We start from the raw sequence: 72,089 nt of genomic DNA on the forward strand, positions 1-72,089 counted from the left end.
AAATGATTAACAATACTCTCATTCGTATGCAAAGTAAACATTACATGAACTAACTTAATAAATTGCCCTTGGGCTTACATCATTAAAAGTACAAGAAGAAGGGTGTAACCCTTTACAACAATGGCATTCCACCAACATAACTAAGGCCCCGTGGCCAACATATAAGAAGATCCAAATCTTGTAGCACACCCTGCTAAACACCTGAAAAAGATTCAACAACGTGGGATGAACATATAGTCCAGTAGGGAACTCAACATGCTCCTTAACAATAACAACATTACAGATAGCTATGATCATGAACACCCATTCTCATACTAGAATAATAATGTGACAGTTTATACAAAATATATATATATGAACTTTTCTTGAAAACAATCATTTAATTCACCGCTATAAGCGATTTATCCTCCCTTTTTCCTTTCATTAACCCCTGTTCCCAATCTTTTATAACATTAACAACTACTTAGAAACATAGATTCACTAAGCCCATTACTCTTCCATTTTCCACACATACAACAGATGTGCCTTTTCAAAACATATTTGGCATTTCAATGCAATTCCAATTATATCATAATTATCCATGCACACTTCTATAAAAAAGATAACAACTCAACTACATACATAAAATCAATCAATGAGTCAACTCGTCCCTCCAACACTATAACAAATACAATCCACAATGTTTCCAGATACACTGAAACAATAACAAAACAACACTGCACTACTAGCTATATGCGTAGTAAGCCAAAGATACACTTCTCACCACAATCTACCAGTTTACCAGGCGCTAGCTGGAAGGGTATGGTACCTTAGATTATCAGTGCGTCAGTTCTCCAGGCGCTAGCTGGAAGGGTATGATACCTTTGATTATAAGAGCTGAACACATAAGTGTGTGGAGTCCATCCCCTATCTTCTCACACACACTGGAGTACAACCCCTCTCTTCTCCCAAACCAGTATACAAATATAATGTAATTCAGCATTTCATTACATATAATGTTCAATCAACAATGGTGTATTACATACACAGCAATTCAACACAACCACGTCATCCTCCACCGATGACCAAGGATAAAACCTCTAGATGCAAATATTTAGTACACCTATTAAAGACTCAATTACTATGAGACCACAAACCCGACAACAACATTAACATGGTAGTTCAAGATACAATTCCACACATGTGTGTGTTCAACACTCATGAAACAATAATCCAATTTTCATACGTATTTCAAAACACTTTTCCCATTTCACAAAACAAGTTCCACTTCCCTCTTTGTTTTAACAAAACCAACTCCGTCTCTTTAGTTGTCACAAAACCAAACCCATCCCTTTTATTTTACAAAAACCGATTTCTACCAATAAGGAAGCCATAACTCACATTAGTACACTACATACATTTCAAACCCATTTCAAAGCCAAAGTTAACCCCTTAGGCATTAACACCCTCACCCACTCACATCAACAATAGAGAGTTACAATTTAGGTTCATTATTCTCCATTTTAATTTATCAATCAAAATATGATTTAGGCCTTTTTCCTTTATCAACTACAACATGCTAATTTACACTCCAATTAGCCCAAAACAACTCTCAATGATAACATAACCATTTTCAAATACCCAACCCTAGGTTCCTTCCCATGATTTCAAACAAATCCAACATGGATATGATTTTTATGCAATACAAAATTACCACATGTCTATCTATAGGCAAAGTATTGAAAAAGAACAAGGAGAATCCCTACCTCGAATAGAGAAGACGGAGATGAAGACCAAAGACCCACGTGCTCCAAATCTCAAGTTTCTCATATTAAAACAAAGCTCTCGCGAAGCTCTACCTTTCTTCCAAAGGAACTAGGGTAGAAGACCACCGGGAATAGATCAAAACTTAGAGAGAAGGTAAGAGTAGAGAGAGAAACTCTCAAGGGGCGGTTTTTAAAAGTTAAGAGAGGAAAAGTAGGTCAAAAAGTGATCCAAAAAGTGAAATCACGGACTGATGTAGTCGACTCTCCGCTCTAGCGTAGAAAACCCCGCTCGAGCGTAAGACACAGACTCACGCTCGAGCGTGAAAAGAGCCGCTCGAGCGCTGATTGCACACTTCCAGAAGTTTTGCAGTCTACTCTCCGCTCGAGCATAAAACTCCCCGCTCGAGCGTATGGACAAAAATCAAAGGATCACGCTCGAGCGTAAAAACTACCGCTCGAGCGGACTAACTGCAGAGTAAAGTACTGGGAGATGGAAAATCACGCTCGAGCGTCCAAACTGCCGCTCGAGCGGAAAGGCAGCAACAAAAGCCCGCTCGAGCGTAAAACCGCCGCTCGAGCGGAGAGACCAAAACCTGGGCAAAATTTTCAAAGCTTTAAAACACAACCAACTAATTCCCAACTTGCCCAACACAACCCAAAACTCTAAAACAAAGAGTAAGGGATAGAAATGAGGATAAGACAACAACGAGTCTACGGAACTGAGTCCAGATTATAGATATACAACAACAGGGAATACCGGGATCGCTATAACCTCCCCCCCTCCCCCCTTAAAGAATTTCGTCCCCGAAATTAAGGATGCGCCAAAACACATGGCCAACTGATCACACCACACCAACACCCGAGTACTAGGAAAGAAACTACTCTCACTACAAACCTTCGATTCACTCTTACCAAGGAAGAGACTAACCAAGGGAACACGTTCCAAATGACAACACTGTAGGCATAAAGCCACAATAAAATCAACCCTTCTGAAATAGTTTACTCACATCTGACCAGCGCTTCAAGCTAAGTCACTATGCAACAACACAACCCAAACAACTTTTGGAGTAAATAATAAGAAAACATTTTCTTGCTCAAGAGACATTTCTCAAAGATAGCCAAATTTTCAATGCTGACATTGCGAAATAAATTTTGCATTTTCCATGCGAAACTCAAAAACTTTGTATACATTTTTCACCAACACGGTGTTATCTAAAACACAGTCATCCATCATTTATTTGCCAAAAATCATTCATTTGAAATTCCTCAAAACCCTTGAATTAAATCAGTCTCTCAACAACACATTTAGATGGCCCAAACACTAGGAAAATTTTGTTTTCCGTTTCTTTTCCAAAACAACACCATCAACAACCATCACTCACACAGTGATGTCACAACTAACATGGAACAAAACATTTCTATAATGATAGTTAATAGAAATAACAACAGTATTATCAACACAAAAGGCATAAGAAATTCACAGTTTTGCAATTTCAGCCGGCCTCCCTTTACTTAATCAGTTTAATAACATACACCTGGCTCAGAACCTGGCCAACAAATTAAATGAGATAGTAACCCATATAAAACATTTTTCACTTCACCATAGAGAAGCATATAAGCTATATCAATCTTTCAATAGATACACATTTTGGTGCTGTATCGTCGGAGTCCATCCCCTATCTCCTCCCAAACAATATACATATATAATGTATAAAAAAAAAATCAAATCATTTACAATGATCATTCAATGCACAAATTTGCTGTATTATTATAACCGTCATATTCAATGACACAACCGGATGATTAGTTTCGGTTTTCCTCAATCAACACACAAAGTCTACAACGAATGAGACTAACTTCACGGTGACCAAGGTCAACCCAAAACCCTATACCAGTGAGCTGACTAATCAACTCAATAAACTCCACACTCAGTAATCCACCCACTGATGTGCCACTAACCCCACACACGGAGTTCCCCACACAAACCCCCAAATTTTGGAATCTCACTGGATCTCCTAAAATCAAACCACACCAACACTATGTCTAAGGGAATTACTATTTCCCCCCCCCCATGGCTACGTAGTAAGCCTACTCATCTCCTCGACCAAAAACCGACTTGGTAAACCTCAATTACAACAACCCAATCATGAAGGACAATTTTGACCAACGCTATTCTCATTACTCTAGAACTCAAACTGTTCTCCCTCCAAAGAATGTTGCTAGCATTCACTCACAAACCATACCCCACAATTGATAACCAATCTCAATACAAACACTACCCCTATACAATCGATGGGGTCACCACGGACCTCTTAACTAGCAGGGCCCAAAACACAAATTTACACATAGGTACCAAGCAAACAACAACATCAGGATCATTGATCCCTTACACAACTCCTCAGCAGAAAAAGAGGATTCGAGATTCCACACATACTCCCCAATGCATGAGGGTTAAACAAACAACAATATGCATACATAAGCGATACATAAACATGGTGCCTCAGCATCCAACAGTACACCGGTCAACAACAAAATGATTCATAAGATACACCACCGGTCAACAATACAAAAGTCCCCCTCCAGGGTAATACTATACGACTAACTAATAAGTCGCCCCTCGCGAGGCTCCCGAAGCCTGGCCTGACCGTTTCTGGTACCGATAGCGCCCCCGACTGGACGGGTACGACTGAGTCTGACTAGGTTTTGAAACACTTGCAGAGTTCACACGCAAAGGGCAAAAACGTCTACCATGGCCATGCTGGCCGCAAACGAAACAACCACCAGACCCCCTACTCTGAGACTGGTCTGAAACCTGCACTTCCCCGGACCTTCCAACCGAAGTGTCTGAAACCCCTGGCGAAGAAAAGGAACCAGCCCCCGACTGAGCATGTTTCCGCCTCCACCCCTTACTGAGCCTAGAGTATTTAGGAACCGAAGGACTTACCACTATAATCTCCTCCTTAATCCCATCATCACTCGCAACCATGGCCTCCACATGGGCCGCTGCCTCAACTAAATAATAATAATCCTTCCAAAAGGATCCAGCTACCTTCTCCCGAATATTGAAACACAACCGCCTTTCAAACTCAAAACAACGACGCTCCTCTGTTGCCACCAACTCTGGAGCAAACCTCGACAAGCTAGCAAACCGCATCTCAAACTGTGCCACAGGAGTATCATCCTGACGCAACTCCAAAACTGATCCCTCAACCTTTCCCGAGCAGAAGGAGGGAAATACTTGGCCAAAAAGGCCTCGGTAAAAGCAACCCACGTGCTACCTACGGTATTCTTAGCATACTTCCACCAATAACTCGCATCACTCTTCAATTGAAAAGTTGCCAAAGAAACCCTCAACTCCTCATCTTCGACTCTGAGCATATCAAGAGTCTTGGTAATCTGTTCCAACCAACTTTCTGCCTCCAACGGTTTAGCCTCCCCCGCAAACTCTGGTGGGCCGGAGCGAAAAAACTCCTTAGTAAGCTTGAGAGCATGCCCACTGCCGCCCCCAGTGCGAGCTAGGGCGTCTTGTACTGCTCTCACAATCTCACGTGCGACATCCTCGCCGACAGCCGATGCTGCAACGGCAGGTACTAAAGGAACTGTTGTGCCTCTACCGACACTCCTACTACTCAACCGTCCTCTACTTCCTCGTGTAGACATCCTATAAAGCACAAAAGCAATAACCACGCTTAGTGTACAACACAATAGCCTTCTCCGAGGCACACTCCACTACTAAGTCACAAGATATACACCTCTATTGCATATAAACATCTAAACATATAAACACATAATCGAATCAAGTCTACAAAGATAGCCACTCATCCCGGAACTCTCAAGGAATTCCCATCAGAAACCACGTTGATCAGGCGTGTTTCCAAAAGGACCTCAAAGCAAGTTCACCGGCTATGAATACTATCCGAGAGACTAAATCCCATGCTCACATAAATGCAACACATAAGTCCTAACTTTCATGATATCTATATGCAACGTCCTCACAATACGTAGTAAACCCACTGTGGTAAAAACCACTTCCCGCGAGCCCAAAGTATTCAAACCCGGCTCGCTCTGATACCAAGTTGTCACGCCCCACTTTTTATTACTCGGAGTCATTACCAAATTCTTTAACTTAATCCAATTTTAGAGATAACATGCGGAAATAAACTCATACATTCAATCCGTAGAAATGATTAACAATACTCTCATTCGTATGCAAAGTAAACATTACATGAACTAACTTAATAAATTGCCCTTGGGCTTACATCATTAAAAGTACAAGAAGAAGGGTGTAACCCCTTACAACAATGGCATTCCGTCACCATAACTAAGGCCCCGTGGCCAACATATAAGAAGATCCAAATCTTGTAGCACACCCTGCTAAACACCTGAAAAAGATTCAACAACGTGGGATGAACATATAGTCCAGTAGGGAACTCAACATGCTCCTTAACAATAACAACATTACAGATAGCTATGATCATGAACACCCATTCTCATACTAGAATAATAATGTGACAGTTTATACAAAATATATATATATGAACTTTTCTTGAAAACAATCATTTAATTCACCGCTATAAGCGATTTATCCTCCCTTTTTCCTTTCATTAACCCCCGTTCCCAATCTTTTATAACATTAACAACTACTTAGAAACATAGATTCACTAAGCCCATTACTCTTCCATTTTCCACACATACAACAGATGTGCCTTTTCAAAACATATTTGGCATTTCAATGCAATTCCAATTATATCATAATTATCCATGCACACTTCTATAAAAAAGATAACAACTCAACTACATACATAAAATCAATCAATGAGTTAACTCGTCCCTCCAACACTGTAACAAATACAATCCACAATGTTTCCAGATACACTGAAACAATAACAAAACAACACTGCACTACTAGCTATATGCGTAGTAAGCCAAAGATACACTTCTCACCACAATCTACCAGTTTACCAGGCGCTAGCTGGAAGGGTATGGTACCTTAGATTATCAGTGCGTCAGTTCTCCAGGCGCTAGCTGGAAGGGTATGATACCTTTGATTATAAGAGCTGAACACATAAGTGTGTGGAGTCCATCCCCTATCTTCTCACACACACTGGAGTACAACCCCTCTCTTCTCCCAAACCAGTATACAAATATAATGTAATTCAGCATTTCATTACATATAATGTTCAATCAACAATGGTGTATTACATACACAGCAATTCAACACAACCACGTCATCCTCCACCGATGACCAAGGATAAAACCTCTAGATGCAAATATTTAGTACACCTATTAAAGACTCAATTACTATGAGACCACAAACCCGACAACAACATTAACATGGTAGTTCAAGATACAATTCCACACATGTGTGTGTTCAACACTCATGAAACAATAATCCAATTTTCATACGTATTTCAAAACACTTTTCCCATTTCACAAAACAAGTTCCACTTCCCTCTTTGTTTTAACAAAACCAACTCCGTCTCTTTAGTTGTCACAAAACCAAACCCATCCCTTTTATTTTACAAAAACCGATTTCTACCAATAAGGAAGCCATAACTCACATTAGTACACTACATACATTTCAAACCCATTTCAAAGCCAAAGTTAACCCCTTAGGCATTAACACCCTCACCCACTCACATCAACAATAGAGAGTTACAATTTAGGTTCATTATTCTCCATTTTAATTTATCAATCAAAATATGATTTAGGCCTTTTTCCTTTATCAACTACAACATGCTAATTTACACTCCAATTAGCCCAAAACAACTCTCAATGATAACATAACCATTTTCAAATACCCAACCCTAGGTTCCTTCCCATGATTTCAAACAAATCCAACATGGATATGATTTTTATGCAATACAAAATTACCACATGTCTATCTATAGGCAAAGTATTGAAAAAGAACAAGGAGAATCCCTACCTCGAATAGAGAAGACGGAGATGAAGACCAAAGACCCACGTGCTCCAAATCCCAAGTTTCTCAGATTAAAACAAAGCTCTCGCGAAGCTCTACCTTTCTTCCAAAGGAACTAGGGTAGAAGACCACCGGGAATAGATCAAAACTTAGAGAGAAGGTAAGAGTAGAGAGAGAAACTCTCAAGGGGCGGTTTTTAAAAGTTAAGAGAGGAAAAGTAGGTCAAAAATTGATCCAAAAAGTGAAATCACAGACTGATGTAGTCGACTCTCCGCTCGAGCGTAGAAAACCCCGCTCGAGCGTAAGACACAGACTCACGCTCGAGCGTGAAAAGAGCCGCTCGAGCGCTGATTGCACACTTCCAGAAGTTTTGCAGTCTACTCTCCGCTCGAGCGTAAAACTCCCTGCTCGAGCGTATGGACATAAATCAAAGAATCACGCTCGAGCATAAAAACTACCGCTCGAGCGAACTAACTGCAGAGTAAAGTACTGGGAGATGGAAAATCACGCTCGAGCGTCCAAACTGCTGCTCGAGCGGAAAGGCAGCAACAAAAGCCCGCTCGAGCGTAAAACCGCCGCTCGAGCGGAGGGACCAAAACCTGGGCAAAATTTTCAAAGCTTTAAAACACAACCAACTAATTCCCAACTTGCCCAACACAACCCAAAACTCTAAAACAAAGAGTAAGGGATAGAAATGAGGATAAGACAACAACGAGTCTACGGAACTGAGTCCAGATTATAGATATACAACAATAGGGAATACCGGGATCGCTATATCATTATTGTATAACGAGAGGGAACATGTATATATAGTTATTCATCATTTCATTCAATGATGAATTGTCATTTGTAAATGAACTTAATTAATGAATATTGGTAATGTCATCCGAGTAATGAAATACGGGGCGTGACAAATGATGTAGAAGAAATTATGTTGTTGTCAATTTGGGCTAATTGTATTAAATTTACAATTTATTTTCAAATTTTACCCCTTCTTTTGGTATTATTTACAAGAGAAGTTGAAACTTGTATTTTTATCTTTCTATTTGTCCCTTCTTTTGGTATTATTTACAACAGAGGTTGAGGCTTATATTTCTATTTTTTCCATTTTACCCTTCTTTTGGTATTATTTACAATTCTTTCTCTTTATCACTGTCAAATATATTTATGGTAAATTAAAAATACACTCCTTGAAATTTGAAAACAGGAATTGTTCTCTGTAATTATAGAAATTATAAAGTAATAATTTTTAATTGTTGTCTACTATGCAACAATTTTTTTTTTATTTTTTTATTCTTGACATCATAAAAACTATTAATTTACTTAATGATTTATAACTAAAAAGGATAATTTTTTATGCAATTTGAAATTAGAAGGGGCGAAATGTAATTTTCAGAAGTACAGAAAGAAATTTATATTTTAAAGAAATCTCAAAAAATCTGGTTGTAAATTACCTATGCATTTATTTATTTTATAAAAATAAAGGAAAATTATATTCCACCTATTGTCCATATCACTTCAGCCCTTTAATTAAAAATTATAACATTTAACCCCGTTGTCTATTAATTTTTTTCAATTTGAATCTTAATGACAAAACAATATTCCATTTGAGATGTCACGTGCAACTAACATGTTAAATATTTTTTAATCAATTTATAAAATAAGCCCTCAATATATAGAATGCTTACGTTGATACAACTTAATAATTTAAGATGAAAAAATCTAGCATTTTTTAGTTGAAGAGGTAAACAAGTTTTAAATTAAAATATTAAGATGTATAAAATATATAAAAATGATTAATTTAAATCTTGATGCCTAAAATTTATGAAAAGTTTAAGTCATTTACGCCTTTCATAAAAGATAGTACTCAAATAATCAACTTAGGAGGTATTTGGGATGATCTAAATAAGTATATTTTTTGACTTTATACGAAAAAACATGAAATATGGATTGGGTTTAAAGTGATGTGATAGATAGGTGATGTGACCTAAATAAGATGATTGTGACTTAAATAGAATAATGTGCTATTTTAGCACATGCCAAACACCCCCTTAAATAATCTACTTAATTTATATGTTTTCATACATTTTTTTTTTTTAACATTTGTCACGTGCCTTGCATGAACTTTTCCTGCGCTCGAGCGGTTCCATGTTTTTGTGTCTAGACGCTCGAGCGACACTTCTTGCGCTTGAGTGATCTGTGTGTACATCAATTCGTAAGGTCACTTTTTTGAGTCACTTTTTCACTTCTTTCTCTCTCTAAACTTTTCAAAACCCTAGATCTACACACACACACACTCTCTCTCTCTAAAACTCTACTTCTCTCCACAAATACACTTAGATCCGTCGAGTTTTTCATCAGTGTCCCTTTGTTAAAAAGGTAAAGCACCCAGTGGGCTTCCTTTTGATCTGAACAAAGTTGGGTTTGGGCATTGTTGGAGTTCCTTCACTCTTTCTCTCATCTTCTAAGCTTGAGGTAGGGATTTCTCCGAACTTTAGTATGATTTTTAACTTAGATATTTGCTATTTCTAAAATAACATTATGATTTTGAGATTTTTGGACAAATCTAGGATTTTGGGTTAAAAGTCAAAAGGGGGGTTTTCAAATGGATTCTTGGAAATGATTATGATGTTGAAAATAAAGTTGAGTTGTGATGAAATGGTTGATATTGTTACTTGGGATTGATTTTGGAAAAGAAACGGATTTTACCTTAAATGTCTCAAATGTTGATTTTATATAAATGGTGAAATTGATGTTAGAAATGTGGAATTGGGTCGTTATTGATGAGGATGGTGGAGTTAGATATGTATTACCACTCATATCTTGAAATTTGGAAAGTTTATTTTTAGTAAAAATTGTTTATCTGTTTTGAAATATCTGTTTTGTACTATCGGTGGAGGATAGCTATGATTGTTGTAGAAATTGCATGAGAATTAGGAGAATTGAAACTATTGTCTCATTCATTTGCATCGGGCATTATTTCATATTTATGCATTGGAAATGTATATTGTTTTGAGAAAATGGGTGTATCTGGGAAATATGTGTTGTCTCTTTGAAATAAGTTGGCCTGAGTGTCCAAGGTGAAAGTATTAAAAACCGCACATATACATGGGTGTCGATCTCATGGATGAAATTTTCGTGAAATGGCAATAGTAGTGCTTGAATAGCCTACTTTTACATGGGTGCCAGTTTACGGTTTCCCGCAGACGAAATTTCCGTGAAAGGTTGTATTTGTATTGAGATTTTCAAAGTGTGATTCATTGTATAGCGATTCTAGTTTAGACCCAACCCATTTGACTGTTTGATCCAGGTTTCATTTCCCTTATATAGTTGTTCTTATCTTGTTTCCCCACTATTTCTCCTTGAGTTTGGCTATTGGGTTGCGTTGGTTGCGTTTGGGACAGGTTGGTAGCTTGTTTTTCAAACTGTTGCTGTCCAGAATTTTGTTTCTTCGCTCGAGCGTCACTTCTGGGGCTCGAGCAATCTAAGTGAACTCTCAGTACTTTTGTAGGTCTGCAAAAGTACTGGGAAGTGGTATTCTACGCTCGAGCAAAGCTTTTTGCGCTCGAGTGGTGTTGGCTTGAGCAGCCCTTATTGCGCTCGAGCATTGGTCTTCTGTCTATAAAACTATTGGGAGCTTGTATTTTACGCTCGAGCAACAACTTTTTGTGCTTGAGCTGTCATATCTTGTGTCTAGACGCTCAAGCAACACTTCTTGCGCTCGAGCGGTCTGTGCGTATATCAGTTCGTAAAAGTCACTTTTTACATCACTTTTTTTTTTTAATCTTTCTCTCTCTTTAAACATTTTCAAAACCCTAAGTTGAGACTCTCTCTCTCTCTCTCTTTAAAACTCACCTTTTCTTTACAAAGGTAGAGCACTTCGTAGGCTTCCTTTTGATCCGAACAAAGTTGGGTTTCGATGTCCTTAAAGTATCTTTATTCTCTCTCTCGTCTTCTAAGCTTAAGGTATGGATATCTCTACATTTTTTATGAATTTTAACTTAGTTATTTGTTATCTCTAAACAATATTGATTTTGGAAGATTTAGAACAATCTAGGGTTTTAGGTAAAAATCAAAAGAGGGTTTTTCAAATGGATCCTTGAAAATGATTTTGATATTAAAAACAATATTGAGTTGGGAATAAATAGTTGATTTTGAATATTTGGGATTGATTTTGGAAAGGAAAGGGATTTTGCCCCCAAATGCCTCAAATATTGATTTTATATAAATTATGAGATTGATATTGAAATTGTGAAATTGAATTGATGTTGATGAGGATGGTGGAGTTAGATATGTATTATCACTCACCTCTTGAAAATTTGGAGAGTTTATCTTTATGGATAATTATTTATCTGTTTAGAAATATCTATTTTGGGCTATCGGTGGAAGATAGCTATGAGTATTGTAGAAATTGCATATAAATTAGAAGAATTGAAACTGTTTTCTCATTCATTTGCATTGAGCATTATCCCACGCTTATACATTGGAAATGTTTATCGTTTTGAGAAAGAGAGGTGAATCTAGGAAACATGTATTGTGATGTTGAAATAAGTTGGCCTGAGTGTCCATGGTGAAAGTCCTAAAAACCGCTCGTATACATAGGTGCCGATCTCACGGACGAAATTTTTGTGAAATGGCAATAGTAGTGCTTGTATAGCCTACTTTACATGAATCCCGATTTATGGTTTCCTTCAGTCGAAATTTCCAAGAAAGGTTATATCGTTTTGAAATTCCCAGAGCGTGATTCATTGCCCTATCTTTTTACTCCAAAGAAAGTGATTTATGATATTATTATGGCATTGCATAGTTTTGGAAAGAGTTATAAAAAGATGTTTTGGTACAGACATTGCATATGCATTCACTTTATAACTTTGTTAAGATTCATATACTGTGTTGGATTATTTCTACTGGGCTTTAGCTCACCGTACGTAGGAAAAACATTTCAGGTGCTGATGATATGCCTCCGCCAAGGCAATAGCTTGGGAGGTCTTGGAGCGAGAGCTTCTTTAGTGTATTTACTGTATTTGTTTTGTACAAGCCAATGGCTTTAACTGTATTGGACTTAAATCCATTTTTATTATAACCAAGCATTGTCTTGGAAAGCTATAAGCCTTTAGGGCATTCATTTATTTGTTTTACTTTCGTATCTTTCCTCTTGTTGTGACATATGCTATAGATTCAGGGTTAGACTTGTGAATTTATATCTTCATATGTCACTCTCTTGTACGAGTAATTGGGATAAAGGAAAGATAATTATTTCATCATGTGTTGTTATGTAATTAATAGTGTGGGTGGTTTATAGCAATTATTTTGGGGCATGACACATTACCCCGTTTTCTATGGTAAAGAAGATGATTTATGAGTTATGATGTTAACCTGGCATTGCACGATTTTTGGAAAGAGATATAAAATATTTTGGTACGAGCGTTGCATATCCATTCACCTTATACATTTGCTAAGATTCATATACTATGTTGGATTATGTCTACTGGGTTTTGGCTCACCCTATGTGGAAAAAACATTTTCAAGTGCTAATGATATGCCTCTGCCACGACAATAGCTTGGGAGGACTTGGAGCAAGGGCTTCATTTTGTTTAATTGTTGTATATGTTTTGTACAGGCCAAGGGCCTTTAACTATATTGGATATAAATCCACTTTTGTTGTAATCAACAATCGTCTTTAAAAGTTGTAAGCCTCTAGGGCATTTCTTAATTGCTTGATATTCATTCTATTATGTAACATATGCTATAGATTCAGAGATGAGCTTGTGAATGTATATCTGCATATGTTACTCTTTTGTAAACTTACTTATAAACTAATGAAAGATAGTTACTTTATCATTGTTGTTAATTATTAATGTTGTGGATGGGTTATTGTATTTATTTTCGAGGCGTTACACTAGGCGAAGCCTTTACCAGATTTGTCATCTCCCTCATCTTTTGCTTCACGTCAATGCTGCCGCCACCACACTGCCACCAGATTTGCCACATTTCACTGGATCTGCCACCTTCACAAACTTGCCTCTTCGGATCTAGCCTATTGGAACTGAGGTCGGATTTTTTGGTTTGTTTAGTATTTGTTTGTATTTTCTAGAGTCCATCGATGTTATGATTGCAGCTTACCCTCTCCCTCTCTGTGGTTGGAACTTATAATTTATCCCAGATTTGCTCTAATGCCAAACTTTTATAATCAGATTATGCTTTGCAGTACAAACTTTAGGTCTGGATAGTTTCATAGTTTTCTTCCTTGTGGCTTCCTTGTGGATTTTTACTTTGTTTGGTGTAAGTTTTGTCTTGTTGGATGGACTCTTCTGCAAGTGCCATTTGGCTTATATTAATGGAAATTTCTACTGTTCCAAAAAATTTTTAAAAAAAAGCCCTGCCCACCTAGCTTAGCTCTCGTTTGGCAATATGTTTGGGACTAATTTAGTCTATTAAAAGATAAAATGAGTTAAAAAATTAATAAGATAAAATATCACATCTCAAACTATAATCATTTTACTTTTCTCTCACAAAACTACAAAAATGCTAGAACTCATCCTAAACAAAAAATTTTAACCAGGTTAAAAAAATAAAAAAATCAAACTAAAGTACTACTTCACTGGGAGGTGAGACGAACTCACTTGGGTTGAGCTCGAATTGATCAAGCTCTTTCTCATTTGCTAAATGTTTTTTAAATATTTTTAATTTTGCTACTCATTTATAAAGTCAGTGATTATATCTCATGAGATTGCTATAGTATAGTTTTAAAAAATTGAATTAGCAAACTAGTGAAGTTACCTGCTTTTGATGGTTTTTTTGTTTATTTTTTAAAATATCATATGTATATGCCAAGCTTGGACTTGGAGATCTAGAATGGCATATCTTCTTCTTAGATTAGAGAAGCTCATTAAACAAAATGACAATATTAACGCTTATAATAAACACCAAACCATGCATGCATGTCCAAAAAGAAAAAAAGAAAAAAAAAAATCTCCTTTTGTCCATTCGTGAAGGAGAAGAAGAAATATTTTCTATTCTTTTTTTAAGTAGTTGTACATTATAAAGTTGGTGTCTGGAATCTCACACACACACACACATATATCCATTTGTATATGGGAGAATTTCAACACAATCGGACAAACAAAAAAAATTACAAGAACATGTTGAACAAGATAAATTAAACAAGATAAATACATTCATATTGAACAACCACTTTGAATTTCAGAACAAGAAATTTATAGAAATTTATAATAAAAATAAAACTAGTAAAAGGAAGCAAACTGAAACTTGTGTGATACCATGGCGTCCTTAAAATAGATTAGTCGCCTCACCGTGGGTGCTGGAGGAACGTTGACTTGTGTCTCCCAAGATACAATGGTTTAGACCGGCTAATGCAGAAGCACCTTTTGTTAGCTTTGGCGAACTGACAATGGTTGCACTCTCTCTAACAAGAAGCAAAAAAGGGGCTAGCCAAAGAAGATAGGAAAAAATTTCTTTAGTGTAAAAACCATCTCCAACTCTTTATCAAAACACTATCTCTATTTTCCATCAAAAATCTCTCCAAAATTGTCTTACCAAATTGGAGGGGAAAGGCCTCGATTTATATAAGTAGGGGAATCCCTAACCATGAAGGCTGATCAATAGGGCCACCAAATGCCATTAACCAAGGCCATCAACTCTAGCCATTAGGGCTAGAGTTACAAAGGTTGAAAACCTATGGCCACTAATATGGTCATCAACTCCATCATCGAAAGATGAGAGTTACAAAGGTCTAAACCTCCAATGTGCTTAATATATACAAATAAATATGTATATAATAATGTTTGAATAAACCAACTAGATGGGTCACGAAATTGATACTAATGTTGGGTCATAACCCGATCCAAACCTAATTCTCAAACATATGCACAAGTTAAGCCCAACACAACATAGCTTAGCCCAAGCTTAAGATTAAGTTCAAGTCTAAGTCCAAGACCAAACCCAGCACATGCACAAGCCCAGGCCCAGGCCCAGTCCAAACTAAAACTAAGTCCAAATCTAAGCCCAACTTTTATTGATGCCCACTTTATGAGACAATTCTCATTCACAACTCGATGGTTTTGGCCCATTATTTTTGTATAGCAATCTTCTCACTTAAGAGAATACAAAACCACTCAAACTCGCCTTGACTGGCGGTCGGGTCCCACTTTAATTTCGAATTAAAATTACCGAAAAACTATTATTTTCCAACATTTTGTGATAGAGTGCAAGTGAAAAATTGTAGGGGTGCAAGACTTGCACCCTTCCATATTTGTGTAAATTTTTTATTTCTCCCTCTAGGACGTAATTCCCCCTTTGTATATTTGTGCTTTATAGTGTATCAGTACTAGGCAATTAAGGCCTAGTGGGGATGAATTAAAAAAGTCAACTTATTGATTTATTAGCTTATTTAAATCATATCATCTCTTTATTTTTTACACGTCTTTTCATAATAAATAAAAAAAGTTAGCTTCATAATGTTGGTGTAATACTTCCCATTGTGATGGTGAGAAATTATTTATTTTATTACCAAAAAAAAGATATTATTTATTTTTTTGAAAAAAAAAACCTTACATTTGATATACTATGTTTGGATAGAACAGTGCTATGCAAATTTTAAAAAAAAAAATTATACAAATAAGGAGGTAGTTTCTCTCCGGTCCACTGGATGGTGCTGTTAGGACTCGTAGAACCCATCACGGGTCTTGTTTTGATGATCTGAACCATTCATTTTGCTGACACTTCATGTATTTCATCCACACACAAAAAATTAGATAGATCCGATAATTGTAACCTATTCAATTTACCACGTTTGGCATCAAAAAAATAGATGATTTATTTTTAGAAACATAACTATCGTCTATTTTTATTTTTTTTTTGTGATAAACATGATAAATTAAATAGGTTACAATTATCAAATTGACCTAATTTTTTGTGTGGATAAAATATACGAAATGCTCAACAAGATAAATAGTTCAAATCATTGAAATACGATTCATAGTGAGCAAAAAAACGCAAACAATGCTCTGTAGATCAGAGTGAATCCTTCTCCAAATTTTAAAGGAGAGATAGAGGGAATACAAAATAGTGGTATGTTAAAAAAAATTACAAAATCACGAAAAATTCAAGTTTTTAATTATTAATAGGATAAATTACACCATTGGTGCTTCTAGTTTGAGTGAAGTGTCACTTTACTCCTTATAGTTTTAATTTGAACAATTTAGTCCTTACACTTTCAATTTTTTTACAATGTGATTCCTCTATCTTGTGTTGTTAACATTTTTAAAAGCTAGAAGGACCAAAGTGAAATTGAAAAGAAATTATAGGGACCGATGTAATGAATATGTTACATCAGTGGTCATTATAATTTGTTTTGAATTTCACGTTGGTCCCTCTAATTTTGTTTTTCATTCCAAATTCTATTGACAAGTGATGGAATGATCAAATTACAACAAAATTGAAAATATAGGGACCTTTTATTTAAATTTAAACAGCTTGGACTAAAGTGACACTTTACTTAAACTAAAGGGACCAATGGTATAATTTACCCTTATTAATATTTATAAGATTTACCATTGATTTGTAATATATTTTTGAAATCAAAATGATGTGATTGTCATTGTAATATCATTTTAATTGATAAATAATATATAAAAATTGTGTGCAAATGATCACCCCTTGGCTTTAATTAAGGTTATTTACGCCAAGACCCCTTAAACTATTGAGAAGTATGATTTTAACTCTCTAAACTATAAAAGCATATAAATAGAAGAAGGAATTTTACACACGGTTTAAATGCAATTTCGTTGCATTAAGAATATTAAATGTCAACTCTTGATTTTTTTTTTTAAATATTTGTATTTACTTATTTATTATTTGGGTTTTGTTAGCACATGTTAACATATTTTGTCTGATTACATGTCATACATGAAAGTGAGTACAATAAAAGGTGTACAATACTTATCATGTGCCCTAAGGGCACACGTTAACAAGACTCTTATTAATTTTATAGATTGTTGTTGAGCAATTGTGTCTGTTGCCACTATAACATAAGGAATCAACCTACAGAGTTATTTTAGTTATCCATACAAGAGCTAGTGAATTGTGTCAAACAAGAGAACAAAACTTGCTATACCTATTCTATAAATACAGGTTACAGATATGGAATATGGAATAAGAATCGAGGCGAATTGTCCTTTTATAACCAAAAAAACAACCATGTTGTGAAAAGCCCAACCATATGATAATTTCTATGTAGTTAGTTTTTTTTTTCTTTCTTTTTTTTTTAAATCTTATTTGCCCTGGTTATTTTGACTCACAATTTGGCATGTGTATGTTTTTAAGGTAATTTAATTTTTATTCTTGGTTTTGGAGATTTGAGACTACTAATCTTCTTCACAATTAGCATTTCACTCCACTTGTTATGCCTTCCAAACCATTATATAGACATCTATCTCCTCAAAGGATGGCTAGGACCATCTTGGTTGAAGGGTCATTATTAAATTTCTAGAATATTCTAAAATCCTCTCATTATATATTTTAGAATTCTTTAAACTATTCTAATACATAATAGATTTTTATTATTTTTATTTTTTTATTTTATTTATACTTATTAAAAATATTGTAGAACTTCATGAAAACTTCTAAAACCTTTTGAAATCTTCTAGATTTGTCTAGATTTCTTGAGACTTCTCCAATATTCCAAATTCTTCTAGGATGTTTTAGAATCTTCCGAATTTCTTTAGCACTTTTTGAAATTTTATAAATTCATGTGGAAACTTCTAAAGTCTTTTTATCTTGATACTTTTTATATATTTTTGTGAGAGATTGAAGAGAAGATCTTGATAGAGCCATTTGTGTTCATTCAGCTTAAAAATGTAATGCCCCGAAATAGTTGCATTAATCCATCTCCTAACAACTAATACATAGAAACATAAATGAAAGGATAAGCTTTCATTAATCAGTGTTTGATATACAAAAGGTGATACATACGATATACATTCATAAATAGTACATCTTGAATTTACAGCAAGTGCTACAAGATTATGAAAAGAAATGAAAGGTAAACAGATAGTCATATGCCCTAAAGGTTTACATCTTTTCAAATTAATGCCTGGGTAGATCAAAAGTGAGTCTTAAGTTCAATACAGATAAAATCCTAGACTTGTACAAAATTGAATACAAAATAATAACACTAAGCCTTCAGTTCCACAGTCCTCCTAAGCTAGGTTCTTGGTGGAGGCATATCACTAGCACCTGAAAATAATTTTTCCCACATAAGGTGAGTCAAAACCCAATAGAAACACTACAACACAATGTATAAATCTTAACGAAGCCATAAGGTTTTATGCATATGTAATGCCAGTACCAAAACATTTATATCCTTTTTCAAAAGTCGAGCCATGCCAAGTTTATATAACAATTTTCAAAACCATGCCCTTTATAATAGAAAACATGGGGAAATCTTAAACCAGAACAACCTTTTACGGATATTTCGTCCATGGGAAACCATCAAATGACACCCATGTAAACATAACCTATACAAGCGCTGCTATTGCCATTTTACGGATATTTCATCCGCGAAAATCTGCACCCATGTATACGCACGTTTTTTGAAACTTTCACTCTAGACACACAGGCCAACATGATTTGGTTATACACACATCTTTCCCACGTTTACCCCTCTTTCTCAAAATCATATACATTTTCAATGTATTAAATGAGCAATAATATTCAATGCACATGGATGAGAAATTAGTTTTAATTCACCTAATTCTCATACAATTTCTACAACACTCATTGCTATCCTCTACCGATAGCCAAAAACAAATATCTCTAAACAGATTAAATTTCATTAAAGATACACTTTTCCAAAATCTCAAAATGAGAGTAATAATACATATCCAACTCCACTATAATCATCAACATTACTTCAATTTCACAATTTCCAACATCAATTCCATTTTCTCTTTACAATCTCAAACATTCACATTTTAGGGCAAAATCTCATTCTCTTTGAAAATTAATTTCAATGTAGGAAATACCTCATTTCAACATATATCAACTCTAATTTCACACCCACAAGCTTTTTCAAGAAACCATTTGAAAATCCCTCTTTTTCATTTTGATTTCAAACCCTAGGTTTTACCTAAAACCCCCATACCACAATAATCTTTCGAAATAGCAAATAATTAAGATAAAACTCATACAAGAGTGTGAAGAATCCCTACCTCAAGCTTAGAAGATGATTGAATGAGAGATGGAAACCCAAAGACGCCAAAAACCAACTTTACTCCGATTAGAACAAAACCCTCGCCGAGCTCTATCTTTTTAACAAAGGCACATGGGGCAAAGGTCAACGAGTCTAGGTGTATTTGAGGGAAATATGTGAGTTTCAGAGAGAGAGTAAGAGAAAATAGGGTTTTGAAATGTTTAGAGAGAGCGAAAGATGAAAAAGTGACTCAAAAAAGTGATTTTACGAACTGATATACGCACAGTTCGCTAGAGCGACCAGACACAATAAGTTGTTCCACTCGAGTGCAAGTAGCTTCGCTCAAGTGCAAAATACACACTCCTAGTAGTTTTGCAGACATAAGTCATTGCTCGAGCTTAAGAAGTTTCGCTCGAGCGAAGAATACAAACTCCCAGTAGTTTTGCAGACTTGCAAAAATACTGGATGTTCACAAAGACCACTCGAGTATAAAAAGCTTCGCTCGAGTGAAGAAACAAAAATCTGGACAACAAAAGTTTGAAAAATAAGTTACCAACCTATTCCAAACGCACACAACACTTCCCAAAGCCAAACTCAAAGAGATATGAGAGGAAAAAAGACATAAACAACTGTATAAGGAAAAGAAACATGAATCTAAAAGTCAAATGGGTCAAGTCTAAACCAAAAACGCTATAACCTCACCCCTTAAGGAATTTCGTTCCCGAAATTTAAACCAAACATTAAAACCATGTTTTAACCAATTACAACATTGATAATAATTTCAAATCATCACCATGACTTATCCACCGGTCATCCATTCTCATCAACAAGATAAATATCTATTCATTATTGAATATACGATTCATATTTTCAAAACAAATACAATGTTTATATTACATTAACATAACAAAGTCTCAACACATGTTCAAACATCAATAAACAAGCACGGATATTTCTCACGAACTTCCGCCTCACGCTCTCAAGTGGGCCTCGTAACTCCGTGGTGTCATTACAACACTTTCACCAAAGAAATCGTCTTGCCTCGCAAGACTTGGTCTTGAGTATCCAAGACTCTAACGGGTATCTCCTTATACGAGGCATTCTCGTCTACCTCTAATATCCAACACGTGTAATGGATCCGGCTCATACTTCCGAAGCATACAGATATGAAACACATCACGTACCCTGAAAAGCTGTGGCGGTAAGGCCAAACGATAAGCTACCTCCCCAATCTGTTATAAGATCTCAAAAGGTCCAATAAACCTAGGAGACAACTTCCCGCTCTTTTCAAACATCATCAAACCCCCTCTAGGTGATATCTTTAGAAAGACATGATCTCCTACCTCAAAGGATAACGGTCTTCTCCTACGATCAGCATAATTCTTCTAACGGCTCTGAACCATGACCCCTCTCTTACGGATAAGTGCAACTTTCTCCGTCGCTTCCCGGACTAACTCTGGACCTAACATAGATGCATCGTCCACCTCGGCCCAACACACAGGAGACCTACACAATCGGCCATACAAGGCCTCAAACGGTGTCATACCAATACTCGACTGGAAATTATAGGCAAACTCCACTACGGGCAAGTGTCTCTCCCACGACACCTTAAAGTCAAGGACACAACCTCGAAGCATATCCTCAAGAATCTGAATAGTACGCTCAGACTACCCGTCAATCTGAGGATGATAAGCGGTACTGAAAGTCAACCTAATGCCCAAGGCATTCTGTAGGCTCTGCTACAACTGAGTTGTAAAACGTGAATCTCTATCCGAGACAATAGTTACAGGGACCCCATAAAGTCGAACAATGTCCCTAATGTAAAGGTCAGTTAGATAATCTACCGAGTCACTCGTGCACATAAGTACAAAGTGTGCTGACTTGGTCAATCGGTCAACTATCACCCAAATGGCATCACTACCCCGTTGAGTCCTCAGAAGACCCACAACAAAATCCATCGTGACATGCCCCCACTTCCACTCGGCTATAGGCAAGAGTTACAACAAACCCACTGGCCTCTGATGCTCGACATTCACTTGTTGACAAGGCACTTCGACACAAACATGGCTATATCCTTTTTCATTCCCTTCCACTAAAACTGACGACTAAGATTGTGATACATCTGTGTGCCTCCCGGGTGCACCGCAAGGCACGAATGGTAAAACTCTCGGAGTACTTTCTCTCAGTAAGACTGACACAAAAAAACAGTCAAGGTACCTAACACTTGAGTTGGAATACACGTTCAAACCCCTTTCTACCTTCCCACTGGAGATCTTCTTAAGGAGAGATTCTACCTCAAGGTCACCCCTCTGTGCTTTTATCACTTGGCTCACAAGTGTAAGCTGTGCAATTACCGAAAACAAGGTTGCAAACTCAATGGACTTGCTAAGATACAAGTCAAACTCACCAATAACACCCAACATCTCACATTCCCGAATGAGAATACTAGCTACACTACCAATGGATTTCCTGCTTAAGGCATCAGCCACAACATTGACCTTTCTCGAATGGCAATGCAACTTAAAATCATAATCTTATATAAACTCCATCCACCTCCTTCGCCTCAGATTTAAGTCTTTCTATGTAAACAGATATTTTAGACTCTTGTGATTAGAATATACTTTAAACTTCTCACCATACAAATAATGCCTCCAAATCTCCAAGGCAAAGATCACAACTGCTAATTCTAAATCATGAGTAGGATAGTTCCTCTCATGTGTTTTCAACAGACGTGAGTCATAGACTACTACATTTCCCTCTTGCATCAAAACACACCCCAAACCTTCCCATGAAGCATCACAACACATTAAATAACCCAAACCCCTCTCAATACTGGAGCAGTGGTAAGTCTAACCTTAAGTTCTTGAAATGACTTCTCACAGGTCTCACTCCACACAAACTTAATTCATTTCCTCATTAGTCTAGTTAACAACGAGGCTAATCTAGAGAAATCCTTCACAAACCGACAATAATACCCGACCAACCCCAAGAAATTACGGATCTCAAAGGCATTCTTAGGTTGTTCTCAATCTTGTACGGCTTCTATCTTGAATGAATCTACAGTCACTCCTTTCCCGGATGCCACGTGGCCTAAAAACTTTACTTCACTTAACCAGAATTCACATTTTCCAAACTTAGTATACAGTTTATGGGCTCTAAGCAACTCTAATACAACTCGTAGGTGTTCCTCATATTCCTTCTTGGAGGGAGAGTAGATCAAGATGTCGCGCCACAAAGACGACTACAAAGCAGTCTAAGAACTCATGGAAGATTTGGTTCATTAAGTCCATAAACATGGTTGGTGCATTAGTTAACCTAAAAGGCATCACTAGGAACTCATAATGGCCATATCACGTATGGAATGTCGTCTTCTAAATATCTTCCTCCCTTACCCTCAGTTGGTGATAACCCGATCTCAGGTCTATCTTGGAAAAACAACAAAACCTTTTCAACATATCAAACAAATCATCTATACGAGGCATTGGGTACTTGTTTTTAAAAGTTATCCGATTCAACTTCCGGTAATCTATACAAAGTCGCAACACACCATCTTTCTTTTTGACAAAGAGAGCCGGTGCCCCCTAAGGCGAAGTACTAGGGCGAATGAAACCCTTATCTAGCAATTCTTGGAGTTGAATCTTCAACTCACTCAACTTGACGGGTGCAAATCTATACGGTGCCATAGAAATCGGTGCTGTGTCAAGCACTAAGTCAATAGAAAATTCAATCTCATGATGAGGTGGCAAACTAGTGAGATCCTAAAAAAAAAAACGTCCGAGTATTCACAAACTACCCTCGACAATTCAACTTGGACTTCCTCACACCCATTATCCAAGAAGTTTGCAAGAAGCAACTAAGTTCACTCCGACCACGTGGATCATACACCGATGATAAAACTTTATCAACCCGGTCTCCCAAGAAATACAAACAATCAACGCTCAAGGTACATACAATAACTCTCTAATGGTAACAATCCATGACAGCCCGATACGATGACAACTAGTCCATACCCAATATAACATCAAAACTCAACATGTCAATCAATACAAATGCAAAAGAAAGTCAACGACCAACAACCTGTATGTCACAATCTCGACACCCCTGTTCCAAGACAATCTCACCATCAATAGGTGAATCTACACTGAGTGGAGATGCTAACTGAGCCAATTCTAACCCCAATGCCGATGCAAATGCAGACGAAATAAAAGAGTGGAATACACCCGTATCAATCAACACATTGACAATAGAATTGCATAACAAAAAAGTACTTCTCACAATTGAAGGTGTTGACACCAAGTCTAGCGTGGTAACAACATACACACACCCTGAAGGTCTTTACTCCACCTGCTCACCCCTCGAAGCACAAGTCTGAAGCACTGACTAAGCCGAAAAGGCTCCCTGATTGGTCCTCGAGGCCTGTGCTGATTGTACAGGTTGGTGGCTCTGTGCTTGCCTCGAACCAGACGCACCGAGTGTGCTACCCAACTGAGGGCAAAACCTTTTTAAGTGTCTTACCTGCCCACACTGATAACAAGTAAGCAGCTGCCCTCTTCCCTGACTCTGGCTCTCAGAATGAGCCACTGATGAAACTGACCGTTGCCCTCCTTTCCTTTGCGGGCAAGTTGGAGACTTGTGGCCCAACTGGTAACACTTAAAGCAAGTGGAATCTCCCTAACCACTTCTCCCAGAACTCGAACTCTGTACTGGAAAAGTGGACCTCGACTATGCTCCCTGAAACTGCTATGGGGTTGAACCCTTCTGCCTCTTACTGTCCCCTTCCAGACTCCTCTTGGAGCCCCTCATCCACTCTTCCTCCATTTGCATCATGGTCTCAAGATGAGCCACCGACCCTACAAGTTACTCGTAATCTTTGATCATTGAACCAACTACCTTGAAAAGAAGCTCGGTCTTTAACCTTTTCTCGAACTCCACACAACGGCGCTCCTCTGTCGCCACTAACTCTGGTGCAAACCTAGAGAAGCTAGTAAAGGCTGCCTCAAACTTGGCGATAGGTATGTTGAGCTGCTTAAGCTTTGAGAACCGCTCCCTCAACTTCTTTCTAAACATGGGAGGTAAGAATGTCTTGAAAAACGTTGACAAAAGCCTCCCAGGTCACTCTAATGCGCCCACGCGCACACTTTCACCATTAACCCACATCTTTCTTCAGCTGGAAGGATACCAAGGTCACTCTCAGTCTGTCGTCCTCGATGCCAAGCATCTCAAATGTCTTCACTATCTGCTTTAGCCACTCATCAGCCTTTAGTGACTCCTTAGGGTCACCCAAAAACTCATTGATTCTCAACCCTAAGAATGTCCATGGATTCCTGCAAAGATCCGGCCATCTCGCGAGCCAAAGCGCCCATGGCTAGGGATGGCAATTTGAACCCAGCCCGACAGGGACCCGATCCCCCGACCCCAATTGGAACAGGTTTTTCCCAAAATTATCTCCATAAGGCTGGGGATGGTATTGAAAATTAAATCCCCGACAATTTTTGGACCGGGGACAGGGATAGGTTTCCCCTGGCTCGGCCTCGGCCCAGATAATCCCCGAATAATTCCCCTAAGATTCCCCGAATATTCCCTATATATGTAAAATATATATGTTTATGTTTAGGGTTGAGTTGTCTGCCTCTCTATCTCCCACTCACTCACTCACTCACTCACTCACTCACACTCACCTCTTAGCCTCTCTTCTCAGCCTCTTCCTCTTTCTCTCTGCTGCAGCTGTTCCTCACAGTGTCGGCGTCGGCATCGACCGCGGTGGTGGCTCCTCCACTATCATCTCCCTCCTCCCATCTCGTTGATCTCCGATCTCACCGAACTCACCCATCTCGCCGATCTTTCCGATCTCCCTTCTCAAGAACATCACGACAACGCCTTTCCTTTGCCAGACTCTGACGCCTTTTCCTTCACTGTCGTCAACGTCGTTGCCTTGCCGCCGACACCATCTCTCTGATTTTTCTTTTTTTGATCTATTATGTACGATGATGTTGATGGTTTTGTTGATTGTTGTGTAAGTATAGACGATGTGTTATTGATGTATAATGTTATTCATCTGTTGAGTTGATCTGTTGATATTTTGTGATCTGTTGAGTTGATTTATTGATTTGTATTATTGGGTCTTTTTTTTTATCGGGGAATTTTTGGGGTCTGGAAAACTCGATCCCCGTTAAAGGGACAGGAACGGGGAAGATGATAGGTTCCCCGTCGGGGATCGGTACCGAAACCGGGGACGGGAAAATTATCAGCATCGGGGGACAGGAAGTGTGATCTTCAGCCCCGTCCCGCCCTGTTGCTATTCTTACCCATGGCCTGCTAACCAATTGATTCGGCCACATTGGCCTAGCCAACCACTTCTTCTTGTGTCAGAATCTCATCCAGTAAAGGCACCTCATGCCTTCTAGGCCTACCACGCCTACCACCACCACGTCCCCATCCTGATATCCTAATAAAGGTAACAAAGAGATTAACACAATTACAAATATGCCGAAGCTAACTCACTCTCGTCCTAATGCGGTGGACAACAATAATTCACTCCACATAATCACATAGTCCCATAAACACATTCAAATTTCCCTCCTTAATAGTGACTGTCCCATAGCATTACTAGAGTTTCAATTAGAAGCAGCAGTGATCAAGTACTCTTCTAATACAAATTCTAGAAACCCATAGACCCAATCAATATCTTAGGAATTAAATTCCATACCCATATAACCACATATGCATATCATACATACAAATATCTCTATCAATCGAGGCAAACCCATTGTGATAATAATCACTTTCTACGTACCCAGAGTATTCAAATCCGGTACACTCTGATACCAAATCGTAACGCCCCAAAATAGTTAAAATAATCCACCTCCTAACAACTAATACATAGTAACATAAATGAAATGATAAACTTTCATTAATCAGAGTTTGATATACAAAATGTGACGCATGCGATATACATTCATAAACAGTACATCTTGAATCTATAGCATGTATTATAAGATTATGAAAAGAAATGAAAGCTAAACAGATAGCCATATGCCCTAAAGGCCTACATCTTTCCAAGTCAATGCCTGGGTACATCAAAAGTGAGTCTTAAGCTTAATACAAATAAAGCCTTAGGCTTGTACAAAATAATAACACTAAGCCTTCAACTCCACAGTCCTCCCAAGTTAGGTCCTTGGTGGAGGTATATTTCCAGCACTTGAAAATTGTTTTTTCCACATAAGGTGAGCCAAAACCCAGTAAAAACATCACAACACAATGTATAAATCTTAACAAAACTATAAGGGTTTATGCATATGCAATGCTAGTACCAAAACATTTATATCCTTTTCAAAAGTTGAGCCATGCCAGGTTTATATAACAATTTTCAAAACCATGCCCTTTATAATAGAAAGCAGGGAGAAATCTCAAGCCAATACAACCTTTTACGGTTTTGGCGTCCGCGGTAAACCGTCAAACAGCACCCATGTAAACGTAGCCTATACAAGCGCTACTATTGCCATTTTACGGATATTTCATCCCCGAGAATCGACACACATGTATATGCATGTTTTTCGAGACTTTCACCCTAGACACAGGCTAACTTGATTTTGTGATGTACACCTCTTTCTCACGTTCACCCCTCTTTCTCAAAATCATATACATTTCCAATGTATTAAATTAGCAACAATGTTCAATGCACATGGATGAAAAATTAGTTTTAATTCATCTAATTCTCATGAAATTTCTAGGACACTCATAGATATCTTCTACCGAGAGCCCAAAATAGATATCTCTAAACATATAAATAAATTTCATTATAGTAACATTTTTTCAAAATCTCAAGATGAGAGTGATAATACATATCCAACACCGCCATCATCATCAACATTACTTCAATTTTATAATTTTCAACATCAATTCCATTTTCTCTTTACAATCTCAAACATTCACATTTTAGGGCAAAATTCCCTTCTCTTTGAAAATCAATTTCAATGTAGAAAATACCTCATTTCAACATATATCAACTCCAATTTCGCACCTATAAGCTTTTCCAAGAAACTATTTGAAAATTCCTCTTTTTCATTTTGCTTTCAAATCCTAGGTTTTACCCAAAACCCACAAACCACTATAATCTTTTGAAATAACAAATAACTAAGATAAAACTCATACAAGAGTGCGAAGAATCCCTATCTCGAGCTTAGAGGATGATTGAAAGAGAGATGAAAACCCAAAGATGCCAAAACCAACTTTACTGTGATTAGAATGAAGCCATCACCGAGCTCTATCTTTTTAACAAAGGCACACGAGGGGCAAAGATCGACGGGTCTAGGTGTATTTGAGGAAAATATGTGAGTTTTAGAGAGAGAGTAAGCGAAAATAAGGATTTGAAATGTTTAGAGGTGAAAAAGTGACACAGAAAAGTGATTTTACGAACTGATATACGCACAGTTCGCTTGAGCGCAAGATGTGTCGCTCAAGCGACCAGACACAATAAGTTGTTTTGCTCGAGTGCAAGAAACTTCACTTGAACGCAGAATACACACTGCTAATAGTTTTACAAACCGAGGTCATCGATTAAGCACAAGAAGCTTCGCTCGAGTAAAGAATACAAACTCACATTAGTCTTGCAAACCTGCAAAAATACTGGAAGTTCACAAAAATCGCTTGAGTACAAGTTTCGCTCGAGCGAATGAACAAAAATTTGGACAACAAAAGTTTGAAAAACAAACTACCGACATATTCCAAACGCACACAATACTTCCCAAAGCCAAACTCAAAGAGATACAAGGGAAAACAAGGCAAACAACTGTATAACTAAAAGAAACTTGAATCCAAAAGTCAAATGGGTCGGATCTAAACCAAAAACACCATAAAAAATGTTATTGACTATAAAAAACGAAAAAAGAGGCAACATATAGACGACAGGTATACAAATCCATGCTTATTTCAAGTCCCTCAGAGACAAACTCTCCTTCACTAGTCAATTGTGCATTTTTCGTTCTCTCTCTTTGAGATAAGTTCTTTTGTTTTTAATTGGTTTTTGTGCAAGTTGTAGCAGCTGTTTGTTTGTGGAAATCTTGTCACTTGATCTTCATTAAGGCAACTTACAATAACTGGTTGGTTTAGTTTTATGGGTGGTTTTAGTTTTATCTAGCAATTTGGTGCTATTTAGTTTAATTTCTTTCCTGCTTGAAAATGATATATTGAACTGATATATTGTACTGGAACTGTTTTAAAGGTTGTTTATTATTATTAATGAAGTTATATTTTCCCATATATATATATATATATATATATAAATTGCAATATCATTTTTATTGATAAATAATGTATAAAATGAATATTGGATGTATACTATCGCTAATTACCATGGAAATCAAGATCCTGTGTCACGTTTCAATGCTGAATTACTAGAGTTGAATGCTCAGAATCTTGATTTAAAGGTTTTGAAAGCTTCACAATCGGATTATTGATGTATTGGCAAAAATCTTCACTCTGGATGCTGAGAGAATTTCATCTATCAGTAATTTCTCAGAAGTCCAGACTTAAATGGAACATTATAGCATTACTAGATGAAAAAAAAAAAAAAAAAAAAAGAGTAAAAATGAGAGCGCTTCTATTTGTAAATTTTCTTTCAACCTAATCTCTAGTGCGAGCAAATTGTTACAATAAACTCACTGCACCATTTTACAAGTGAGTTTATCGAATTTTGAAGTTGTATTTCCTAAAATGCAAGCCAAGAATGATGCTCTAAAGGTGATTGCTGTATTGCATGAGCTTTCTCTATTGAGAATTCAAATTAGAAATCTCTAAAATTGTGTTTTATTCATGAATTTGGAAAAGAATTTAGAAAGAAAAAAAGAAAATGTGTTGTTACATTTCACCTACCTTTCATATTTCCCTTTCCAAATCTCTACCAGCGTAAATTTCTTGAACTATGAAAAAGCAAAAAATAGGATATAAGTGAATGATAATTGAGAGATATGGTAATTGTCAAACAACAAGAATATGAAACCAGATCTAAATATTAAGAGTACTTGTGTCCAGAATGGAGAATTAGATGAAACAAATGAATATTGTTGATATTACGGAATGCTTTTCAGTTGAGAAGAATATTCACAAACGGGTTGCTAGGTAGATAGCAAACAGTGCTACAGTGAGACAGAAAGCAAGGATGAATGATGAAATTCAACAATTGCAAAGTGTTAAAATGTACCTAAACCTACTCCACTTCACCTACTCCACTATACACTCCACTTCACCTACTCCACCACCCACTCCACCTCCCACCTCCACTACACTACACCTACTACCACCTTCTCTTCTATATATAGGAGTTGTAATACATAACAATATATAAACATACATGAATCAATAATACATACAATTTATTCTCTCTATCAATTTATTTTTTTACATGGTATCAGAGCTATAAGATTTGAACCTGTATTTTTTTTTTTCTCACCGGCGGGCAGCTGGCCGGCAACTTTGCTTTCGCTGCCCGCTGGAATTTTCTACACATAGCTTCGAGTTCTTTGCCATCAACGGCGGCAACATTTCTCCCACTCGAACACCCACAAAATAACTCCAACGACACCACGGTACCTGCTGGAGTGGCGCGACTAAAATTGGGCAACAAGGCCAATCCATCTGCTATTGCTCCCGAGTCTCAGGCGGGCTTGCCTTCATCTCGCAGCCCGATTCGGAGCCTTGCACTGCCGTAGGCATACGGACAAGGGCCTCTTCCATTGCTGCCTGTACTGTTGAAGATATCCTCGTAAAGGAAGCAAGCTTTTTACCTTCCAAACTTGCTGCCACAGATTCACAAAGTTTTTCAGCTATCTCCTCAGCCCCATTCTTGGTCATGAGCTTGTCCTTGAGAGCTTTCAATGCTGGTTCTAAGTCTGCCTTTTCCAAATTAGCTTTCCCAGCGATACTCTGGAACATGGAAGAAAACCACCCTTTCTTCTTTGTTTCAGTCTTACTATCATTCTCTTCATACTCTCACCTACATCTGCTGCCACAACTGCTATATTCTCATCCCCATTCTCACTCACCGGATCAGTAAAATCCAATTTTGACTCTGGAGTACCAGCACATGGTTTTTTGCCATGTATTATGGGTTAGTGCTTGAGCAGCTGTAAAGCTTATTGGTGGGACGTGTTTGGTTATGAGGTATGTCACTAGTTGATATTATATATATATTTATATATATTCGACCAAAAAAAAAAAAAAATCAACTCCACTCACCTTTGAATTTTCATTCCCAAGACACCCATGTGGGCTTGTCCCCTCTCTCCTCCGTTTGATTCCAACTTCATTATTTTTTTTATTTATTTTCTCCAACTCACTTTTCATCTCTTTCAAATATCCACTCTCAAAAAAAAAAAAAAAAAAAAAAAGGGCAGAACTACACACTAAACTCATTTTATTCATGTCAGGGATCAACCCCGATCAAATTTTACACAAAAAAAAAAAAAAAAAAAAAAAAAAAAAACAAACAAACAAACAAACAAACCACCACAACACACCCACACCCACAGTGGGATTTTTTCTTCTCTACTCTGCTGCAGGTCTCTTCTTCTTGCCTCCGTCCTGGACGGCCCTTGCCGGTGTTGCCTCCGTGTTTCCCACTCCACTGGGCACGATCACTACTCCCTGCTCCTCCACTGCAGCATATGGCGGACCTCCAAATCGGAACATCACGGTGGCCTTCCGCTTCAACTCCAGCTCCTTATTTTCCGCCTTTAGCACACTTATCTCTGCTCGCGCATCCTTATACATGCGTTGGAGCAGAGCCAGTTGGGCGTTTAACTGCTGCACCTCATTTGTCCTACTCTGCAGCCGGTGCGACAAATTTGTGACCGCAGTCATGGTTTCCACACATGACTTCAATGTATACTGATTGGCTTCAATATCTGTTTGCACTGCCATTTTTTGCTCCACCGACCGCATCGGAAAGTTCAACGGAGCAAAAACAGAGGCGCTTGGTTGAGGTTCACTGGCCACCGCACCAGTTATCTCTCTTGTTGACTCGTTGAGGTCGGGAAAGAGAGTAAGCAGACCACGGGACGAAGAGGCCATGTTATGGGTTGCTGAGTGTTTCAGAGAAGGGTTGGTTACAGAGTGTTACAGAGTATCTCTCTCAAGACAACGAAGAGTTTCTCAGAGGTTTTTAGCCAGTTTTTTGTCTTAGCCTCTGCCTCCACCTCAGCATCCGTCTTGGTTAAATAGCCAAGGCAGACACGCGCATCGCGCGCCACTTGACGCCAGACGACAAAACGGGCGCGCAAGCCAATGTGGTGACGCGCCTCGCCATCATGTCCGGCACATCTTTTTATGACTTGGGCTCGCCTTTTAATGGCACGCTTTTTTATGATTGGGCACGCCTTTTGATGGCACGCCTTTTGATAGATTGGGCACACCTTTTGAGGGTGCGACTTTTTAAGGGTCCGACAAGACTCTGTAAACTGTCCCGACATTGATTCCGGTTAGCTCCTTCATGGGTCCGACAAGACTCTGTAAACTGTCCCGACATTGATTCCGGTTAGCTCCTTCATGGGTCCAACAAGACTCTGTAAACTGTCCCGACATTGATTCCGGTTAGTTTCTACAAGGGTCCAGCAAGACTCCGTAAACTGTCACAACAACTGTCACAACATTGTCTGCTACAACGGTCCGACATGACCCCATAAACTGTCTTCTACATCGGTCCGACACGAGCCAGTGTCTTCTACATCGGTCTGCCATAACCATACAGTCTTCTACAACGGTCTGACACGACCATACAGTGTCTCCTATCCTCTTTTATTTTATGTATTAGTCTATTTTTTTGTTTTTGTTACTCTCTCCAAACTCAAGTTGGTTAGTTCCTATCCCCCTTGAGTTTGTGGGGGGCTGTTAAAATGTACCTAAACCTACTCCACTTCACCTACTCCACTACACACTCCACTTCACCTACTCCACCACCCACTCCACCTCCCACCTCCACTACACTACACCTACTACCACCTTCTCTTCTATATATAGGAGTTGTAATACATAACAATATATAAACATACATGAATCAATAATACATACAATTTATTCTCTCTCTATCAATTTATTTTTTTACACAAAGAGAAATTAAAGACAAGACATATTCCTATTTCGAAAGGAGGAAGATTTGAGACGAGAGTAATATAAATCCATTGAAATTTAGTAGATTTGAAGGCTGAAGTACCACAGATGCTTTTGCGGTCTGAAAATAGAAAGGCCATTCCTAAGTAGCACATACACAACACAAACACGATGACACAACAATTTTTTTTATTCAAAAAAAAAAAAAGGCAAGACTTAACATGCTTGAGACACCTTAAAATTTTATGTTCTTACAAATTTAGTATGTCATATATATGAATGATTTAATCAAAGATGATAAAAAAATATATATATGTAACACAGCGTATTTTATACATTAAAAAGCTAGATTTTTCATAACTTAAACGTCAATATATCATTCACATAGAACATGTAGATGCCTTAGCTTGTTTATTTCTACTTATGCATGTGCTTCAGTTGTATTTATGTAGTTTATGTGGTTTTCTTTTGTATACCTGCTCATATATCTTCTCTAAGTTTCCATCTATTATCTCTGATGGTAGGAGTCACTTTGGGATAAAAAAATGAAAGATTTGTTCTATTATCTGGGAAATACCCTTGTAAATGTGTAAATTTTTTGTATTTATTTTGACTTATTCACCCAAAAAAACAATTATAGAACATTGTAATACACACTGTGTTACATGAACTCTTTTACTTCACCTAGTGTACCCGTGTTTGCCAGATATGACGAAGATATTAGTGTGGGATATGTGTTCACCACCTATATCTAATATAAACACTCGGATACTAAGTTTATATAATTTATGAAGAAAAGGCACTCATATTGTGATGTCCCAGGTCTAGGACCTGACTTGAGCTCGTATATTTGAACTTATCAAGGACGAAACAGAAGAGTGTAGAAATGCCTTGAGCAACACCAAGCCTTCCCACACGTGCAGCAGCAGGTAGGGCCTGCACGTGTGGTTTAGTGCAGTGACTTTTGGATTTTTGGGCAGATCACCGCACGTAGGGCCTGCATGTGTGGTTTAGTGCAATGGCTTTTGGATTTCTAGACAAGTCACCCCATGTGCAGCAGGGGTTCTGGAGGTGCAACAAGTTTGGCCACAGGTGTGATAGATGAGAGCAAAATTGAGATTTCTACCTGCAGTAGATCGCACATGTGCGACAAAGGGCTCCAACACGTTTGGTGAAGGGCTTCCGCATGTGCGGCCAGAGTCTTGCACAACCATGAAAATGAAATTATTTCTTCACAGCTTCACTAAAAAGCAATTTCCCCCCAAAAAATTAGACAATGCAATCAATGAATATATTTTTCTCTAATTTTTTTTCAAAATTATTTTTATTACAAAAAACCTCCTCAAAGAAAGGCCATACCTACAATCACAAACAAACAAGTGTCAGTTAAACTATAAAGAATTCAATTCCCGGATGAACTTTAAAGAATTCAACTCTCGCTCATAAAAGGTTAAATTCATTTTACCCCCTTGTGATTTGAGACTAGATCACTTTACCGCCTATAGTTCAAATATAGCCAGAAAGTCTTCATGTAATTTTAGACTAAAGTGCTACCGTTAAATTTTTCATCCAAACTAACGGAAAATATATTACACACCCCATTTTTTAGAGTGGGTTTGATTTTCTGAAAAATTAAAGTGAAATTAATACAACAAAAAGACAATTTTACCCCTATTTTCTCCAAACCTAAAATTAGATTTTAATGTGTTAATTAAAATAAATTAAATTAAATCAAAATATAATTAAGAATTGGTCTAAAATATAAAATATAATTGAGAATTGATTTAAAATATAATTAAATAGAAATATAAAATAAATAATATTAATTAATAATTGAACTAAAATATAATTAAATTAAAATTAGATTAAAACAAATTAAGAATTACAATAAATAATTAAAAATTTATAATTAATTGTGATTTAATTGAATTAATGTTAAACATTATAAATTATGTGTATGAGAGATAAAAGGAAAGAAAATAACAAAAAAATATATATATGGAATTTGAGAATATGATAGTCATTTTACATCTATAGTTAACGGTTATACTTTCGTCCAAAATTACATAGAAGTTTTATGACCATATTTGAACCATAAGGAGATAAAGTGCTCTAACCTCAAACCACAAAAGACAACATAAATTTTGCCCTGCTCATAAAATAAATATATAATCCCACACAACAGTCAATATCCAAGTTATAAAGATCAACAAAGAACTCGTTCAGCCTCTAGCCAACACAACCCTACTACCACCAAAAAAAATACAAAATTCTAATTCTAGATTCATTCAACTCAAATGCACCCCCCTTAATAGCTCTGTCTGTCGGATTCCATGAGCATATTACCTTTGCAAAATCTTCAATCAACTGCATGTAATTAACACAAACATGCGACCAACACAAAATTATGGCTTCTAAAGCAGCTACATGTTCATCAATTTTTTATTGGGCGCACAGCTTCTAGCTGTTCGGTTATATTTATTTGTGATCAAAACCAATACATCAGTGCTTGCAACCTTGACTCTAGTACACTCATTGCTACAACCCAATATAAATTAGCAACTTGCTAGTTATAAATTTCAAGCAACACATGATCCAGCATCACTATAACAAAATTGAATTTTTACGACTTGCTATGCATGCCGTAAAAACTCTTTCACAGCATGCACACAAATGCCGTTATATGACATGCTGTAAAAAGTTGAGCTTCATTTACGACATGTTGATAAAATTGTAAAAAGTAATAAATTAAACATTAATGACATACTTTGTATGTCGTATATAATTTTTTAAGACATTTTTGTCATGCCTGCATGCTGTAGAAAATTATTTTTAATATATTTATTGCATACTTTGTATGCCATATATAATATTTTACGATATTTTCTTACATGTCATAAATCATCACTTTTCACTACATAATTTTGTATGTCGTAGAATGTCATTTTTAATATATTTATGGCATACTTTGTATGCCGTATATAATCTTTTACGGCATTTTCTTACATGTCATAAATCACTACACTTTTCATGACATAATTTTATATGTCGTAGAATGTTATTTTTAAACAAATTAATTTATATGTCAAACAAATTTGAAATTTTATTTTAAGAATATAAAATTAATTTATAGACTAATCATTTTGTACATTTTTGTACCCACACATATGATGAACAATATGACAAGATTTTATTCTCCTCTTCACGCCAACACATTTGTTGTTCATTAAATGAAGGTTCCAGCTTCCTGAATAAGAAACTAAACCGTTAGCAAATGTTAGAAAATACTTGTCTCCACACCCACACAAAAGGCCAGTGAAAGAAAACTCCAAACGATAATAAATATGCCCTAATAAAGACAACCATAATCCATTGAGAACTCACAAAAAAGGCCTCTAATATGTCAGCCTTGCTCCATTGGATTGAGAGACTATTTGGTGGTCTTAGAGCATTGGTGGTCTCAGAAGTGGTAGGTCTCACTACTCAAACCAATAAAAATCGAGTTAGGGCACAAGTCTTTGCCTTAGGAAGCTAAATAGTTTCCCCATTTGATTGCTAAGAAAATGTAGTCAGAAATTAAAAAAAAAAATTATAAAAAAAAAAATCCTCACATTAAGAGAACCAAGGATAACAATCATCCTCTTGCAATCAGGCCTAATACACTGGTTTAGCTAAGTTCATGAGAAACCTTAAAAATAAAAATAAAAATTAATCAGAGAAGCTATGTTTATTTAGAATGACCACATTTTCTTACCAAATTTTGTTTACACGTGTAATCGCTATAGGGATGACAAATACAATTTCAAGACTGCCTAATTCACCCCACAAGGTAGTAAAAAAAATCCAAAATTTATGAACTTTTTAGATTCCCAAATACAAAACTAATGACTAAAAACAAAAAAAATAAAATAAAAAATAAAAAAATAACAACAAAGTGTAAGCAATTACCTTGTTGTTTCCACTGCTAGCACCACCTCCAGTACTTTGTTCAGTACTCACTGATGTCTTTGCAAATCCTATAACCACACAAAAAAAATCAATCGACACTACAGGAAATTTGAGTTTTAGTGGTTGTTTTTAAATACCGTAAAAACTTATATCGACGTTTAATATTTTCGTTGCTGATACGGCTGCCGCAATAGCTTTACAACGTTTGAAAAACTTCGCTAAAAATATTAGACGGCGTTTTTTAAAACGCCGCAAAATCTTTGATGTCCGTTTTACCTTCCATCACAAACTAATGTATGACGTCATAATGACGTCATTTAGTAGTGTTTTTTCAAAAACGCCACTTTTTTTTAACTAATTCCTCCAAAAAAAAAAAAAAGAGAATTTAATGGCAGCTTGAGAATTTAACTAAAAACACAAATGGCTCAAATTTACATATTCATATGCCAACCATGCATTAAGCTAATCACAATTTTTAACCGCCTTGTACCACAAAACAATAGAACATCTTGAACTTACAAGTCAAATACCAACTTGTGTAACTTTGATAACTTCTTGTTATCATGAGCAACAACAGTTATAGACCATATAAATGTATCATAATCTCAAAGCCACCTTACTCAAAAAAATAAGATAAAAATATCTCAAAGCCACGATCCAAAAATAATTATACTAGTAGTATCTATTGCCATATTCGACAAACCACTCACAACATTACATTGCCAATTACATAATTAAAACAATGTCATATTTATTTTTAACAGGTATTCTGGTACGATAGAACTAATATGTAATCCCTAAATACTTGGGGAAATATCAAAAGTAACATTGTTCGGACAAAATTATTTAAAACAAAAGAAATGGCAAGATTAACAAATATAAACAAAAGATAGGCTAACCTGGGTTGGGAAATATCTGATAACATTGGTAGTGTTGCTTCTCCACAAAGCAATAATGCCTTCATCCTTAATTGTTCGGGCAAAGCAGTCAGAAATTCCTTTGTATGGTTCAGATAGCTGACCAACTTTGATCATCTAATCCTGATTCTGAATCAATAGCTTAGCGCACTCTATCGGAGCAGCAACAGTCTTGGATACAGCAGCAGAAACTCCTCCCATGAGGAAGTCTATCATAAAACTACGGAAACCTTTTTTTGCGGGAGCTTGTACTAAAACAGAGGATAGTGGTGATGCAAATTCCAGGCCAGTGCCTTGGAATGTTGGTGGCAGAGGACTTTGCTGAACTCCATATACATATGCATCAGTCATACTGTGTAAACCAGTATTCCTGGTGCGCAAGTTAGGAGAAATTCAAGATAAGAAATAAGATTGCCCATGTATCTTCTGGGAAATTGATGGATGCTGTGATCTATCCACCATATTTGCAAAACACAATAAAGGTTTAAATACAAAGGAACAACAGAGAAAAGATTTTTTCCCTTCCCAATCTTTTCGTTACTATAAACACCAATGCCAAAATACAAAAAGAAATTCCATGGAAATACAATCAAGCATCCCAGGCAGTAAAACATCGATTGTAGAAGACTAACATGAGATGTACAGTTTTTTCGAGCACAGGTGAAGAATATCTGTAATTGTAGGTCGTCTAGTTATGTTGCCAATGATCAATATAAGCACACATATAAGCCTACAAGTTTACGCGTGTGCCCGATGCCCACAAGAAAAAATGAAAACAAACGACAAGAGTCTTACTCAAGTTCAGTAAAGTCTTTGCGTCTTTTCATTTGCTTACCACTTAAGTATTTCCTATGTTTATTCATACCCAAAAAAATCAATCATAAATTACCCATTAGTCAGGTCAATAGCAGCATTCACCTATTCTAGCAATCTAAAGTAACTCTACTGAACAAAATGACAGGGAAAAAATATATGAATATATGAACCCCAGAGCCAAAAACATTTAAAAATAAAAAAATATTATGGCAACTAAAATTAGTTCATTACAATACAAAATATATATCACAATAGAAGACATAGAACCTTGAAATAAGCAGTCCCTACAAAAAGCTATTATTTTAACATCATCAAGAAAAATTCCAATCATAATTTCAGAAGGTTTAACAAGCTTTAACAAATTCCACCAACAAAAACTGATTTCTTTGAATTCTCTCAAAGCTTTGCAGATTTTTGTATTTAGTTGGTTTTCAAATAGTTTGTGTCTTTGTCAAATTATTTACAAATTAATTTCAAAATGCTAATTTTAAAATCCACATAGTCTGTTGGATACCTGTCTATAGTTTACTACTTCCTCATGATGTTTAAGCACAAACTTCAACCTGTAGATTGCCGTCTTATAAGTACTATCTATATCTCAATCTTTTTGTTACAGAGTTATATCTAATTGGGTGAAATTTTGTATTCTGCAATATTGCAAATGCTTTGGTCACAGCTAAATGGAAAATTAACCCAAGTTATGTGGCTGTAATGAGCTACTTTAGTTTGGTTTAATGAGATACTTCGTATAACGTTGAAGAGATATTAGGGTAAAAAGCTGGAATACCAAGACAAAAACAACATCAAAATCTCGTACAGAAGGAAAGGAAGTAGCGGAAGAGAGTTAAAGAAAAAAAGAGGGCCAAGGGGGTGGGGATTGAGAAACACAATCAAGAAAAAATAATTTTGTGTACCTCTAGCGGAAGATAATTTTGAGAAACACAATAAAGGGGAAAGCCAATGGCCTTCCTTATGGCCTAGTGGCATGGGTGGCAGCACTTAGGTGCTTGCAAGGGTGAGGTGGTGGTGGTAAAGGAGGGGACCCAACTGCCTCCTTCTCCATCTTTTACTTGAAGCGGTAACCTGGAAGATTCTAAGACAAGCCAAATACATAAGCAATATGTTTAAAAAAAGCAATGAATTACCAACTCAAGGAACACAAAAGGATCCAACTAAATGAGTTCTAGGAAGAAATAAGACTATTAAAATCCCTAAACGCCAAGTAAAGAATGCCATGAAAGATGCTTAACAAAAGAAATCTAAACAAGTTCTATGAAGCAAATAATGATTTATGATTAACATCCCTAAATGCCATGCTCCAAGTAAAGAACATAACATGAAACACAATTCTGAATTTTGTCGGATAGCAGTTTACACCAGTAGTCCTGAAGTTATCCTGCTGATTTTGCAAATAATAATCATATGTTAGTGTCAGCAATTTTATGATGTCAAGAAAACATGAAAAAAAAACTCACTGAAACATATATAAAACAGCAGGCATGAAATATTTGTAATGCACGACAAATTTTCAAGACAATGGCTTAGACACCTTTTCAACCTATTATTTCTGGTATTAACCCATTCAAAAACTCAACTCTTGTTCTAGTGTTTATAATTTTCCCTTTATGTTTATGAATTTGAAAAGACAAAAAATTAGAATTAAAAATTTCTTAATGAGTTTTCTTCAACCACAATTTATCCCTTAAAATTTTTTTTTAAATATTTAAAAAAAATAAATCCAAAAAATTTCAAAATACATTTCAAAACTCAAAATACAACTCAAAATTGCGATTATTTCATTTATACCCTTATACATTTACACAATTTTCAATGACCCCCCATACTATTTAAGTTACTATCAATTTGCCCTTGCCGTCATATTTGAAACAAAAAATTTTTTAAAAAAAAATACATTTTGGCCCCAAATTTAAAAAGAAATATGCAGACCCACCCTTTCTTACCAGCAAACCACCACCACCAACCACCACTTCAACCCCTTCTATCTCCTTCGACATAACTCTGTTTCACCTCACTTTTATGTCGTTAGATTCAACTCACGGTCTAGTTTTCGTATCACATCTCACACGTCTCGTTCTTCCTCTTTTTGCATGCTATCGGAGCTCCAAAAATTGATAAAAAAATAATAAGATTTTTCTCATCGTTTTCGACTTTTCTTCGAGCCATCTTTCGGACTTCATATCTTTCTCGATTCTTGACGATTCTACTTCATTCTTTCGCCATTCTCTTCACATCATTTCCTACTTCGCCCTACATTACCTCAATTTCTCACTTCATTGTGTAATGGGCGATTTTGGTATGCCGAAGGTTGTCCAAAAACTAATTTTGAAAATTTCAAAACATTCATCTTTTGTGTCTTTCTTCTTCATCTTCCTTATTCTTCTTCTTCTTCTTCTTCTGCACTTGTAACATGATGTGGAACATAGTTCTAGGTGGTAATTATAGCGATCCCGGATTTACCCTTGTTGTATAGTGATCTGGACATGTGTCCGTGGATGTTAGTAGTTGTATCTATCGTGTTGCTATCCTTTAAATCCGTTGTTTGAGTTTTAGGATGTTTTTGGGCTTGTGTTGAACAGGTGGATTAAGCCTTGGTCTATATCCTTGTTGCCCAGGTTTTTGGTGTTACGCTCGAGCGGGTCATCCTGCGCTCGAGCGGAGTTTGGTTTCTAGTTTAGCGCTCAAGCGGGCGTTTTGGTGCTCGAGCGGAGATTGCATACTCCCAGTTTTTCGTGTCCCTGCAAAACTTCTGCAGAGGAGTTTTCTACGCTCGAGCGGGTTTTTCTGCGCTCGAGCGGGTGGCGCTCGAGCGGGATTGTTGGCGCTCGAGTGGGTAGTACTGTCTTGGTGAGGGTTCTGGGAGAGGGAGATTTGCGCTCGAGCGGACTGGTTTTCTCGCTCGAGCGGATGTATTTTATTCCTGTGTCTTGGCGCTCGAGCGGGTCTTATTGCGCTCGAGCGTGTCCAGATTTGTGTTTCTGACGCTCGAGCGTTGTGTTTTCCGCTCGAGCGGGAATGTCGTATAACAGAGGGCAGCTGGGCATTTTTGAATCACTTTTTCACTTTCTCTTCTCTCTCCTACTTTTCCAAAAACACCATTATTGAGCCTCTCACACTAGAACCCTACCTTCTCTCTAGGTTTTGATCTAGTAGGAGTGGTTTGCTCATCTTTGGCCTTTACAAAAAGGTTGTTGATCGTCGAGAGCTATATTTTAATCTGAAAATTTTGGGATTTGGAGCACGTTGGGTTTTGTCATCTTCTCCCTTGGGGCTCCGGATTTGAGGTAGGGATATCCTACTCCTCTCTATGAATTTTGTCTTTAAATTTTAGTATTTTGAGATGTTGGGGTTGATTTGGTAATTTTGTGAAAGTTTGGGGCTTTTGTGTAATTTTACAAAAGTTGAGGTTTTATTTATAATAAACCTAGATGCATGTTTGGCATAGAGGAATGAAATAAATGTTGAATCATTGATGAAAATGGGACCTTAAGGGTTGTAATGTTAATTATGGAAAATGCCCTAATTACATTGTTAGATTAATTGGGTTAATTAATCGTGAGAAATGAGGTTATGAAATAGGAATGTCAAGATTGGGAATGTATGGGGCTAAAGGGTGTAGTTGAATTATTTATCACTCACCGAAATGAAATGTTGATTGAATATCCATTTGTGCATTTATTTCCTGTTTAGAAATAACTGCTTTGGGCTATCGGTGGAGGATAGTCGTGATTGTTGTAGACAATGCATGATGATTAGGTAAACGAAAACTAATCAATGGAACGTGTCATGGAATTTGACGGTTGATAGAATACATTAACTGTATGTATTGAATGATGGTATATAGAACCAATGTGTTTGTATACGTTATGTGTAGAGGAGGAGATGGGGGATGTACTCCGCGGTTTAGGGGAAGATGGGGGATGTACCTCTAAACCGGATAGTGTTGGGAGGAGATGGGGGATGAACTCCGTAGATACAGCTCATATGCTTGTCTAGAGAAGTGAAGATAGAGCTCATATGCTTATCTTTGTGAAGTGTGGATACAGCTTATATGCTTATCTGTGAGTGTGGGATATAGTTCTTATACATATCTGTTGTGATGATGATAGAGCTAATATGCTTATCTGTTGAAAAAGGGAAAATGAAAAGTAACTTGGACTCATAAGTCGTACGACATAAAATGTGATTTATGTGGACGTATTAGTGTTGGCCATCTATCAATTGCTAATCTTTTAGTCATTGTTCATGGTTGGTTTTGTGTATTTCTACTGGGCTATGGCTCACCCTATATGGGAATATCATTTTCAGGTACAGGTAGCATGCCACCTCCAAGGTCATAGCTTGGGAGGCTAGTGGCGGGCAGTTTTTATTGTTTAAGTTCCTTTTGATGTATTACATGTATATTCAGGCCGAGGGCTTAATGTGTAGATGAGTTAGCACTCTTTTGTTCTAACCAAGTGTTAACTTGGAAAACTGTAAGCCGTGGGGCATTTTGCTTTTGTTGTTAACATGTAATACTTTTGTAATGAAACTCTGATGAATAGAAGAATGTGGATATTTCATATGTCAATGAATGTTTTATTTGATGGGTTTAATGTTATTATTTTGAGGGCGTTACAGTAATGGAGCTGGTAATGGTGGTAGTGGCGATCCGGTGATGGCGGTAGGTTTGGTGTTGTAAGGTGGCAGTGATGGTAATGCTCATGGTGGCTGTAATGAAACTTGATTGTGAAAAATGTGGGTTTGGTGTTGTAAGGTGGTGGTGATGGTAATGATCACGGTGGCTGTAATGAAGTTCAGAGGCGGTGAAGTTGGTGGTTCGGGTGATGATGTTGGTGAAGTTATGAAGGTGATGAAGAAATATATATCTTTATATATATATATATATACACACACACATACATATCAATAATCTATTTCCATAACAACCCTGTTGAAATTGAATAGCTCCATGATTTTCTTCTTCTTCTCTTCTTTCTCAAAATTCTTCATCGTTATCATGATCCAAGAAGATCTATCATCATCATGTAGCCTCCTCCAATTACGAACCAAGACAGATACAACAGAAAATAAGTTGATCGCTTGATCACTTTCGAACCCATTTTCATTTTGTCTTTGATTTCTTCACCTTCCTCTCATACTCCTCTGCAACCAACATAGCAATAACCGCTATCTCTCTCTAGATCTCTTTGTGGTAGAAAATATGATATTATGATTATTGAATTGTGTTTTCTTTCATCTTTCTCACTAAAATAAAGAAAAAGCTTAAATGGATAATTGAAGAAGAAGAAGAAGAAGAAGATCACTACCCGCCACTGAACTACATTACTGCCACCACTACTATCACCAGTTCTGTTACCACCTAGAGCCATGTTCCACATCATGTTATAAGTGAAGAAGAAGAAGAAGAAGAAGAAGAAGAAGAAGAAGAATGAGAATGAGGAAGAGAGAGGAGAAAGAAACAAAAGATGAATGTTTTGAAATTTTCAAAATTAATTTTCGGACTACTTTCGGCATACCAAAATCACCCATTACACGATGAAGTGAGAAAGTGAGATAGTGTAGGGCGAAGTAGGAAATGAAATGAAGAGAATGGCGAAAAAATGAAGTAGATCCGTCAAGAATCGAGAAACATATGAAGTCGAACAGATGGCTCGAAGAAAAATCGAAAACGAAAAGAAAAATCTTTTCTTTTCTTTATTTTATCAATTTTTGGAGCTCCGATAACATGCAAAAAGAGGAAGAACGAGACGTGTGAGATGTGATATGAAAACTAGGCCGAGTTGAATCTAATGACATAAAAATGAAGCAAAACGCGGTTATAAAGAAGGAGATAGAAAGGCTTGAAGTGGTGGTTGGTGGTAAGAAATGGTGGGTTTGCATCTTTCTTTTGAAATTTGAGTCCAAATTTCAAATGTGATGGCAGGGGCAAAATTAATAATAACTTAAATAGTATGGGGATACGCGTGAAAATAATAGTAATTTGGGGGATCATTGAGAATCGTGTAAAAGTATAGGGGTATAAATGAAATAATCTCCTCAAAACTCATAATTAAACAAATTTTCTATTTTCAAAACTTATAATTCAAAATACGACTCCACACTCAAATCATAGTTTTAAAAATAATTTTAAATAATAAAATAAAAAAATATTTTTTTGAATTTGTTTTTTTTTTTAAATAGAGTTTTGAAAAGAGTTTGGTTTTGAATTTTGAAAATAGTTTTAAGTTGTGGTGGAGCCAGGAATTTAATATAAAGGCGCACTTATTAATTATATTCTCAAAATTTTTCTTCCCCAATCAATAAAAATAACATAATAATAATTTTTCGAGCTAATATTAAATATAAAAAATTAATATTCATTACAAAAAGTTTTTAATTTGAAACTTTGACAGTTGACCCAGACGAATTTTCATCTTTTGAAATTTTTCCATGATAGTATCATTGTCGATGCCATCAAAAATCTCTCTCAATGTAGACAACCAATCTATCATTCATCCATTCATCACCCATTCGGTTCCGTAACCGATTCTTCACAATATTCATAGCTGAAAATACCCTCTCAATAGTAGCAGTTACAACAGGTAAGACTAATGCTAAAGTGGAGCAGATACACCAATGGATATACTTTGTCTTTTCCAGTCTCCACCATTTTCTTAGCAAGATCGGCAATTTCATTCAACCTTGAAAACTCACTACTGGATAGCATATCGATAATATATGTATCAAGTTGATCATTAAGTATTAATAACTACAAATTTATATTTTTAATTTTAGCACAAATCAAATCCCTAATTTTAGCACAAACAACAAACCAAAATCCCTAATTTTAATATAAATCACAACCAATTAAAATTAATAATTTTAGCATATCAAAATCTCTTATTTTAACATAAATAATAACAAATAAAATTGCAAAAAATAATAAATAACGATAAATTAATACTCATAATTTTTATTTAAAAGTAAAAATTAATAAATAAAGTAATCTGTAAACAATGAAGAGAAGATACCAAGGTTGTAATGTGGTCCCAAATCTATGTTGTGTGTGATCCTAATCTGATAAATTGCGAGTCGGTAAATTGCAAAGCAACAAAGGGAGACAAAGAAGACAAAAAATATGAAGATACTTAATAAGTACTGTGAATAAATAAATAAAAACAGAAAGAATTTCACACGCTTTTAGGGTTTTAGCCTTGCCGTAATTAGAGTTATGTGCACTCCACCTAAAAAAAGTTGTGTCAGTGTTTTGTTGGGATTGGGACTAAAAACAAAAAATAAAAACAAAACAAATGTGGGTGCATGTGTTAGTGTGTTTGGGTAAAATTGGGATGTATAGGAGGGGCAAGACTGTGTGTAAGCTAAGACACCAAAAAAAAAAAAAAAATTGAAAAGTCAGGGGGACACATGGCCCCCCTCGCCCCTATGTCCCTCTGTCGTTGGTTTTAAGTTGTTTATTTGGTTATAAGTTTTGAAAATAATTTTTGAATTAAGCCCTGAATTGTGTGTTTAATTATAAGTTTAAAATTTTTTTGATTGGAATTACAATTTGAAAACACAACCAAACGCTACCTTTATATTTTGCCGATTCCTCACCTATAAGAATGAAACTTAATTTCATTACTAGTTTTCATCAAAAAAGCCATGTCTGTTGTTGCTTTGCTAAGCAAAACAGCCTGTTCAAAAAAATATCCTAGCCTCACAACGCACAGCCCAAACATACAAGCATACATGAATTCAATCACATATCACTTTCTAAATTTAAGGTTATGTCCATGCAGTACAAATATTAGATATCCAAATTAATGCCTCATAAAATCCTTCCAAGACATTTACTACATGCTTCGAACATAAGGTGATTGCAACAAAATAATGGTCAAAGGGTTCTCTTAGGTTGGACGCTTAACCTTTCGATGCTCTTGGATGGTTCTGTTTCGTTCTTGGATGGCTCTGTTTCGATGTGGTTCCTAAACTTTGGGTTTGTTTAGAGTTGTGCCGTGGTGGGTTGAGAGCTTTCCCCTTTTTTCATATTTTCCTTTTGTTCTTAGTTCCATGTTAGTTGAATTCTTTTAACCAATGCCGGTAGATTGTGCTACAAATGATTGGGCTTGCCTTTTTGTACTAACCTAATTGGGATAAGAAGGTTCTTGCTTTGATGCTTATAGTACTCCCCGTTTCATATTTTTTGATTTGGATTTTATATAAAAATTTACCTCAATTCTTATCAATAAAGATTTCGTTCTTTTCCTATGATTTATGTCACAACTCAAAAAGATTACCCCATTGAGCCCAACAAAAACATCCTGAATGCCAAATATAGTAACCATTTAATACACAGTATTATATGGGGACTAAATTGATAAATATGAAACTACAATGACATTGAGGGAAAATTTTAGAGGCCAAACGTTTTTTAATTCTTTTCATTTTTTTAATTGTAATATTTGTTCCAAAAATACCCTTAAATATAATGATGAATTCGAACAACTTTTGATATGGAGAGCATTTTTATACACATTTAGGGATTAGAGTGACACCATGTGCATACTTTAGCAACCAAAATCATGTTAATTTTTTAGTTTAAATAAAGTGCTGATTGGTTGAAGTTTTATATGATTGATTATGTTAACAGAAGTATGTCATAATTTTTTTATTTATTTTTTTATAGGGTACATATTCTCCTAGTATCCATGTGAATTGGATGGAAGAAGGAATTTTAAACAAAGTTCGAAAGCAAGCTGGTTACTCTTGATTTTTTAAAATACTTTTAAACTATAATATTTGTATTTAATTATTTATTAGTATCTGCTGCCACTATTGAATCAGTCAATAATATAGAGAATCGACCTACAGAATTATTGCAATTATCAGTACAAGAGTTAGTAAATTGTGTGAAACCAGAGGAGGAAAGTTGCTATACATGTTCCATAAACAAGGGTTACAAGTACGCCATGCAATTTGAAATAGGAATGGAGGCAGATTGTCCTTATATAGTGAAAAAACAACCCTGCTGCGAGAAGCCCAGCCATATGATAATTTCTACGTAGTTACTATATAATTTTTTTTAATGAAAAACATTAATTTTCATTCTAAATAATATTATTGAATTTTTAATTTTTTGTATGAGTGTAATATGTAGTGGGCTTTAAAGATTGAAAATTTCAAAGAAATGGCTAACGGAGATGAGATTGGACTTATGGAGGCTGTTAAGAATCAACATGTGGATGCAACACTTTATATCACCCATAAATTACTAAAATACAAAGAGGTTTGAAAACAAATTTAATGATGTATTGTTTTATTAGTTTACTTGTTGTCTCTCTATATAATGTTCTTATTTTATATTGCTTTTTTAATTATTTTGTTTTATGATTATGATTAGGGCATATATGAAGGACCACCATGTGATTCAAAGGTAAAAAGGTGTTCAATTGGGGAAGTGATGATGAGACTAAGAAAATTTTCTGGTGGATCAAGAACTCATGGGTCGTCAGTTTAGGAATCAATGGATTTGCAAAAGTTGTTCGGAACTCTAGCCTTCCAAAAGGCAGTGCACCTGTTATGTTTAGAGCATCATACCCTATTCTGTTTTGAACTGAAAAGCCAAGTAACCAAACAAGAGAAGATTATGCCATTTACTTGGTTACTTGGCTTTTCAGTTCAAAACAGAATAGGGTATGATGCTCTAAACAAAACAGGTGCAAATCCATTGATTCCGCAACTGACGACCCATCAGTTCTTGATCCACCAGAAAATTTTCTTAGTCTCATCGTCACTTCCCCAACTGAACAACTTTTACCTTTGAATCACATAGTGGTCCTTCATATGCCCTAATCATAATCATAAAATAAAATAATTAAAAAAGCAATATAACATAAGAACATTATATAGAGAGACAACAATTAAACTAATAAAACAATAGATCATTAAATTTGTTTTCAAACCTCTTTGTATTCCAGTAATTCATGGGTGATATAAAGTGTTGCACCCACAGGTTGATTCTTAACAGCCTCTATAAGTCCAATCTCATCTCCGTTAGCCATCTCTTTGAAATTTTCAATCTTCAAAGCCCACTACATATTACACACATACAAAAAATTAAAAATTCAATAATATTATTTAGAATGAAAATTAATGTTTTTCATTAAAAAAAATTATATAGCAACTACGTAGAAATTATCATATGGCTGGGCTTCTCGCAAAAGGTTTTTTTTTTCACTATATAAGGACAATCTGCCTCCATTCCTATTTCAAATTGCATGGCGTACTTGTAACCCTTGTTTATGGAACAAGTATAGCACCTTTCCTCCTCTGGTTTCACACAATTTACTAACTCTTGTACTGATAATTGCAATCAGCTTGCTTGTTTTCATTTTTCAGAAAATTCTACATTCTTATTTTCCATTTTTTTTTGTTTTCACTGAATTTTTTTAATATTTTAAACAACTTTTTTACTTTTTAAACACACCTAACATAAATACACCTAAAAAGTAAATTGTAAAAAAAATCTTTTAAAAATTCACTAAATACCAAAAATACAAAAAAATACAAGAATTCAGTACATTTTTTGTATTTTTATGTATTTATTAATTTTTAAAAATATTTTTTCACAAATTTTTTACTTTTTAGATACATCTAACTAAGTTGCATCTAAAAAAATAAAAAAAAAATTTAATTTAAAAAATATTCACTAAAACCAAAAGAATACGAAAATCAAAAAACTCAGTTTTCAAAAAACTTAATCCAAAAAACTCAAACCAAACACACTGAATAATTCTGTAGGTCGATTCTATATATTATAGACTGATTCAATAGTGGCAGCAGATACCATTCCCCAACAACAATCTATAAAAATAATAAATAATTAAATACAAATATTATAGTTTAAAATTATTTTAAAAAATCAAGAGTTGGGAAGCCAATTTTTGTAAGTACTTGTCAAACAATGCCCAATTACAACTTTGTGGTATAAAAAAGCACTGGATAAACATTTATATCCACTTCTATGATGACAGAAAAGTAAAAGGTGAAATAGCAAGGGCTTAGTATTTCATATATGAATGCTAACCATGGAGTAAAAAGCACATCCAAATAATATAGTATTAACAAACCTCAGCCCATGATGGCTCCAATTCAGTAGCTCCTGTCAAATAATTGGAACTCATGAATACAATGTCTACTTGGGTAATATATATGGAAAATAAATCATTACACAAAAAACAAAATTTGAACTCCAATAACAATACAGAGCTAAAATGATTTCTACAAGCAAAGAAAATCTGAAAATATTTGCCATTTGAACAGGGAACCAAATCTGAAGATTGAAGAAGACATCAAAATTTTATTTGGGTCCAGCTGCAAAATAATTTCTGAAGTAGTAAGCTTCTAAATGATAAGCTAACAACCAAGTGATGAGCCATTAATAACTGCATTATTCAGCGTAATAAAAGAAGTCTACAGTTGTACAAGAAAATAAAGAACTGGGACTCACGAGTTGCCGCCTTCAAAGCATTCCATGCTTCTCCAATTTCAAGTAAAACTTGAGCCTTCTGCTGATGTAAAACTGCTCTTTCTGGCATCAAAGTAATAGCAGCTTCCCACTTCCCAAGAGCTTCATGGTACCTCCTATCCTTCAGAAATGAAAGTGGGAAAGAGTTATCAGAACGAGCAAGGAAAAAAAGGAATGGAAAATACATGACAGATATATAGAACTACATTTTGCAAATGGTCATGTAGCAAATAAATATGTATGAATGTCTCCCTTTGAATTTTCAAGCATTTGAAAGGAATGACTTTGCACCTGAGGATGTTGTTTTCAGACAACTACAAGAAATTCAACTGGCTCAAGAATATACCACACCAGGTCATGAACACAGGTTGCAAAAACGGAGCACTGTTGAGCCAAGGAAGAAAACCAACCATAATTGTCTTGCAACAGGTTAATTTCTCCAATCTCATATTTTATAAATGGAGGAATGGGCTGCCAAACAAAGTCTGGACCCCATGGCAATAAAACTTCTCTACAACAGTAATGGATCAAGTTGGAGTGAATATGAAGCATTGCATTGTAAATACTGTTTCCATAACTTTAGGAAACTTCAATCTATATATTTCATTCAGTTTTAAAATCCATGAATTGCAAATGTTGCAGCACGGAAGTACAAAAGCAACTATAGGGGTTGGTCAGTCTGGGAATCAATTCTTGTCATTGACAGGGGAGAAGAACACACACAGATACACGGTAAGAAAACTAAAAAATGAGAGAAAATACACACTAATTGTAACTCCATCGTATAAGATTTTTTCATTTATTTTTCTTTTATCAGCTACCTCCATTGCACAAGAATTTCACCAAAAACACAATTTGAAGTATTACTTTCCCATCTATTTCAGTCAGCTATAAAAATCCTATTTGCACTTTCAACTCTATCAAGGATCATATTTATAACTAGAACATTGTTGAAGATGCAGAAAAATTCTAATGATTTGACAATGTAGTGGCTTTTAGACTCTAAAATAAAATGTGTACAAAGGTTTACAACTTGATGAAAAATATCCCTTTGTTATAAAACAATTTCCCCAACCTAAGACACATTATTCCACTGCTTTTGTTTCCTTTTTCCATTCTTCTGCAAACCTTAAGTTGATAAACTTTTAAACTTGGAACAAAGTACTCCCTCACTAGGATATATAGTAAAATTCTTCTAGTTCAGGTCTGAGTTCTGATCTTTACATTGAAATTATGTTATTTTAACACAGTTTCTAACCCTTTTTTCAGTTTCTCATTTTCCTTTCTTTCTTTGCCTTTATATGTTTTTATTGTTGAATTGCAAAAGATAAGAACACAATTTGCAGCTCATTCAGGTCTAAGGTAGTGTCATTTCCAGTTCGAGAGCATTTTTGCAAGGAGCATCAATGGTCACAGGAAATGGATTGGAACTAATTACAAGACTGCTTCCCCATCTAATATTCCCTCTTTGTTGGAACTTTGGATTTTGTAATGGAACTGATGAAGGAATTCTTTCATATGGAACTGTGGGATAGTAAAGCTGAAGCTTTATCGGTTTTGGGGTAGAAAAAAGTTATAGAAAGAGTGATGTTTGTAATGGATTTGAAGCAACTTGCAGGAGAGTAGAATAGTCATCTTTTCACATGCATTTAGTGTGAAGGAACCCTCTGAGGTTCACATTTTCAAACTCCTCTGAGGTTCATTATCCGAAACTTCAAACAAGCCCATATTTCTTTATAATGATATAATAGCTATTTTACCCCATCAGATGGCTGGTTGTATTGAGAAATCTCAGACTAAAAATCCTTACTGGTAGGCAAGTTCTATCACAAAAATCCTTCAATATCTTAAATTTCATAGAGACAAAATGATAGTTTGGGGTGAAGTGATGAACAAGGGCAGGCTTCAACATAAGTATTTATATTTTTTTTAGTAACCAAAACAGGGACACAACAATAATTAAAGAACTAGTTACTAAAAAAATCATAAAATCTCATTAATCTACCACTTGAGACCTACTATAGACTGTAAACCCATATTTCACCCACTTTATTGAGTGAAAACATATATCCCTTATATGAACTAACTGAGAGTGGATAAGTTGGATGAATCAATTTATCAAAATCCACTTATGGCCCAGAGCTTAGTTATTACCTAACAATCTTCAATATTCAAACAGAAAACAAATTCCCACTCTATAAGCTGAAGTTTTCCTAGCCAAAACCCAATTTTTTTTTTTTTTTCTACTGAATTCTCAAATTTCAAACATCTCCAGATACGCAAATTTCCAAGCCTCCCAACCCATATCTCAAATCATTTGTGCTCAAAGACTATATTTAGGGTAGCAGTGGATATCCAAAAGTATTTTGATTATTGGGCAAACTTTGAACTCCCTCCACACATAGCCAAATTTTGGAAACAAACTGGATGTATAAACATATGCCCCAATTCCAAATATATTTTCCATGATTTATAACATAGCCGATAATTAACAACAGAGTTCACCTTCATAACCCCAAATTACAAACAGTCTAATAATTTCAGCAAATCAATAATTCCACATACCCACTTCAGAATTTTGTAACTTGCATATGTACTATAAACTAAAAACAAAATTATCTAAACAATAACAAAAAGCACATATTAACAGAACCAGTAACAGTTGCTATTAAAGAATTAGGGCATATAAAGAAACAACCCATATAAGGAAAAATAAAAAAAAAAAAGATTTGGAATTTACCTCAGCGAGTTTGGTTCCTTGTGCGTGAAAGGCTTCTGCGAGTTCGGTGTCGTTGTGATGGTGGGCTTGAGCTTGTTCGATGTTATGGTCTGTATCATTATCAGATCTTGGTCAGTCTTCGCTGTTGCTGATGATGCGATCATCGTTTTGATCGAAAGGGAGGGTTGAAATGGAGAGGAGCGGGCGTTTGTGTTTCTTGTTCTGGTTTTTCCAGGTCAACTTCATCTTCCTTTCTTTTGTTTTTGAGTCGGTGTTCTCCCTCTTTCTTGATGTGTGCTTAGCTAGAAAGTTGGTTAACAAGTTAGTACAAACAGTTCCGTTTTAGATTTTTTTTTTTTCTTCTTCTTTTCTCTGTTCTGAAACAGAGAGGATGAAGAAGAAATAAGAAGAAGAAGAAGAAGAAAAAGAAGAAGAGATGGAGCAGGGGACCAATCACAGATCATCATCAACAACACACAACATCATCATCATCATCATCAAACACAGATTTTCAAAATCAAAATAATAAAAAATAAAAAAAAACAAACAAACACAGATCTACCACAACACACAACATCATCATCATCAAACACAGATTTTCAAAATCAAAATAAAAAAAAAAAAAAAAACCAAACACAGATCTACATCGTCGCGGAGCGGGCGTTTGTGTTTCTTGTTCTGGTTTTTCCAGGTCAACTTCATCTTCCTTTTGTTTTTGAGTCGGTGTTCTCCCTCTTTCTTGATGTGTGCTTAGCTAGAAAGTTGGTTAACAAGTTAGTACAAACAGTTCCGTTTTAGGATTTTTTTCTTTTTTTTTTCTTTTCTCTGTTCTGAAACAGAGAGGATGAAGAAGAAATAAGAAGGAAGAAGAAGAGATGGAGCAGGGGACCAATCACAGATCATCATCAACAACACACAACATCATCATCATCAAACACAGATTTTCAAAATCAAAATAATAAAAAAAAACAAACAAACACACAAACACAGATCTATCACAACACACAATCATCATCATCAAACACAGATTTTCAAAATCAAAATAAAAAAATAAAAACCAAACACAGATCTACATCGTCGCACCGTCGCCCATCACCGTCTCGCACTGTCACCGTCGCCGTCGCCATCGCCATCGCCATCGCCTATCACCATCACCAGCTCTCTCTCTCTCACTGTGCTCGCCCTCCCTCTCTCTCTCTCTCCTCTCCTCTCTTTCTCTATAGCGATCCCGGGTTTATGTGTTGGGCAGGTTTGTTATAGGTTGGTTGAGTTTAGAAACCAAAACTAGTTGCCCAGATTTTGGCATGTCCGCTCGAGCGGGTATTCTTGCGCTCGAGCGGGGATTACACACTTCCAGTATTTCGTGTCTCTGCAAAACTTCTGCAGATGTGATTTTTACGCTCGAGCGGGTTTGTTTACGCTCGAGCGGTGGCGCTCGAGCGGGTCGTTGGGCGCTTGAGCGGGTAGTACTTCCAGAGTATAAGTTCTGGGAGGGGGATATCCACGCTCAAGCAGACTGGTTTTCGCGCTCGAGCGGAAGTGCTTTATTCTTGTGTCTTGGCGCTCGAGCGTGTCCAGATTTTTGTTCTTGGAGTTCGAGCGTCGGGTTCTCCGCTCGAGCGGGTCATGCGTGTATGAGTTATCCGCTGGGTGATTTCGAATCACTTTTTGCTTTTCTTTCTCTCTCCTGCTTTTTCTAAAAGCCATTTTGAGAGCTCCTCTCTCTAAAATCTTGCCTTCTCTCTAGATTTCGATCTAGCTAGGGTGAGTTCCTCACCTTCGGCCTTTGTAAAAGTCGTGTTGATCGTCGAGGGCGTCATTTTCATCCGAGAATCTTGATCTTTGGAGCATTTTGATTTTGGTCTTCATCTTCTTTGGAGCTCAAACTTTGAGGTAGGGATATCCTACTCCTCTTTATGGATTTTGTCCTTAAATTTTAGTATTTTGAGATGTTGGGGTTGGTTTGGTAATTTTGTGAGAGTTTGGGGCTTTTGTGTTATTTTTACAAAAGTTGGGGTTTTATTTATAATAAACCTAGATGTATGTTTGGCATAGAGAAATGGAAATTAATGTTGAAACATTGATGAAAATGGGACCTAAGGGTTGAAATGTTAATCATGGAAAATGACCTAATTACATTGTTTGATTAATTGGGATAATTAATTGTGAGAAATGAGGAAATGAAATGGAATTGTTGAGATTGGGAATGTATGGGGAAAAAGGGTGTAGTTGAATTATTTATCACTCACCGAATTGAAATGTTGATTTTATATCCATTTGTTGCATTTATTTTCTGTATAGAAATAACTGCTTTGGGCTATCGGTGGAGGATAGTCGTGATTGTTGTAGACAATGCATGATGATTAGGCAAACGGAAACTAATCACTGGAATGAATCATTGAGTATGATGATTGAAAGAACACGTTAAATTTATGTGTTGTGTGATGATGTGTATAATTATTGTTTATATGCATTGTGTTGTGTTGGAGGAGATAGGGGATGTACTCCACGATTTAGGGGAAGATAGGGGATGAACCTCTAAACCGGATGTTGTTGGGAGGAGATAGGGGATGGACTCCATAGATAGAGCTCATATGCTTATCTAGTGATGTATTGACAGAGCTCATATGCTTGTCATTGGAAGTGTGATAGTGCTCATATGCATATCTGTGGAAGTGATGATATAGCTTGTATGCTTATCTGTTGTTGTGTGATATAGCTAGTATGCTTATCTAATGTGAAATGGGAAGTGTTTGATATGAGTTACTGTCTCATATGAGTTGTTGGCCAGGTTCTGAGCCATGATTGTGAAATTGAGGATTGAAAGGAACTGGAAAATGAATTGTAACATGGACTTGTATGTCATGAAACTGTAAAGCGTGATAAAAAGAAAGCATCAGTGTTGGCCATCTATCAACTGCTAATCTTTTAGTCATTGTTCATATTTGGTTTAGTGTATTTCTACTGGGCTGTGGCTCACCCTACATGGGAATATCATTTTCAGGTACAGGTAGCATGCCACCTCCAAGGACATAGCTTGGGAGGCTAGAGGCGGACACACTTTTGTCGTTTTATTTTTGATGTATTACATGTAAATTCAAGCCAAGAGCTTAATGTGTAAATGAGTTAGTACTCTTTTGTTGTAACCAAGTGTTAACTTGGAAAGCTGTAAGCCTTTAGGGCATTTTCTTTGGTCGTTAACATGTAATACTTTTTGTAATGAAACTCTGATAAATGAAAGAATGTGGAACTTTTACATATCAATGCATGTCTTTATTGATGGGTTTAATGTTGTTATTTTGAGGGCGCTACAACTTGGTATCAAAGCGTACCAGGTTCGAATACTTTGGGTACGTGGGAAGTGATTAGGATCACAATGGGTTTGTCTCGCTTGATAGAGACTTAGATGTAGTGTCATATGCCATGTGCTTAACTGATAACATGTTTATGTGACTATGTGAGTATGGGATTTGATTTCTAGGATGTTGATTGGATCCTTGGGTTCCTGTGAGTCTTGTTGGAAAGGCACTTGATCGATGCTGTTTCTAACTGGAACTCTAGTAACGCCTCGGAACTATCATTACCCGAAAATGAAATTCGTAAGTGCTTATGTGTTTATGTGCTTACGTGGAGTGAATTACAGTTGTCCATGCATTAGGACGTGAGTGTTTAGCTTCGGCACATTTGTGAATGTGCTAATAGTCTTGGTTACCTTTATTAGGATGTCAGGACGAGGACGCGGTAGGCGTGGCAGGCGTGGTAGGCAGGAGATGCCTTTACCGGAGGAGGTTCCGGCAGTACAGGAGGGAGTTGGTCAGGCCAACGTGGCCGAGCCAGCAGGTCAACAGGCTATGAGTGCCTTAGCACGAGAGATAGCAGGGGCTTTGGGTATTCTCAGGGCTGGGAATCAGGCAGCTGAGGCAGGACCTTCTTTCTTGAAGAGGGAGTTTTTTCTGTAACGCCCTCAAAATAATAACATTAAACCCATCAAATAAGACATTCATTGACATAAGAAATAACCACAATCTTCTATTCATCAGAGTTTCATTACAAAAGTACTACATGTTAACAACAAAAGCAAATGCCCTATGGGCTTACAACTTTCCAAGTTAACACTTGGTTACAACAAAAGAGTGCTAACTAATTTACACATTAAGCCCTTGGCTTGAATTTACATGTAATACATCAAAATAAAACGACAAAAGTATGTCCGCCTCTAGCCTCCCAAGCTATGTCCTTGGAGGTGGCATGTTACCTGTACCTGAAAATGATATTCCCATATAGGGTGAGCCACAGCTCAGTAGAAATACGCTAAACCAACCATGAACAATGACTAAAAGATTAGCAATTGATGGATGGCCAACACTGATACATCCACATAAATCACATTTTTATGTCATACGACTTATGAGTCCAAGTTACTTTTCATTTTCCCTTTTTCAACAGATAAGCATATTAGCTCTATCATCATCTCAACAGATATGTATAAAAACTATATCCCACATTCACAGATAAGCATATAAGCTATATCCACATTCTCAACAGATATGTATAACAACAATATCCCATATTCACAGATAAGCATATAAGCTATATCCACACTTCTCAACAGATATGTATAACAATAATATCCCATATTCACAGATAAGCATATAAGCTATATCCACACTTCACAAAGATAAGCATATTAGCTCTATCTTCACTTCTCTAGACAAGCATATGAGCTGTATCTACGGAGTCCATCCCCTATCTTCTCCCAACACTATCCGGTTTAGAGGTACATCCCCCATCTTCCCCTAAACCGCGGAGTACATCCCCATCTCCTCCTCTACACATAACGTATACAAACACATTGGTTCTATATACAATCACTCAATACATACAGTTAATGTATTCTATCAACTGTCAAATTCCATGACACATTCCATTGATTGGTTTCCGTTTGCCTAATCATCATGCATTGTTTACAACAATCACGACTATCCTCCACCGATAGCCCAAAGCAGTTATTTCTAAACAGAAAATAAATGCACAAATGGATATTCAATCAACATTTCAATTCGGTGTGTGATAAATAATTCAACTACACCCTTTAACCCCATACACTTCCAGTCTCAACAATCCCATTTCATTTCCTCATTTCTCACAATTAATTATCCCAATTAATCAATCAATGTAATTAGGTCTTTTTCCATAATTAACATTACAACCCTTAGGTCCCATTTTCATCAATGATTCAACATTTATTCCATTTCTTTATGCCAAACCTGCATCTAGGTTTATTACGAATAAAACCCAACTTTTGTAAAATGACACAAAAGCCCCAAACTTTCACAAAATTACCAAACCAACCCCAACATCTCAAAATACCAAAATTTAAAGACAAAATCCATAGAGAGGAGTAGGATATCCCTACCTCAAATTCGGAGCCCCAGAGGAGAAGATGACAAAACCCAACGTGCTCCAAATCCCGAAATTTTCAGATTAAAAAGTAGCCCTCGACGATCAACAACCTTTTTGTAAAGACCAAAGATGAGCAAATCACTCCTACTAGATCAAAACCTAGAGAGAAGGTAGAGTTCTAGAGTGAGAGGCTCAACAATGGTGTTTTTGGAAAAGTAGGAGAGAGAAGAGAAAGTGAAAAAGTGATTTGAAAAGTCAAAACACGGAACTTAAACCCAGTCGCCCCGCTCGAGCGTCAAACACCCCGCTCGAGCATCACTCACAGACTCCCGCTCGAGCGTCAACCAACTCACTCGAGCGGCGGATACACACTCCCAGAACCTTTACAGAACCAGGTCTCCGCTCGAGCTTCCAACTCCCCGCTCGAGCGGAACTCACACAACCCCGCTCGAGCGGCCAACTCCACGCTCGAGCGTCCAACACTGCACAGGAAATACTGGATGGGTGCAATTCCCGCTCGAGCGCCCAAACCCCCGCTCGAGCGGACAAGTCAAAATCTGGGCAACTAGTTTTGGTTTCTAAACTCAACCAACCTGTAACAAACCTGCCCAACACATCCTTTAACTCAAATACGAAGTAAGAAGGATGTAAACAAGATAACAATCAACTATCAACATCCACGGACACATGTCCGGATCACTGTACAACAAGGGTAAACCCGGGATCGCTATAACCTCCCCCTCTTAAAGAATTTCGTCCCCGAAATTAAGCACAAGTTTTCAAAAACAAGTTTTCCTCCATTTTAAACAATGTTACATTTTAACATTCAACAATTCGACCCATTACCGGTCACCCCATCCCTTTAACAAGAGGCATTTCACAATATGTAAACAACATATGTACTTTCAACACGCATCAACATTACGCATTTCCTTTCCAATTTCAACAATATATTCAACATATATAATGTTACATTCAACTTCCATATGAGGCAAGTTCCAGAACATACTTCCAATAAACCAAAACATGTTCAATGTTTCACAACTTAAGACATATACAAAAGCTCTTAAGTTCAACAATAGTTCGAAATTTAAATACAAGATTACATATCAACAAACAAGTCCGGATATTTCTCACGGACTTCCAGCTCACGTTCCCAAGTGGCTTCCTCCACTCCGTGATGTTTCCACAAGACCTTCACCAATGGAATGGTCTTGCCACGCAGGACCTGATCCCGCCTATCTAAGACCCGAACCGGTCTCTCCTCATACGAGGCATCCCCATCTACCTCTAAATCGGTCCAATCCAATACGTGCGATGGATCTGACTCACACTTCCGAAGCATACTCACATGAAACACGTCATGCACTCCGGACAACTGCGGCGGTAAAGCTAACTGATAAACAACCTCACCTATCCTCTCAAGGATCTCAAAAGGCCCAATAAACCGAGGGGATAATTTCTCACTCTTCCCAAACCTCATCAAGCCTCGCCTAGGTGATATCTTTAAAAAGACATGATCACCTACCTCAAACGCCAAAGGCCTCATCCTACGGTCAGCATACGATTTCTGACGACTCTGGGCTGTAACAAGCCTCCCACGGATAAGCTCAACTTTCTCCGTCGTCTCCCTAACCAACTCCAGACCCAACAAAGGTGCATCACCCACCTCGGCCCAACACACTGGAGACCTACACGGTCGGCCATACAAGGCCTCAAACGGTGCCATACCGATGCTAGACTGAAAACTGTTGTTGTAGGCGAACTCTACCAAGGGTAAGTGCCTCTCCCACGTCCCACTGAAGTCAAGGACACAACCCCGAAGCATACCCTCGAGGATCTGAATAATACGCTCGGACTGCCCGTCAGTCTGAGGATGATAAGCTGTACTAAAAGTCAACTTAGTGCCCAAGGCACTCTGCAAACTCTGCCACAACCTGGCGGTAAAACGAGGATCTCTATCTGAGACGATCGTCACTGGGACCCCGTGCAACCTCATTATGTCCCGAATATACAAGTCGGCTAGATGATCTACCGAATCTCTCACGCGCATAGGAATGAAGTGCGCCGATTTAGTCAACTGGTCTACAACCACCCAAATAGCATCACTACCCCGCTGAGTCCTCGGAAGACCTACAACAAAGTCCATAGTGACATGCTCCCACTTCCACTCGGCAATAGGCAAGGGTTGCAACAAACCCGCTGGCCTCTGATGCTCGGCCTTCACTTGCTGGCAAGTAAGGCACTTCGATACGAAAACAGCCACATCTCTCTTCATACCCCGCCACCAAAACTGGCGACCCAAATCCTGATGCATCTTAGTACCTCCCGGATGCACCGCAAGGCGCGAATGGTGAAACTCTCGGAGTACTTCCTCTCGGCAAGACTCCGGCACAAACAAACGGTCTCGGTATCTCACACTCAGGTCGGGATACACCGTCAAACCCTTCTCAACCTTCCCACTGGAGATCTTCTCTCGGAGGGATTCTACCTCAAGGTCACCTCCCTGTGCCTCTAACACTCGTGTCACAAGTGTAGGCTGCACAACAACAGAAAACAAGGCCGCAGCCTCAACGGATTCGCCCAGTAGCAAATCAAACTCGCCAAGTGCTCCCAACATCTCCCATTCTCGGATGGCTATACTAGCTACATCACTAATGGATTTCCTACTAAGGGCATCGGCCACAACATTGGCCTTTCCCGGATGACAATGCAACTCAAAATTATAATCCTCAATAAATTCCATCCATCTCCTCTGCCTCAAATTCAAGTCTCTCTGTGTAAACAGATACTTCAAACTCTTGTGGTCCGAGAACACCTCGAACTTCTCACCATAAAGGTAATGCCTCCAGATTTTCAAGGCAAAGATCACAGCCGGTAACTCTAGGTTGTGTGTAGGGTAATTCTTCTCGTGTATTTTCAACTGACGTGAGCCATAAGCTACCACTTTCCCCTCTTGCATCAACACACAACCCAAACCCTCTCGTGAGGCATCACAATAAACCGCATAACCCAACCTTCCCTCTGGAATAATCAACACCGGAGCGATGGTCAATCTAAGTTTCAACTCTTGGAACGACTTTTCACAAGTCTCACTCCACACAAACTTGACTCCCTTCCGAGTCAGTCTAGTCAACGGTGACGCTAACCTGGAGAAATCTTTCACAAACCAACGGTAATACCCAGCCAATCCCAGAAAACTGCGGATCTCAAACACACTCTTAGGCTGTGCCCAATCTTGCACTGCCTCTACCTTGGATGTATCAACAGACACCCCTTCCCTGGATACCACATGGCCTAAGAATTTCACCTCTCCTAGCCAGAACTCACACTTCCCAAACTTGGCATACAGCCTATGGGCTCTAAGCAACTCAAGCACCACTCTCAAGTGTTCCTCGTGCTCCTCCTCAGAAGGCGAATAGATAAGGATGTCGTCCACGAAAACGACTACAAATCGATCCAAGAATTCCCGGAAGATCCGGTTCAACAAGTCCTTAAAGACTGCCGGTGCATTGGTAAGCCCGAATGGCATCACCAGAAACTCATAATGGCCATACCGCGTACGGAATGCCGTCTTAAGAATATCCTCCTCCCTGACCCTCAACTGATGGTAACCCGATCTCAAGTCTATCTTAGAGAAACAACGGGAACCCTTCAACTGGTCAAAAAAATCATCTATACGGGCATAGGGTACTTATTCTTAACCGTAGCCCGATTCAACTTCCGGTAGTCAATACACAATCTCAAGGCGCCGTCTTTCTTTTTAGCAAAGAGGGCCGGTGAAACACTAGGGCGAACAAAACCCTTATCTAGCAATTCCTGGAGCTGAACTTTCAACTCAACCAACTCTGCTGGAGCAAAACGGTAAGGTGCCATAGAAATCGGCGCCGTGCCGGGCACTAAATCAATAGAGAACTCTATCTCTCGGTGAGGTGGTAAACTAACAAGATCTTCGGGAAAGACATCCGAATACTCACAAACCACCCTCGGCAATACAACATGGGTCTCATCACACTCACCACTCTCAAAGCTAGCAAGTAGACCACTAAGCTCACTTCGCCCTCGCGAATCATACCCCGGTGGCAAAACACTACCAACCCGGTCTCCCAAGAAATGGAACCACTCCCCGCTCAAGGTACATAACGTGACCCTCTGGCGGTAGCAATCGATAACAGCCCGGTATGACGATAACCAGTCCATACCCAAAATAACATCAAAACCCTTCATGGGCATGGCAACAAACGGAAAAGGAAGCCTATAGTCAGCGACCTCTATATCACAACCTCTAACACCCTGTTTCAGGATCAACTCACCACCCAAAGGTGATACCACACAAATAGGAGATGCTAACTGTGCTAACTCCAATTCCAAAACAGATGCAAATGCAGCAGATACAAAAGAATGAGATGCACCCGTGTCAATCAACACACTAGCAACCGAGTTGCAAAACAGAAAAGTACCTTTCACTACTGATGGAGCTGGTACTAAATCCTGCGCGGTAACAGCATACACGCGCCCTGTAGGCCCCTGGTCTACCTGCTCACCTCTAGGAGCAAAAGACTGTTGCACAAACTGGGACGACGAAGCCCCCGGATTGGCCCTCGAGGCCTGCACAGACTGAGCTGGCTGAAAACTCTGCGTCTGCCTGGAACCAGACGCTCCCGAAGTGGCACTCAACTGTGGGCAAAACCTCTTCAGGTGCCCAGGTTGTCCACACTGATAACAAGACAAGGGCTGCCCCCTGCCCAAACTCTGACTCTGCGGTCTAGCTGAAGAAGAAGCAGCTCTCTGACCCCCACCCTTCTGCAGGCAAACTGAAACCTTGTGACCCAGCTGGCCACACTTGTAACAAGAAAACTCCCCCTGATTGCCCCTCCCCGAGCCTGCACTCGGCACCGAAAAGGTCGATCTAGAAACTGCGCCCTGAGGCTGCTGAGGGTTATAACCCCTCTGTGTCCTGCCATCACCCTGACCATCCTGGTTCCTCTTGGAGCCCCTCTGCTCTTCCTCCTCTTCCTGCATCATAATTTTCATATGAGCAGCGACATCTACCAGGTGTCTATACTCTCGGATGTAAGACCCACCAACTCTCAACTTGAGGCCCCGCCTCAACTTCCGCTCAAACTCATAGCAACGGCGTTCCTCAGACGCCACCAGTTCAGGTGCAAACCTGGACAGACTGGTAAAAGTAGCCTCAAACTCGGCCACTGACAAGCCCTGCTGTTTAAGCCGGCTAAACTGATCCCTCAGCTTCTCCCTAGCTGCTGCAGACAAAAACCTCTCCTGAAAAGCGTTCACAAACGCCTCCCAAGTACCACCAACACGAGCCTTCTCGTACTTCCACCATTGACCCGCATCTCCTTTCAGTTGGAAGGATGCCAAGGTCACTTTCAGTGCTCCGTCCTCGATGCCAAGCATCTCGAACGTCTTACTCATTTGCTCTAGCCACTCATCAGCCTTCAGTGGCTCCTTCGGATCCCCGATAAACTCATCCGGATTTGACCGGAAAACTCCCTCTTCAAGAAAGAAGGCCCTGCCTCAGCTGCCTGATTCCCAGCTCTAAGAATACCCAAAGCTCCTGCTATCTCTCTGGCCAAGGCACCCATAGCCTGCTGACCTACTGGCTCGGCCACATTGGCCTGGCCAACTCCCTGCTGCACTGCCGGAACCTCCTCCGGTAACGGTACCTCCTGCCTCGCAGGCCTACCACGCCTAGCATCTCTTCCTCGTCCTGACATCCTAATAAAGGTAATACAGAACGTTAGCACATTCATAAATGTGCCAAAACTAAACACTCGCGTCCTAATGCATGGACAGTTGTAATTCACTCCACATAAACACATAAACACATAAGCACTTACGAATTTCATTTCCGGATAATGATAGTCCCGAGGCGTTACTAGAGTTCCGGTTAGAAATAGCATTGATCAAGTGCTTTTCCAACAAGACTCCCAGAAACCCAAGGATCCAATCAACATCCTAGAAACTACATTCCATACCCACATAATCACATAAGCATGTTATCAATTAAGCACATAACATATGACATTACATCTAAGTTTCTATCAAGCGAGACAAACCCATTGTGATACTAATCACTTCCCACGTACCCAAAGTATTCGAACCCGGTACGCTCTGATACCAAGTTGTAACGCCCTCAAAATAATAACATTAAACCCATCAAATAAGACATTCATTGACATAAGAAATAACCACAATCTTCTATTCATCAGAGTTTCATTACAAAAGTACTACATGTTAACAACAAAAGCAAATGCCCTATGGGCTTACAGCTTTCCAAGTTAACACTTGGTTACAACAAAAGAGTGCTAACTAATTTACACATTAAGCCCTTGGCTTGAATTTACATGTAATACATCAAAATAAAACGACAAAAGTATGTCCGCCTCTAGCCTCCCAAGCCATGTCCTTGGAGGTGGCATGTTACCTGTACCTGAAAATGATATTCCCATATAGGGTGAGCCACAGCCCAGTAGAAATACGCTAAACCAACCATGAACAATGACTAAAAGATTAGCAATTGATGGATGGCCAACACTGATACATCCACATAAATCACATTTTTATGTCATACGACTTATGAGTCCAAGTTACTTTTCATTTTCCCTTTTTCAACAGATAAGCATATTAGCTCTATCATCATCTCAACAGATATGTATAAAAACTATATCCCACATTCACAGATAAGCATATAAGCTATATCCACATTCTCAACAGATATGTATAACAACAATATCCCATATTCACAGATAAGCATATAAGCTATATCCACACTTCTCAACAGATATGTATAACAATAATATCCCATATTCACAGATAAGCATATAAGCTATATCCACACTTCACAAAGATAAGCATATTAGCTCTATCTTCACTTCTCTAGAAAAAGCATATGAGTTGTATCTACGGAGTTCATCCCCTATCTTCTCCCAACACTATCCGGTTTAGAGGTACATCCCCCATCTCCCCCTAAACCGCGGAGTACATCCCCCATCTCCTCCTCTACACATAACGTATACAAACACATTGGTTCTATATACAATCACTCAATACATACAGTTAATGTATTCTATCAACTGTCAAATTCCATGGCACATTCCATTGATTGGTTTCCGTTTGCCTAATCATCATGCATTGTCTACAACAATCACGACTATCCTCCACCGATAGCCCAAAGCAGTTATTTCTAAACAGAAAATAAATGCACAAATGGATATTCAATCAACATTTCAATTCGGTGTGTGATAAACAATTCAACTACACCCTTTAACCCCATACACTTCCAGTCTCAACAATCCCATTTCATTTCCTCATTTCTCACAATTAATTATCCCAATTAATCAATCAATGTAATTAGGTCTTTTTCCATAATTAACATTATAACCCTTAGGTCCCATTTTCATCAATGATTCAACATTTATTCCATTTCTTTATGCCAAACCTGCATCTAGGTTTATTACGAATAAAACTCCAACTTTTGTAAAATGACACAAAAGCCCCAAACTTTCACAAAATTACCAAACCAACCCCAACATGTCAAAATACCAAAATTTAAAGACAAAATCCATAGAGAGGAGTAGGATATCCCTACCTCAAATTCGGAGCCCCAAAGGAGAAGATGACAAAACCCAACGTGCTCCAAATCCCGAAATTTTCAGATTAAAAAGTAGCCCTCGACGATCAACAACCTTTTTGTAAAGACCAAAGATGAGCAAATCACTCCTACTAGATCAAAACCTAGAGAGAAGGTAGAGTTCTAGAGTGAGAGGCTCAACAATGGTGTTTTTGGAAAAGTAGGAGAGAGAAGAGTAAGTGAAAAAGTGATTTGAAAAGTCAAAACATGGAACTTAAACCCAGTCGCCCCGCTCGAGCGTCAAACACCTCGCTCGAGCGTCACTCACAGACTCTCGCTCGAGCATCAACCATCTCACTCGAGCGGCGGATACACACTCCCAAAACTTTTACAGAACCAGGTCTCCGCTCGAGCTTCCAACTCCCCGCTCGAGCGGAACTCACACAACCCCGCTCGAGCGGCCAACTCCACGCTTGAGCGTCCAACACTGCACAGGAAATACTGGATGGGTGCAATTCCCGCTCGAGCGCCTAAACCCCCGCTCGAGCGGACAGGTCAAAATCTGGGCAACTAGTTTTGGTTTCTAAACTCAACCAACCTGTAACAAACCTGCCCAACACATCCTATAACTCAAATACGAAGTAAGAAGGATGTAAACAAGATAACAATCAACTATCAACATCCACGGACACATGTCCAGATCACTGTACAACAAGGGTAAACCCAGGATCGCTATATTTTCGGTCTAATCCGGATGAGTTTATCGGGGATCCGAAGGAGCCACTGAGACTGATGAGTGGCTAGAGCAAATGAATAAGACGTTCGAGATGCTTGGCATCGAAGACGGAGCACTGAAAGTGACCTTGGCATCCTTTCAACTGAAGGGAGATACGGGTCAATGGTGGAAGTACGAGAAGGCTCGTGTTGGTGGTACATGGGAGGCATTTGTAAATGCTTTCCAGGAGAGGTTTTTATCTGCAGTGGCTAGGGAGAAGCTGAGGGATCAGTTTAGCCGGCTTAATCAGCAGGGCATGTCTGTGGCAGAGTTCGAGGCCACTTTCACTAGTTTGTCCAGGTTTGCACCTGAGTTGGTGGCTTCCGAGGAACGCCGTTGCTATGAGTTTGAGCGGAAGTTGAGGCGGGGCCTCAAGTTGAGAGTTTGTGGGTCTTACATCCAAGAGTATAGACACCTAGTGGATGCTGCAGCTCATATGGAGCTCATGATGCAGGAGGAGGATGAGGGGCAGAGAGGCTCCAAGAGGAGCCAAGATGGCCAGGGTGATGGCAGGAGGCAGATGGGTTCTAACCCTCAGCAGTCTCAGGGCGGAGTTGTTAGATTGACCTTTCCGGTGCCGAGTGCAGGTTCGGGGAGGGGTAGTCAGGGAGGCCTGACTTGTTTTACGTGTGGCCAGTTGGGTCACAAGTCTTCAGTTTGCCCACAGAAGGGAGGGGGTCAACGAGCTGCTTCTTCTTCAGCTAGACCTCAGGGCCAGAGTCAGGGCAGGGGCCAGCCTTTGTCTTGCTATCAGTGTGGTCAGCCTGGGCACCTGAAGAGGTATTGCCCACAGTTGAGTGCTACTTCGGGAGCGTCTGGTTCTAGGCATACGCAGAGTTTTCAGCCAGCTCAGTCTGTGCAGGCCTCGAGGGCCAATCCGGGAGTTTCGTCATCCCAGTCAGTGCAGCAGTCTTTTGCTCCTAGAGGTGAGCAGGTGGATCAGGGGCCTACAGGGCGCGTGTATGCTGTTACCGCGCAGGATTTAGTACCGGCTCCATCAGTAGTGAGAGGTACTTTTCTGTTTTGCAACTCGGTTGCTAGTGTGTTGATAGACACGGGTGCATCTCATTCTTTTGTATCTGCTGCATTTGCATCTGTTTTGGAATTGGAGTTGGCACAGTTAGCATCTCCTATTTGTGTAGTGTCACCTCTTGGGGGTGAGTTGATCTTGAAATAAGGTGTTAGAGGTTGTGATATAGAGGTCGCCGACCATAGTCTTCCTTTTCCGTTTGTTGTCATGCCCATGAAGGGCTTTGATATTATTTTGGGTATGGACTGGCTATCGTCATACCGAGCTGTTATTGATTGCTACCGCCAGAGGGTCACGTTATGTACCTTGAGCGGGGCGTGGTTCCATTTCTTGGGAGACCAAGTTGGTAGTGTTTTTCCATCAGGGTATGATTCGCGAGGGCGAAGTGAGCTTAGTGGTCTACTTGCTAGCTTTGACAGTGGTGAGTGTGTTGAGACCCAGATTGTATTGCCGATGGTGGTTTGTGAGTATTCGGATGTCTTTCTTGAGGATCTCGTTAGTTTGCCACCTCACCGAGAGATTGAGTTCTCCATTGATTTAGTGCCCGGCACGGCGCCGATTTCTATGGCACCTTACCGTTTTGCTCCAGCAGAGTTGGTTGAGTTGAAAGTTCAGCTCCAGGAATTGTTAGATAAGGGTTTTGTTCGCCCTAGTGTTTCACCGTGGGGAGCACCAGCCCTCTTTGCTAAAAAGAAAGATAGTGCCTTGAGATTGTGTATAGACTACCGGAAATTGAATCGGGCTACGGTCAAGAATAAGTACCCTATGCCCCGTATAGATGATCTGTTTGACCAGTTGAAGGGTTCCCATTGTTTCTCTAAGATAGACTTGAGATCGGGTTACCACCAGTTGAGGGTCAGGGAGGAGGATATTCCTAAGACGGCATTCCGTACGCGGTATGGCCATTATGAGTTTCTGGTAATGCCATTCGAGCTTACCAATGCGCCGGCAGTCTTTATGGACTTGATGAACCGGATTTTTCGGGAATTCTTGGATCGATTTGTAGTCGTTTTTGTGGACGACATCCTGGTTTACTCGTCTTCAGAGGAGGAACACGAGGCACACTTGAGAGTGGTGCTTGAGTTACTTAGAGCCCATAGGCTGTATGCCAAGTTTGGGAAGTGTGAGTTCTGGCTGAGGGAAGTCAAATTCTTAGGCCACGTAGTATCCGGGGAAGGGGTGTCTGTTGATGCATCCAAGGTTGAGGCAGTGCAAGATTGGGCACAGCCTAAGAGTGTGTTTGATATCCGCAGTTTTCTGGGATTAGCTGGGTATTACCGTCGATTTGTGAAGGATTTCTCCAGGCTAGCTTCGCCGTTGACTAGATTGACGCGGAAAGGGGTCAAGTTTGTATGGAGTGAGACTTGTGAAAAGTCGTTCTAAGAGTTGAAGGTTAGATTGACCACCGCTCCGATTTTGATTATTCCGGAGAGAGGGTTGGGTTATGCGGTTTATTGTGATGCCTCGCGAGAGGGTTTGGGTTATGTATTGATGCAAGAGGGGAAAGTGGTAGCTTATGGCTCACATCAATTGAAAATTCACGAGAAGAATTACCCTACACACGACCTAGAGTTAGCGGCTGTGATCTTTGCCTTGAAAATCTGGAGGCACTACCTTTATGGTGAGAAGTTCGAGGTGTTCTTGGACCACAAGAGTTTAAAGTATCTGTTTACACAGAGAGACTTGAATTTGAGGCAGAGGAGGTGGATGGAGTTTATTGAGGACTATGATTTCGAGTTGCATTATCACCCGGGAAAGGCCAATGTTGTGGCCGATGCCCTTAGCAGGAAATCCATTAGTGATGTAGCTTGTATAGCCATTCGGGAATGGGGGATGTTAGGGACACTTGGCGAGTTTGATTTGCTTTTGGGCGAATCTGTTGAGGCTGCGGCCTCGTTTTCTGTTGTTGCACAGCCTACACTTGTGGCTAGAGTGTTAGAGGCACAGAGAGGTGATCTTGAGGTAGAATCCCTCCGAGAGAAGATCTCAGGTGGGAAGGTTGAGAAGGGTTTGACGGTGTATCCCGACCAGAGTGTGAGATACCGAGACCGTTTGTTCGTCCCGGAGTCTTGCCGAGAGGAAGTACTCCGAGAGTTCCATCATTCGCGCCTTGCGGTGCATCCGGGAGGTACTAAGATGTATCGGGATTTGGGTCTCCAGTTTTGGTGGCGGGGTATGAAGAGAGATGTGGCCGTCTTCGTATCGAAATGCCTTACTTGCCAGCAAGTGAAGGCCGAGCATCAAAGGCCAGCGGGTTTGTTGCAACCCTTGCCTATTACCGAGTGGAAGTGGGAGCATGTCACTATGGACTTCGTTGTAGGTCTTCCGAGGACTCAGCGGGGTAGTGATGCTATTTGGGTGGTTGTAGACCGGTTGACTAAGTCGGCGCATTTCATTCCTATGCGCGTGAGAGATTCGGTAGATCATCTTGCCGATTTGTATATTCGGGACATAGTGAGATTGCACGGGATCCCAGTGACGATCGTCTCAGATAGAGATCCTCGTTTTACTGCTAGGTTGTGGCAGAGTTTGCAGCGTGCCTTGGGCACTAAGTTGACCTTTAGTACGGCTTATCATCCTCAGACTGGCGGGCAGTCCGAGCGTACTATTTAGATCCTTGAGGATATGCTTCGAGGGTGTGTCCTAGACTTCAGTGGGACGTGGGAGAGGCACTTGCCATTGGTGGAGTTTGCCTACAACAACAGCTTTCAGTCTAGTATTGGTATGGCACCGTTTGAGGCCTTGTGTGGCCGACCGTGTAGGTCTCCAGTGTGTTGGGCCGAGGTGGGTGATGCACCTTTATTGGGTCCGGAGTTGGTTAGGGAGACGACGGAGAAAGTCGAGCTTATCCGTAGGAGGCTTGTTACAGCCCAGAGTCGTTAGAAATCTTATGCCGACCGTAGGAGGAGGCCATTGGCGTTTGAGGTAGGTGATCATGTTTTCTTGAAAATATCACCTGGGCGAGGTTTGATGAGATTTGGGAAGAGTGGGAAGTTATCCCCTTGGTTTATTGGTCCTTTTGAGATCCTTGAGAGGATTGGCGAGGTTGCTTATCGGTTAGTTTTACCGCCGCAGTTGTCCGGAGTTCATGACGTGTTTCATGTGAGTATGCTTCGAAAGTATGAGCCAGATCCATCACAATTATTGGATTGGACCGATTTAGAGGTAGATGAGGATGCCTCGTATGAGGAGAGACCGGTTCGGGTCTTGGATAGGCGGGATCAGGTCCTGCGTGGCAAGACCATTCCTTTGGTGAAAGTCTTGTGGAAACATCACGGAGTGGAGGAAGCCACTTGGGAACGTGAGTTAGAGGTCCGTGAGAAATATCCGGACATGTTTATTGATATGTAATCTTGTATTTAAATTTTGAACTATTGTTGAACTTAAGAGCTTTTACATATGTCTTAAGTTGTGAAACATTGAAAATGTTTGGTTTATTGGAAGTATGTTTTGGAACTTGCCTCATATGGAAGTTGAATGTAACATTATATCTGTTGAATATATTGTTGAAATTGGAAAGGAAATGCATAATGTTGATGCATGTTGAAAGTACATATGTTGTTTACATATTGTGAAATGCCTCTTGATAAGAGATGGGATGACCGGTAATGGGTCGAGTTTTTGAATGATAAAATGTAACATTGTTAAAATGGAGGAAAACCTGTCTTTGAAACTTATGCTTAATTTCGGGGACGAAATTCTTTAAGGGGGGGAGGTTATAGCGATCCCGGGTTTACCCTTGTTGTGTAGTGATCCGGGCATGTCCCCGTGGATGTTGGTAGTTGATCATTATCTTGTTTGCATCCTTTCTTACTTTATATTTGAGTTATGGGATGTGTTGGGCAGGTTTGTTATAGGTTGGTTGAGTTTAGAAACCAAAACTAGTTGCCCAGATTTTAGCTTGTCCGCTCGAGCGGGTATTCTTGTGCTCGAGCAGGGATTACACACTTCCAGTATTTCGTGTCTCTGCAAAACTTCTGCAGATGTGATTTTTGCGCTCGAGCGGGTTTGTTTATGCTCGAGCGGTGGCGCTCGAGTGGGTCGGTGGGCACTCGAGCGGGTAGTACTTCCAGAGTATAAGTTCTGGGAGGGGGATATCCACGCTCGAGCGGACTGGTTTTCGTGCTCGAGCGGAAGTGCTTTATTCTTGTGTCTTGGCGCTCGAGCGGGCCTTATTGCGCTCGAGCATGTCCAGATTTTTGTTCTTGGAGCTCGAGCGTCGTGTTCTCCGCTCGAGCGGGTCATGCGTATATGAGTTATCCGCTGGGTGATTTCGAATCACTTTTTGCTTTTCTTTCTCTCTCCTACTTTTTCTAAAAGCCATTTTGAGATCTCCTCTCTCTAAAATCTTGCCTTCTCTCTAGATTTTGATCTAGCTAGGGT

At 38.3% G+C, this 72,089-nt stretch overlaps 1 protein-coding gene across 43 annotated transcripts; it reads right to left on the bottom strand.

The window, feature by feature from the left end:
* Nucleotides 1-18,599: 18,599 nt before the first annotated feature.
* Nucleotides 18,600-54,124, bottom strand: LOC114306759 (uncharacterized). 43 transcript variants are annotated; one of them, XR_014363685.1, is made up of 8 exons: nt 52,926-53,892; nt 50,168-50,306; nt 49,788-49,819; nt 39,573-39,741; nt 37,825-38,212; nt 36,926-36,993; nt 34,104-34,336; nt 18,600-18,921 (listed from the first exon to the last, which is right to left on the bottom strand). XR_014363685.1 is itself a non-coding variant. In XM_082919424.1 (8 exons), exons 2-5 carry the CDS (start codon nt 53,066-53,068, stop codon nt 37,960-37,962), a joined length of 513 nt encoding a protein of 170 aa, XP_082775550.1. In that variant the 5' UTR covers nt 53,069-53,206; nt 53,988-54,124; the 3' UTR covers nt 18,600-18,921; nt 34,104-34,336; nt 36,926-36,993; nt 37,825-37,959. The 43 variants fall into 43 exon arrangements, 13 of the variants coding, with proteins under 13 accessions (XP_082775550.1, XP_082775551.1, XP_082775560.1 ...); XR_014363683.1 differs by having other exon boundaries at nt 34,104-34,220; nt 39,573-39,751; XR_014363682.1 differs by having other exon boundaries at nt 39,573-39,751.
* Between the last annotated feature and the right edge of the window lie 17,965 nt (nt 54,125-72,089).

This window comes from Camellia sinensis, chromosome 3, assembly GCF_055761805.1.
Source record: "Camellia sinensis isolate YWXY chromosome 3, ASM5576180v1, whole genome shotgun sequence".
NCBI classification, from domain to species: Eukaryota; Viridiplantae; Streptophyta; class Magnoliopsida; order Ericales; family Theaceae; genus Camellia; species Camellia sinensis.

Coding starts and splice junctions, on each gene's coding strand:
- LOC114306759 (XM_082919424.1), bottom strand. CDS start 53,068: ATGATCGCATCATCAGCAACAGCGAAGACTGACCAAGATCTGATAATG. Junction 50,302..52,925: donor AAGGAACCAAACTCGCTGAG/GTAAATTCCAAA, acceptor TCTGAAGGATAG/GAGGTACCATGAAGCTCTTG. Junction 49,820..50,167: donor TGCTTTGAAGGCGGCAACTC/GTGAGTCCCAGT, acceptor ATTATTTGACAG/GAGCTACTGAATTGGAGCCA.